This window comes from Balaenoptera musculus, chromosome 8, assembly GCF_009873245.2.
Source record: "Balaenoptera musculus isolate JJ_BM4_2016_0621 chromosome 8, mBalMus1.pri.v3, whole genome shotgun sequence".
Lineage (NCBI taxonomy): Eukaryota > Metazoa > Chordata > Mammalia > Artiodactyla > Balaenopteridae > Balaenoptera > Balaenoptera musculus.
In genome coordinates this window covers 30,013,636-30,085,724 of record NC_045792.1, presented here as the reverse complement: position 1 = coordinate 30,085,724, position 72,089 = coordinate 30,013,636, and the positions used below count along the sequence as shown (strand labels likewise).

Sequence of the window (72,089 nt, the reverse complement as noted above, 5' to 3'; positions counted from 1 at the left end):
CTCCATTTCACTCAAGGTACAAATCAGTGTTTTACATTGGCCCATATAACCCCACATGATTTACTCCTACCTCAACTTGTACCTCTCTGACTTTATCTTCTAGTACTCTCACCCTCCTCCCACTTACTTCACTGCTGTAAGTAGTCCTCTTGCTGCTCTTTGAATATGCTGAGCACAGGTCACCTCAGACTTCTTCACACTAGCTGTTCTCTCTGTCTGGAGTGCCCTTCCCCCCAATTCACCTGGCCAGCTCTCTTGCCTCCTTCATCTTTGTTTGGATATCACCTTCTCAGTGTAAATGTAAATGGATTAAATGCTCCCACCAAAAGACACAGACTGGCTGAATGGATACAAAAACAAGACCCATACATACGCTGTCTAAAAGAGACCCACTCCAGACCTAGGGACACATACAGACTGAAAGTGAGGGGATGGAAAAAGATATTCCATGCAAATGGAAATCAAAAGAAAGCTGGAGTAGCAATTCTCATATCAGACAAAATAGACTTTAAAATAAACACTATTACAAGAGACAAAGAAGGACACTATATAATGATCAAGGGATCGAATCAACAAGAAGATATAACAATTGTAAATATCTATGCACCCAACATAGGAGCACCTCAATACATAAGGCAAATACTAACAGCCATAAAAGGGGAAATCGACAGTAACACAATCATAGTAGGGGACTTTAACACCCCACTTTCACCAATGGACAGATCATCCAAAATGAAAATAAATACGGAAACACTATATTTAAATGATACATTAAACAAGATCGATTTAATTGATATTTATAGGACATTCCACCCAAAAACAACAGAATACACATTTTTCTCAAGTGCTCATGGAACATTCTCCAGGATAGATCATATCTTGGGTCACAAATCAAGCCTTGGTAAATTTAAGAAAATTGAAATCGTGTCAAGTATCTTTTCCGACCACAACGCTATGAGACTAGATATCAATTACAGGAAAAGATCTGTGAAAAACACAAACACATGGAGGCTACACAATACACTACTTAATAACGAAGTGATCACTGAAGAAATCAAAGGGGAAATCAAAAAATAGCTAGAAACAAATGACAATGGAGACACGATGACCCAAAACCTATGGGATGCAGCAAAAGCAGTGCTAAGAGGGAAGTTTATAGCAATACAAGCCTCCCTCAAGAAACACGAAACATTTCGAATAAACAACCTAACCTTGCAACGTAAGGCAATTAGAGAAAGAAGAACAAAAATACCTCAAAGTTAGCAGAAGGAAAGAATCATAAAGATCAGATCAGAAATATATGAAAAAGAAATGCAGGAAACAATAGCAAAGATCAACAAAACTAAAAGCTGGTTCTTTGAGAAGATAAACAAAATGGATAAACCATTAGCCAGAGTCATCAAGAAAAAAAGGGAGAAGACTCAAATCAATAGAATTAGAAATGAAAAAGGAGAAGTAACAACTGACACTGCAGAAATATAAAGGATCATGAGAGATTACTACAAGCAACTCTATGCCAATAAAATGGACAACCTGGAAGAAATGGACAAATTCTTAGAAATGCACAACCTGCCGAGACTGAACCAGGAAGAAATAGAAAATATGAACAGACCAATCACAAGCACTGAAATTGAAACTGTGATTAAAAATCTTCCAACAAACAAAAGCCCAGGACCAGATGGCTTCACAGGCAAATTCTATCAAACATTTAGAGAAGAGCTAACACCTATCCTTCTCAAACTCTTCCAAAATATTGCAGAGGGAGGAACACTCCCAAACTCATTCTACAAGGCCACCATCACCCTGATACCAAAACCAGACAAAGATGTCACAAAGAAAGAAAACTACAGGCCAATATCACTGATGAACAAAGATGCAAAAATCCTCAACAAAATACTCGCAAACAGAATCCAACAGCACATTAAAAGGATCATACACCATAATCAAGTGGAGTTTATTCCAGGAATGCAAGGATTCTTCAATATATGCAAATCAATCAACGTGATACACCATATTAACAAATTGAAGGAGAAAAACCATATGATCATCTCAACAGATTCAGAGAAAGTTTTCAACAAAATTCAACACCCATTTATGATAAAAGCCCTGCAGAAAGTAGGCATAGAGGGAACTTTCCTCAACATAATAAAGGCTATATATGACAAACCCACAGCCAACATCGTCCTCAATGGTAAAAACTGAAACCATTTCCACTAAGATCAGGAACAAGACAAGGTTGACCACTCTCACCACTATTATTCAACATAGTTTTGGAAGTTTTACTCACAGCAATTAGAGAAGAAAAAGAAATAAAAGGAATCCAAATCGGAAAAGAAGAAGTAAAGCTGTCACTGTTTGCAGATGACATGATACTATACATAGAGAATCTTAAAGATGCTACCAGAAAACTACTAGAGCTAATCAATGAATCTGGTAAAGTAGCAGGATACAAAATTAATGCACAGAAATCCCTTGCATTCCTATACACTAATGATGAAAAACCTGAAAGTGAAATTAAGAAAACTCTCCCATTTACCATTGCCACAAAAAGAATAAAATATCTAGGAATAAACCTACCTAAGGAGACAAAAGACCTGTATGCAGAAAACTATAAGACACTGATGAAAGAAATTAAAGATGATACAAATAGACGGAGAGATATACCATGTTCTTGGATTGGAAGAATCAACATTGTGAAAATGATTCTACTACCCAAAGCAATCTACAGATTTATTGCAATCCCTATCAAACTACCACTGGCATTTTTCACAGAACTAGAACAAAAAATTTTACAATTTGTATGGAAACACAAAAGACCCCGAATAGCCAAAGCAATCTTGAGAACGAAAAATGGAGCTGGAGGAATCAGGATCCCTGACTTCAGACTATACTACAAAGCTACAGTAATCAAGACAGTATGGTATTGGCACAAAAACAGAAACATAGATCAATGGAACAGGATAGAAAGCCCAGAGATAAACCCACGCACATATGGTCACCTTATGTTTGATAAAGGAGGCAAGCATATACAGTGGAGAAAAGACAGCCTCTTCAATAAGTGGTGCTTGGAAAACTGGACAGGTACATGTAAAAGTATGAAATTAGAACACTCCCTAACACCATACACAAAAATAAACTCAAAATGGATTAAAGACTTAAATATAAGGCCAGACACTATGAAACTCTTAGAGGAAAACATAGGCAGAACACTCTATGACATAAATCACAGCAAGATCCTTTTTGACCCACCTCCTAGAGAAATGGAAATAAAAACACAAATAAACAAATGGGACCTAATGAAACTTAAAAGCTTTTGCACAGCAAAGGAAACCATAAACAAGAGCAAAAGACAACCCTCAGAATGGGAGAAAATATTTGCAAATGAAGAAACTGACAAAGGATTAATCTCCAAGATTTACAAGCAGCTCATGCAGCTCAATAACAAAAAAACAAACAACCCAATCCAGAAATGGGCAGAGGACCTAAATAGACATTTCTCCAAAGAAGATATACAGATTGCCAACAGACACATGAAAGAATGCTCAACATCATTAATCATTAGAGAAATGCAAATCAAAACTACAATGAGATATCATCTCACACTGGTCAGAATGGCCATCATCAAAAAATCTAGAAACAATAAATGCTGGAGAAGGTGTGGAGAAAAGGGAACCCTCTTGCACTGTTGGTGGGAATGTAAATTGATACAGCCACTATGGAGAACAGTATGGAGGTTCCTTAAACAACTAAAAATAGAACTACCATATGACCCAGCAATCCCACTTCTGGGCATATACCCTGAGAAAACCATAATTCAAAAAGAGTCATGTACCAAAATATTCATTGCAGCTCTATTTACAATAGCCAGGACATGGAAGCAACCTAAGTGTCCATCATCGGATGAATGGATAAAGAAGATGTGGCACATATATACAATGGAATATTACTCACCCATAAAAAGAAACAAAATGGAGTTATTTGTAGTGAGGTGGTTGGAGTTAGAGTCTGTCATACAGAGTGAAGTAAGTCAGAAGAGAAAAACAAATACAGTATGCTAACACATATATATGGAAGCTAAGGGGGAAAAAAAAAAAGGACATGAAGAACCTAGTGGCAAGACAGGAATAAAGACACAGACCTACTAGAGAATGGACTTGAGGATATTGGGAGGGGGAAGGGTAAGCTAGGACGAAGTGAGAGAGTGGCATGGACATATATACACTACCAAACGTAAAATAGATAGCTAGTGGGAAGCAATCGCATAGCAGAGGGAGGTCAGCTCTGTGCTTTTTGACCAGCTAGAGGGGTGGGATAAGGAGGGTGGGAGGGAGGGAGATGCCAGAGGGAAGAGATATGGGAACATATGTATATGTATAACTGATTCACTTTGTTATAAAGCAGAAACTAACACACCATTGTAAAGCAATTATACTCCAATAAAGATGTTAAAAAATATATATTTAAAATAACCTACTGAATACTGAAAATAATACTGATACACACAATTTTATTTGACTTACTTTTCATTATTTTTATTTCAAGTATATTATATATTTTTCAAGTATATGATATATTTTTCAAGTAAATGTTTTAAATATTATTAAATTTTAATATATTTTTATTTTAAATATATTTAATTTATTATTTTAATTTTTAAATTTTATTTATTTGATATATACATTTATTTAATCACTAATTTAGTGACCAATAGGAGACTGAATAAATAAATTACATATTTATCTCATAGAATGGAGCCAATGAAAGAGTGAAGCATATTCCACATGTATTAATGTGGAATTGTTGCCAAACTATAGTAAGTGAAAATAGCAAAGAGCAGAGCAGTGTAAATTTACATGCTACAATTTTAACTTAAAAAATGATATAATATTACTGTTTGTATATGTATAAAATAGCTCTGAAAGGATTCCTAGAAATCTACTTGGTTGCTCTGAGAAAAGGAATTAGATGTGATGAAACGGGTGTGAGGAAAATTAACTTTTCATACAAAATGTTTTTTACCTTTTGAATTTGTGCCGTGGCTGCATAGTACCTATCAAAAAAAAATAAACCAAATAATTTAGTTAATTTTTAAAAAAAAGAAATGTTCAATCCCCGGCAAAATATTTTTATTTATTAGGGTTCCATCTTAAAATCTCTCATATGGTGTGTCTTATACTCATGGTTTTAAGAACAATCTAAATGCTGAAAAATCCCATATGTTTATATCTTCTCTCTCTTTTAAAAATATTGAGATATAATTTACATATAACATTGTATTAGTTTTAGGTGTACAGCATAATGATTTGCTATATGTATACATTGCAAAATAATTACCACAATAAGTTTAGTTAACATCCATCACCAAACATAATTACTGTATCTTCTCTTTTGCGTTCTAGACTAATTTACCTCATGGTCTTACTTGGAAATCTCTCAGACATTTCAAAAATTGGCAAAACTGAGCAATTCTTCCTAACTCTTGCCCTTTCCTCAGAAACCTGCTTCTCTTCAGGTCTTCCCCCATCAACCCTTATGCTCAAGGAAGCTATCTGGGAATTATTCTGGCAACATTTCCTCTCTTAAACTCCATATCTGAGCCATCATAGAGTTCTGTTGTCAATCATATATATATGTATGTATTCCTGTCTCTGACTCTCCACTGTGACCACTTTAGTCCAAACCATCATCTTCTCACCAAGTTTTCACATCTTCCTTCAAAACCTTCTCCAATGCCATTCCCCCAAAACTTCTTCTAAAACCACCCAGATCAAAGTAGATCCTCCTATTATTCTATCAAAGAAGCCTAATTTTTTTCCTTTTTAACTCTTACTAAAATTACAGTTACATGTTCATGTTTGTCACTATTTGCATATATTCTTTCTTGCTGGATTATAATCTCAATGAGGCAGGGACTGTGTCCATTTTCTCAGGCTCCTATGCCCACAACCTAGTACAATGCCTGACACACGGAATATGATTAAAAGATTATTCTCAAATGAATTAATAATTTACAGCATGAATGAGCTCTTACTGTGTAGCAGATACCGTGTTACACTTATTACTTAGGAGTGGCAAACCAGTTTTAGGATATGCAGTTGTCCATGGGCTTGTGGGCATGGACAGATACAAAATGAGTACAGGAGGATATTTTCATGTGCGAATAGGGGGAATATGAGCACATTTGTTTGCTAAGGCAGGGAAAGGGGTTCCATTGATGGAATATAAGTAAAATATAAGTAAAAGCAAAAGATGAACAACAGGTTTATTTCCCCACCTGAATAATGAAGTATGTGAACTAGGTGATTTGCTATAATTATAGGATTCTGCTTCACAACTTTTTTTTTTTAAACATCTTTATTGAAGTGTAATTGCTTTACAATGGTGTGTTAGTTTCTGCTTTATAACAAAGTGAATCAGTTATACATATACATATGTTCCCATATCTCTTCCCTCTGGCATCTCCCTCCCTCCCACCCTCCCTATCCCACCTAGAATCTAAGGAAAAAAAAAAAAAAAGTCATGAAGAACCTAGTGGCAAGACGGGAATAAAGACACAACTTTTTTCAGAGCCTGCCCTATAAGGTGACAACTTCCCTAGATCTTTCTCCTTAGGTATGTCAGGAACACATACGATGCCTGGTTGGTGGAAATAGCATCTCTTTTGTAGGGTACCTGGGGAGGGCAAGTGGCAGATTGTTTCCAGTTCTGGATGAGCCCATTGTGAGGTCCCAGCTGTGGAGATCCTAATCCTGCCACCTCTACTGTCTCCTGCTCAGTCCACAATGCGCCCAAGATTGTGAGGACAACTCGTCCTTGAAACAAACAAAACAATAAAATAAAATAACTGACAACTCGTCTTTATTAAATAATAAGAAAATATTCTATATAAAGTCACTTGTCTGTTGCACAAGTGCCTCTTCCTTCCCTGTGGGAGGCTACCCCATGTGAGCAAAGTGCAAACACACAGCCCATTTGAATGCCCTGAAATTTGTGAAGCTAACGGGCAAGACACACCAGCTCACATTCTCATTCTCAGTCACTGCACACACAGGAGAAAATGAACCATTTCAGTTCACAGAGACTTAGGTGAAGAGATATCAGCTTCATTTAGAATTCACATGTTATGCCTTCTAAGCATCTCTCCTAACAATTCAACCAGCTGTTACTCTTCAAAACATGTGTCACTTTCTTTGCATTTGGGTCAAACTCCAACTGCGAAGATCCATTGAAGAAATAGAAAAACCCTGCAAATACAGACAGGGGAAATAGTGAGATATTTTTTCCAATAAATAAATTTGGCAAAGTACAAAACTCATAATAATAGATACCTAAAAGCAGAAAGTGTTTATAGAATTATACTACTTGCCAGGGACTACGTTAAACATTTTACATGATGTTTTTTCATTTATTTCCGCAACAATCCTAAGAGGCATGTATATCTAACTCCATTTTACAGATGAAGAAGTTGAGGTTCAGACAAATTTAGATGCTTGCCCAAGGTCACTCAACAGGGAAAGAATGGAGACGGCACTCATCTTCAGCTCTGTCTGACAGCAAAATCATGCTCTGAGTTATTAGGTTATTCTGCTTGCAGTCAGATAAAATTCTCTGCATCTTTGGAAACTGTGGTATCTTTAAGCTTTTTCTTCCCAATACTCCTCCTCCCCTTTCCTCATGAGGCAACCTGAGGGGCATTTCTGGCCTCAGAGAGGCACAGGGCCTCTTTCAGAGCCAGATGATCCTTTATGGCTCTGCCATCATGGTGCTCAGATTACCTTTCAATAAAGATCATCTATCCCTCCACCCATCTATCCCTGAGGAGGAAAAAAAATCTTTTTTTAGATTTTGGGCTCATGGAAAGTTAAATATTGGCAACTGACTGACTACTCAGGAAAGACAGAGACAATCTCCCTGGGAATTAGTAGCAGCAGTGGGATAGAGAAAGCCAGCTGGTCAGTGTTAAACTTGGCCACACCACTTGAGGGAATTTTTATATAGCTTATTATATGAGGTAGTCATATAATTGATATGAAATTCATAAGTTGAAATTTAGGGTTGAGAGGAGGAACCTGGTTAAAGAAAACTGTTATGAAATATTATTTCAATTTTCCTCTTCCCTCTGATACTATAGACTGTTTCAAGTGCCCCACTGCCAACAAAATAAGGGTCCTCTTACCAAATGCTTCAAAAACAGCATCCACCTCTGGGTCCACCCCTGGGAAGTCTTCCACTATTTGCTTGGGAAAGCCTGGCTCCATGGATTGTCTCTTCTCATCAAATCTGCACCGAGTAAAAGAAAAAAAGCTCAGCATTGCATGGAGGTCATGTCACCAAAATTCGTAAATCATGTTAGGTTTAATGTGGAATTCTAACAAACTTTCCAAGTACTGCAAATAAATGTCAGACATGTTTAGTGCTACAGAAATGTGTGACTTTAATGGTACTGCAAACTTAGCTCTTAAGACCTCTACCAGAAACAGAGGTAACACCCTGATCTAGCAGATGCTGTTTGTTACCATATTTCTTAGGTCTGGACAGAAAGAATCTTAATCATCCTTCTATCACAAAGATATGAACATAAAGTGAATTCAATCATTCATCTAAAATACAAATTTGAAGTTCTCTATCATACTTTGTACATATATGTTCTCCCTACCCTGCACATCTGGATTTTCTATGGCAGTCTCCTATGAAAAGGGATTGGGACAAGAAGCAAAGCACAGTAAGTGCATCTTTGATTGTTGGCTGGACCTTGGTTGGTCCGCCCAGATCTCAGAGTCTGGGCAGATAGCCCAAGAATTAGCCTCTCTGAGAGTCCTATATAGCTAGACTGTTATTACCTGTCATCCTCTTAGGCAGAGGTAATGAATGTGTGAGGCTAAGGGAAGCCCTTGAGAATCACATAGTACAGTTGGGAAATCAAGACAGACACTCAAACAATGAGTGGATTATAAGACAAAGGGAAAGGAATGATTTTCCTGTGGCCTGGATTCACAGGGCTTCTTTCAAAAAAGAAAAGTACAGTTGGGTTTGGAATGCAGCAGGGAAAGCTTCATGGAAGTAGTGGGACTTGAGCCAGGACTTGGAGGATGGGCAGGGTTTGTGTCGGTGGAGGAGAAAGGAGAACACTCCAGGCGGATGGGTCAACAACACAAAGGAAGCTCCAGCTTATTGTACATGTGACTCAAAACAGGAGAGCTTAAGAAATGCCTGTTATCAGGCACTGCTATATTTGAAAGTAAGTACTTCCCCACAGTTGTCTAAAGCCCCACCATTCCTATTGTGAGGGACGCAGGTCTAAGAGTAAGGCGGGGGATTTCCTTAGAGAAAGAAAATAATTTCCCTAATTAGGATCATACAAAGTCATTCCAATCAAATTTTACCTCCAGTATTTGTCCTCTACAAAGAAGTGTGTTTTCTTCTTTTCCTTATCAGAAAAGGCTGCATCTATTTTCCTTATTGTTGAAGGAAAACCCAGGGTATGGATGTCTCTTGGGTAACCTGCTTGCACCTCATTTCCTCTGATGGCCCAGAACTGATTTCCTGTGGTTTTTTTAAAAAAAATCACAATCACTTTGAATCTATAACAGATATCTTTGGTTTTAGAAATACTTCTTAGCATCTTTAATTTTCATAGTAAAAGGGAAGCCAGAATTTTAGATTTAGTCACCAGCTCAAAATAGACATTAAACAAATATTTGCAGCTTGAATGAATGAACACAGACCAAATGAGGGAATTTACAACTCTGAGCAATTTCCAATTAAACTCTTAATCAATTTTCCAGTGAGAGGCTTTATTTCAGCAAGTTAAAGAAATTATTATATAATAATTACCTTTAAAAATGAAAACGCTGTCTTTGCTAATAACTTCATATGCAGCATCTATGCCTGAAGGAAGAGATGGCCAAAATGAAGAGATCAAATGAAATTCAGGTACAAGTGTCCTGAAGGATTTGCGCCAAAAACGTCTGAAAAATATGTAAAAAGAAATGAAAATTGAAAGAAGTCTTTCACCTTTCAGCATATTTTCTTCATTGTCCTGTCTCACACATCTTCCCCCATTCCCACATCCTCTAGGCTCGATGACAGACAGAAATCAGGTATGTTGTCACTGGGGAAAAATCTTTCCTTTTTTTCCAGAAGATTGCACTGGACCTGTTGCCGTAGGATTGCAGAGTAATGTCTTCTGTGAAAGGAAAGTTATCTTACAATGCAAATTAATCAGCTGACTGTAACCTTTAAATATCTAAAATTCATGCAAAACAATATATATATTATACCATCATTTATATTTTCAAAAAGATAGACACATGTGTGTGTATGTATACGTGCATGTAAGTATAGTTTTATATATACACAGAACAATTCTGGAAGGATATTTAAGAGTTCATCACTATGGATGAAGATAGGGAGAACTGAGGAACTAAGAGTCAATGATGTGGTGATGACTTCCTTTTAACTTTCTTTCCACTTGTGCAGTTTTATCATGTGCATATTTATCCAGCAGTGAGTAAATTAATTGATTAAATGTAATGGTATCCTGGTATCATTTTTAAAGGAAGTAAAGATAAAATTCTGATTCTAAAGGTCTACTTGTGCCTTTTGAAAAGCAACTGTAACTTATAACATTTGGGAATGACAATTACAGGGTAAAAATCAAATCATCCTAAGTCTTTGAAAATGAACTTGACAATTTTAGGAAAATGTGGAAAGTGAAGCATCGGAAAGATTCCAAGTTCAGAGCAAAATTTTTTGTTTTAAATATTTAAAAATCCCTATCAAGTTTCTGTTTGTTTTCCTCGCTAAGCATTGTATAGATACATCAAAAGAATAGATAGGAAAATATAGTTTTCTGGTCTGACCTGTCTTTAAAGAACAGAATTTCTCCCCTCAGAGTGCTGACTGCATCAAAGGACAAAGCAGGATCACATGTGGCTGGTGTGCCAGGTTCTGGAGGCACAGATTCTGTGGGCACCACAGGGTCATCTGGAGAAGCTGTCGGAGGTCCTAAAGGGAACAGATATGAGGATGCAAACATTAGAAGAAATGTGATTCTTCTGTCAATTTATATCCTTTCCAAACATTCTCAAAGTGCTTTGAGTTAAATTACAAATGCTTTATGCAGCATTTTGAAGCTTTCCTGAAGACCGTCATTGCAAAGTTACAATGCCTAATTTTTCCAGCATCACTCACCATACAGGGACTGAATGCCATTCACATCATCTTGAGAAAGGTGGAACCGAGTCAGGTCTGCGAATGGCTTGTAGACTGGATACATCAAAGCTTCACTGTTGGTCGAGTGTTGGAGACCCAGGGAATGGCCAAGTTCATGGGCAGCAACGAGGAATAAATTGATCCCTATTTAAGAAATCATAAATAATAGCTACTCATTCCTTAAATACATGTACATTACACAGATCAGCTGTGTATTATATTTGTTTACTTCCTGGAAACACACAGTGCTTCCCCCCTCTTTTTTTTTCTTTTGGTTAATTGATCAATTGACTGAGTACACTTAATGGAAAGCCAAGTGTTTTTCAAGGCTCATTCTTGAAATCAATCTCTGGGACAAAGTATCCAGCCATATCCAATTACTCCCATCTCCAGCCTGATTCTGCTGATTCTTGACCCATTGGGAAATCCATAACACCCCATTTCTTCAGTATTCTTAGCTATTAAGAGTTCTCCAAGTTAAAACAAAAATCAACACTGAAATCATTCTGAGAGATGTATAACTAACCTGATGTATCCTTTGTCCATTTTTCATCATCATCAAAGTGAGCATCTCCATAAATCCCTGGCCCAGGTGGATAGGCGTGAGCCAAAACTTTTCCAGGTCCATCAAAAGGGCTAAAGTCTCCATGTTCTAAGAGAGAAAAAAATTTTTATTGGCAAGATTAGTAATTAGGATCTCTCTGGAATCTTTTCTAATGAAACAACAACAGATAAAATTTTGCATGGGTTTTTTTTTCCTTGTTTCTGTTTTTTACCTCGAACTGCAAAACTTATCATTATGTCTGCCTCTCCTTCATTGATCCTGGAGAATGTAAATGTAGTCACCTCCTCCCAGACTGCCAGAGCTTTCTCAATGGCAGAATCAACAGCATCTCTTGGCAAATCCAGTGTATAATTCACAATCCTGTATGAAAAAAAATTGAAGAAACTATTTCTCCTGTGATAGTGATTTATAAACCTCAGTATTATGTCAAAATCTCTTTGGACCCATTACCTGTAAGTGAGGTGAGTTTTCCTCCACTTGGGCATGCCAGGAAAGGTGCTGAAGTGACCAACGTCAGGAACCCCACATCTGGGCTTGCGTATCACCTCCAGAGTGTCAGAGTCCAGCTTCCCTGTCACTTCCAACCCCAGGAACCTCTGCATTTCTTGTATTTTTTTAACTACAGGACCACTGTCCTTTCTTCTAACAAACTGTTTCACATCCTTTTCAAGGTTGTAGTAGTTTTCGAGGTATTGCTAGCAGAAACATAAGTATAGTTTTTAGGTCATTCTTATGATTTTTAGTGGTTTATGGTAAACTTGTACAGTTGCTCACTTAATCTATTTGAAATATTCCTCTAGTTTATTGAAATCAAAGTAAGTGTCATATTTGTTTAATTCTTCAATTGCAGACTCCTCCTCACTTTCATTTTATCTTTGTAACAGAATATCTCTGCAGCTTATTTTACTACCAAAGCAATGAAAATTGCAATGAATTGGAAAATCAAGATAATTATCCAGGGAACTTAAAGGAGAAAAACAAAACAAACTTCCTTGTGCATAATTGTATATTTCAGCTACATTTATTCAATTTTCCATTTTATGCTTCTCACAAGGACCTGGCTTGAGAAAAAAACTTAGACAAATCTCTATGTCTAAACATGACACCAGAAATAAAAACATCCATCTAACTTTATATTGGATTAAAATACCTACAGAAGTTCCAAAGCAAGATATATTTCATATACTCTACACTTGCTAATCATGTGTCTTAAGCAGTGCTGCTAGTAAGGTGGCTTTGATCTTAGGAAATTACCTAATATCTCTGGCTTTTGTTTCTTCTGGCATCAAAAGAGGAGTCCAAATAGGTGATACTGAGACCCTCTCCACGTACAACACTCTATAACTCTCTGCCTTTGAACTTCTTATACATTAAGTTCAAACAATTCTGTGAGTTTTATAAATAGAAAGCAGAGAGGGTTTCCACTTGGCCCTGTCAGGGAGCGTGAGGGCTGGCTCCTTAATTACCTGAACAAGGTCCATGCTGTCAGCCTTGTCCTTTGCAGCTCTGTCCAATGGATAGGCTGAGCAAACTGCCACACATAGCAACAGCAGAACTGGAAGATTCCTCACTTCCATTGACTTTTCTCAGCTCTCTGTTGTCTTAATGCCTTGCTCTCTGCCTATCTTCTTCTAGGTTAACGGTCTGGAGTCCGACTTTTATAGGGTGACAATGTTTGTTTAGATCACCCACACACAGCTTGACTCATGATTGCTTTCCTATGAATGGCAGCAGGACCATTTCCAAAAATTCCAAATCCAAAATAGGATGATACAACCTACTTTACTAATTTCTCTCAACCTTTCCAATTTTGCAAGTCAAAAGAGTGATTAATCTCCAGGAAATGCTTCCTGTCTTGGTAAGAAGAAAACTGGGGCATTTTTTTTTATTCTGGAAAAAAAAGTGACTGGAATTTACTAGATAGTTTATGTTTGTGGATTTGAGAAGTAGGATGACATGGTAAAAAAGTCAGAATTCTGTAGAACTTTTAAATGTAATTTTAATTTAAGAAGAACATATTTAAAATCAAATGTAATAAGATATAAGTAAATGCAAAGCTGTACATAAATAGCTGCAGTCTATACTATTAAATTCTGTAAAAACAGAAGAAATACTATCTAGAATAAAATTGAAAGGGAAATTCACTTTTTGAGCCTTTGATTTGAAATACCTATTGTCACATTCTGCTTGGATTTGTTAGTCCTTGAGGAGGAGATGCTCATGGGAAGGATGCTCATTCCTCAAGATTTTGAGGAAGAAGGACACATATCCATTTTCTTTTGGTTGGTCTTAATTCTGTACCCAATTTATTAATGGGTGATGGACCTGTAATAGCTACTCCACAAATACTCAAAGAATTGATATAAATTACTTTGTTCACTAGACTGAAATTCTTCTCTGTCTTATCTCCTACTCTTTTCTTATTCTCTTTCAATCTCTTTTCTTCCTCCCTAAATTCAAATTTGTAGATATTTTAAAGTTAAAAAAAAAGCCATCCTAAATTCTTGTCCCTTGCTTATCATTTTTCTCTTCTCTTCTCCTTTTTTTCCTTTTTCTTTTCCTTCCCTTCCCTTTCCTACCTTTTCTTTCTTTTTCTTTGTCAACTAGAGTACTGCTCACATCACTTGTGTGAAATAAATGCTGGTAAGGAAGACCTTAAACTTTCCCAGAAGAAGAAACTTTGTTAAACACTTTACATACAATCCTCCTGCCACCTGCCACCCACCTATCTCCCCACCAACCTCACTTCCTATATCCTTAGAAAAATAAATTAAAAAAGAAACTCAAAAGGGATGCAAGTGGGAGGAAGCAAAACTTACACTTATTAAACATTTACTAAGTGCACAAACTTTTATTTATCACCACACTTTGTTTTTTCTTTGTTTGCTTGCTTATTTGTTTACTAAGAGCAGAATATCCTGGGAGTGAGAATTAAATAAAATGATGAATAAAAATGTGCACTTAATGAACATTTAATAAGTGTACATTTTGATTTCTCCCACTTGCATCCCTTTTGCATTTTCCTTTTTTGCTTTACTTTTTGTGTGTTTTTAAAGAAATATTGGAGATGTTTCACTGAATATTTATAGAAGATGATGTAATAGGATTGCTCAGTGGTTGTAACCTGTAGCTGGAGGTTTCCAGATGCCTAATGACCAGTTGGCAGGGGGTTATATGGTACATTTAAGCATCCATTTTTAGGCTAGATTCTGTTCAAAGACACCTCAAAGCTAGAGTTCTATATTCCTTAGTGTCTTGTTTCATTTTGACTGAGATAAGGGTAAAATACTTGTTTACACTGATGTCAGGGCAGCTAAGGGGGTTGGAGTGGTAAGGGCTTGTACCAGGAAGAAACAATGAAGTCAGGCAGAAAAGGCAGTGAGAAATTAAAAGAGCTGTGACATCCGCAATTGTCAATTCCTTCTAAATTAAGGGTTTTACTTTGTAAATTTTCTCTGCTAGCATAATTTATAACACATTTTTTTAAATTTAGAGGGAAACTTGACAGACTTTATGTTTATTTTCCCAACTATTCAAAAGTGATTGACAAAAGAGGTCATCTTTTTCCTGAGAAAATCACAAGTTTGCCAATGCAGAACTTTGTCATCTTTTAAAACAGACTTCTCTGAGAGGTCTTCCTTGAGCCCCAGGAAGAGTTCATCACTTATTTCTTAACAGTATATGTACCTTCCTGATTTTTCATACTGAACTGTAGTGTAATGGTTTACTTATCTGCCTCCCCATATTACTGTAAATTCTTGAGGGTAGGGACTGTTTCCCATTTATTTCTGTACTCCTAATACTTAGGGTGGGGCCTTGCATACAGCAGGAACCTCAAAATTTGGTAGAGAATTAACTAATATATTAATTATGAATGAAAGGCTCACAGCAAAAGTCAAACAGGTAAATGAAAAGTTAAAAATTTCACAAATGATGCATATCTAAATTCCCATATCTTACATGTCATATTTACTAAATACCCTAATAACTGATTTATTTTATTTTATTTTCATAGAAAAAGTTTCAAGCTATCCTCTTAAGTCTCTCTAATAAGAGAATAAATAAAAGACTTATATACTTAAAATACTTATTCTTATATCTATTGAACACCCAAACTAAGACTGTGGAATCAAGGAGTTTTCTGACAATGAATGAGATAGTTTGAATTTTGTGGATTAAATTTTAAAAGAGAACAGATTAATGCAAAGGAATAGGCAAATTACACAGTAACTGAGTGAAGGAAGGAAGGGAAGGAAGAGGAAGGAAGGAAAGAAGGAAGGAAAGACAAAATGGAGGAAGGAAGAGGGGAGGGAAGGAGAAAGGGAAAGGGAAAGAAGGGAAAAAAGAAGGAAAAAGAGTAAGAAAGAGTAAATATTGGCTTGGCCAAAAAGTTCGTTCTGATTTCTCTGTCGAAATTTTTAGCCAACCCAATACATCAAATGTAGAGGGGAGTTGTGAACACTAGGTAAAAAATGGGCTTTTTCTACACAGGAAGGAAAATGACTGTTCCACAGAACAATCATTTGTCATACGGTGAAATATATACAAGGGTCAGAATGGGTGCTTTTGTAAATCTAACCTCCAGGGATCAGAGGTCTAGAAGTAAACTTAAATCTGATCCAAACTTAGATTCAAAAGCAGGCAGTTAGTCCAAGTAACATTCTGTCTCATAAATTTTCACTTTTGTCTTCCTATTTATCATGATTCTCCATGACTAATCAGATGAGATAACACATGATCCTTGCTACCTCCAGCTGATATATCATTCTTTCAGGTATTCATTCATTTCTCAAGTGTCTGAGTCTTAAATGCTTCAGAATAAACAAAGTAAGACTGTAGATTTGGAGATAACATTTAAATGAGAAATATAGAAAAAAAAGTGACCAAATTAGCTACTTAAAAATAGGAAAGAAGGAAGGATGAGATGACAGAATGAAGGAATGAATGAAGGAGAAAAGGGTATAATCTCATAGAGGAGATGACCTCTGCATAAGATTTTATAAGAAATAAAGAAAGAAGCTGTACCGGAAATATGCAGAAGAAAAGCTGTTTAGTTTAGAAAAAGCCCAAGGTAAAGCCACAAATAAGTGAAGCCTGAAATGATTCGGACATAGAGGAAAATCCAGGAACAGGATAAACAACCATACAGAGTCAAGAAAATTTAGAGTCTATACGTAAAATGGCAAAGGGTTAACTTTTTATTGAAGTGAAAAATGTGTGAAGGGGAATAATGAAAAATGAAAAATAAAGTTATGGGAAGACAGATTGAAGCTCATTGTGGAAAGCCATTAGCCTGCAGCTAAGATGTTTAGTTTATTTAATTTATTTTACAGCAAGTCCCCTACATATGAACCTTCAGGTTGCGAACTTTCAAAGATGCGAACATGCGTTCCATCAACGTCAGGCGTGAGTGAAATTGCAGCTTGCCCTCCCTCTCCTATTGCTGACCATCTTTCAGCTCTACCATCTCCCACCTCCTCTCCCTCCTCCAGTCAGTAACTCTTCTTGCCCATTCACTCGATGCCAGCCCCTTTATGGCAGATGTGGTACTGTACTGCTGTACTTTCCAAGGTACTGTACTGTAAGATTAAAAATATTTTCTTTATTTTTTGTGTTTGTTTGATTTTATGTATTATTTGTGTGAAAAGAATTATAAACCTATTACAGTACAGTACTATATAGCTGACTGTGTTAGTTGGGTACCTAGGCTAACTTTGTTGGACTTATGAACAAATTGGACTTATGAACACACTCTCAGAACGGAACTCGTTAGTATGTAAGGGGAATTACTGTAGATGTTTAGTTGATTTTGTTGGTGATGGAAAGCCATGTTTCTACAAAATACATTCAATTAAATTTTTTACATTTCAATACAATTTTATATTTTTACTATAGAAAATTTAAAATATAGAAAAAAGTTAGAGGAAAATAAATCATTTACATTCAAGCTGCTAGGAGGAAAACACTATTAACACTTTACTGTACTTTTGATTTTTTAATTCCTGTGTATACTTTTTTACATCATGCTGATCATGGAAAAGTTATAAAATTTTATCTATTTTTTTTTTCCACAAAACTGAATCTCATCAGCCAAAAATAAGCACTAATAAGGTGATGTATTCCCTCTGCATTATAGAATAAAACATGTTGCTTATGGGTTTCTTAAAATGTACATTTTTCATGGTTGAAATCAGATCATATATGCTAATTTTTATGTCTGTTTTCCACAGAAACATTCAAACATTTTAGTTGGAATGTGAACTAGAGTAGAAATAGGGAATTGAGAACAGATAATATTTGCACGTGGAATGACTATCTTTTTCATTTATAAAAGCCTAATGACTCAGATCACTCAACAGGAGTGGTAAGTGTGTTGAAATCCATTATTCAAATTCCTTAGCAATAACAATGGCCATTATGTGACTCCAGGCAACTCTGATTTTATGGAAAGAAGGAGAGCATTTTGTAATATTCTTGGCATAATTATTTCAATTGTGCAAACAAATAACAAAGTTTTTAGTGGTACTCCAATGGGCAGTATATTTCATCTGATTGTAGGATATAAAATGTTGCTCGAGAAACACTTTTTTTCATATGATGATTAGAGTAGAAGCAGAAGGGAAATAGGTGTGAGAAGCAGCATGGACCAAGCATAACCCCATACTGCCAAATCCACCTGACAAGTCACCTTTCAGTTAGAAAACTGCAAACAAACCAAGAAAAGATAGCTCTGTTAAACTTTTTAGAGCCTGAACTATGCATTCTGGAATTGTTCATTTTGAGTCAGTTGGCAATTGTATGTCTTTATGTAATTTTCCAAGGGTGGTTCAGGAGAAATTTACTGATTCTAGCATATCTGAGCATCTCTTTTGTTAACCTCTCTTATGGAAGATATCTTGGATGGGTATGCAACTCTACGGTCACAATTTCTTTTCTCTCTTCCAGAATCAACATCCATCCGATAGAGATGTAGCTTCAGTGTTTTCTCATTCATAGAAAAATAAATGTCCTTGTCTCTGATCAGACATTTGAGGAAAAAAATATATTTCTAGTTCTTTCAAACGACCATAAGTTCCTGAGGTTTCATATGATAAACATAGATAAGCAATCTTTTGTTTTATCCAATATAGCTTCTCTGTCCTTATAAACAGTGGAAAAATGTATTCTAAAAGAGCAACTTTGTTTTCAATGTTATAACTTCTTTTTTTCCTTGCATTTTATGTGCTGTAGTGCAAGTTTGGGAAAGACTACTTCAGTGGCTACTAGCCAGTGTCTTCTTTTTTTAAAAGAACTATTAAATATACATATATATATAATTTTCTAATTATATATAGTTTTGTGCTTTACATTTAGGTCTGTGATTCATTTTGAGCTAATTTTTGTGAAGAGTGTAAGACTGCATCTCAATTCAGTTTTTTCCATGTGCATTTCCAGTTGTCCCAGCACCATTTGTTGAAAATACTATCTTTGCTCCATTGCATTGCCTTTGATCCTTTGTCAAAGATCAGTTGACTATATTTATGTGAATCTATATCTGGGCTCTCTATTCTGTTTCATTGATCTATTTATCTATTCTTTTACCCATACCACACTGAGTTGATTACTGTAGCACATTGTCCTCCTTCAACACTGTGTTGGCTATTCTGGATCTTCTGCCTCTCAATATAAACTTTAGTATTAGTTTGTTATACCCAAAAAATAACTTGCTGGGATTTTGATTGAGGCCATTTGTTTTCTCAGGCTGAAAATTTTCCCATTTAATGTTTTTTGTAAGATAAGTGAAAACATTGGAACATTGCTTCTGTGAGATTTATCTGGCAGTAGTGATTGAGGTGGATTAGAATAAAAAGAAAATAACATTGACTGGTTTATTATAATCATCTAAGTGAGCTGTAAGGGGAATCTGAAGGATTGCAGATATAAGTAAAAAGAATTGAGAATGGAAAGAGATGATACAGACAGAAAAGGGACAGGAAGGATAAAAAAGGCATAACATAAATCACAGCAAGATCTTTTTTGACCCAACTCCTAGAGAAATGGAAATAAAAACACAAATAAACAAATGGGACCTAATGAAACTTAAAAGCTTTTGCACAGCAAAGGAAACCATAAACAAGACCAAAAGACAACCCTCAGAATGGGAGAAAATATTTGCAAATGAAGAAACTGACAAAGGATTAATCTCCAAGATTTACAAGCAGCTCATGCAGCTCAATAACAAAAAAACAAACAACTCAACCCAAAAATGGGCAGAAGACCTAAATAGACATTTCTCCAAAGAAGATATACAGATTGCCAACAGACACATGAAAGAATGCTCAACATCATTAATCATTAGAGAAATGCAAATCAAAACTACAATGAGATATCATCTCACACTGGTCAGAATGGCCATCATCAAAAAATCTAGAAACAATAAATGCTGGAGAGGGTGTGGAGAAAAGGGAACCCTCTTGCACTGTTGGTGGGAATGTAAATTGATACAGCCACTATGGAGAACAGTATGGAGGTTCCTTAAAAAACTAAAAATAGAACTACCATATGACCCAGCAATCCCACTACTGGGCATATACCCTGAGAAAACCATAATTCAAAAAGAGTCATGTACCAAAATGTTCATTGCAGCTCTATTTACAATAGCCAGGACATGGAAGCAACCTAAGTGTCCATCATCGGATGAATGGATAAAGAAGATGTGGCACATATATACAATGGAATATTACTCAGGCATAAAAAGAAACGAAATGGAGGTATTTGTAGTGAGGTGGATGGAGTTAGAGTCTGTCATACAGAGTGAAGTAACTCAGAAAGAGAAAAACAAATACAGTATGCTAACACATATATATGGAATCTAAGGGAAAAAAAAAAAGGTCATGAAGAACCTAGTGGCAAGACGGGAATAAAGACACAGACCTACTAGAGAATGGACTTGGGGATATGGGGAGGGGGAAGGGTAAGATGTGACAGGGTGAGAGAGTGGCATGGACATATATACACTACTAAATATAAAATAGATAGCTAGTGGGAAGCAGTCACATAGCACAGGGAGATCAGCTCTGTGCTTCGTGACCACCTAGAGGGGTGGGATAGGGAGGGTGGGAGGGAGGGAGATGCAAGAGGAAGAGATATGGGAACATATGTATATGTATAACTGATTCACTTTGTTATACAGCAGAAACTAACACACCATTGTAAAGCAATTATATTCCAATAAAGATGTTAAAAAAAAAAAAAAGGCATGGATGCCATTAATCTTGCAAAATAGGAAGAATTGAAACTAGCTCATCTACAGTTGAGGTTGAGTTCCTTTCTTTGTGACGTGGCAGGTCTCTCCCTGGTGTGGAGAAAAACAAAGACCAACCAAATGAGACCAAGGAATTGCTATTTATCCAGAGCTTGCTGTAGCAAGGGAGTCAGACACCAAAATGTGTGTTTTCACAGAGACTCAAAGCAGATAGACACATGGGAAACATTACGGTGTGGAAAAGGGAACTTTTCGTGTATATCCTGATTGAAAGCTATTGATCTGGGGATGCTGTAGGTGGGCTAACTAGAAGTGCGTATCCTGTGAAATTGGTTAGGAAATCCAATTGGATCCTCAGTTGGAAATGAGACAAAAATAAGGCCGTCAGTTTCTCAGGAAAATCTTAGGCATTTTAGATTGATTATCACAGAAGTTGTCGTTTAGCCTCCTGGATTGTCACTAGAGATATCAATCTAGCTTCCTGCACTTACAACAAGCTGGCTTCCTAGGTTGTTTATTGAAGATAAGGAGATTGGTTTCCTGGGCAGGTTGCTACAGGTTGTGGGTCAAAGTTCTATTTTTATATATAGTACAATCATTGTCTGTTTGTCTATTCAGTCTCTCACTGGAAAAGTCTCTACTCCATGCCTTATGCATCTCTGAAATAGATGAAAGTTTGGGGTATTTACACTTGGCTGAATTACTTTTTCTTTTGTTATCCATATATTTTTTGATTAAATTCTGGAATTTATAAGTGCTTTATTCTGCAGGTTAGGTCAAATATCTGTAACCAGTGATACTCATTGCCCTGACAAATCTGTGTAATGATCCTAGGCACTGCTTTGCCACGGCTGAGACACTTCACTTTCTTATGAGTCATGATTTGTAATGTTGACACACCTTTTTGGATGGGTCATATTATGTAGGAAGGACAAAATGAAATTGTATTGTATAACTAAATTTGAGTTGGATATGTACCAAGGCAGAGCTAACTCACATAAACCTAGAGAGCATGTGTTGGTGTGCCAGCTTACTCTCCATTAAAGCTATACCATTAGAATAATGGAATAAAGGTTCTGAACTTTCATTATTTTATATACTTTTAGGTAATTAGTGTCTCTTACTCTTCTCAGAATGTGTAGTATGGTCAAACAGGTATGTATCAGAACTCTCTTTTAAGAAAGGAGAAAGCCACTATATATTGATTATCTACTATGAACCCAGCATGTTATATTATGTGTAATCTTTACACCCACATTACAAGGTAAATATCAGTATCCTCAGTTCACAGATGAAAAAATGGAGTTCAGAAAAGTTAAAACATTTGTTCAAGTTCACATACACAGTAAGTAGCAGAGATGATGCACATGTTGTTCAGTCAAAACCTATAAATCAAATAGAAACAAGAGTTTGTAGTGTCTTCAGACTAAATTAAATCTCTGCATTTCATCTATTTATAACACCATCTTAGCCTGGACCTAACCCTTTCCAAAAATCTTCTCTCTCAAATATTCATATTTTCAAAAACTAAATACTGGCTATGTCTATTATTCCAGTGTATGTCTCATAGTCTTCAATATTAGGGCCTCCTCTCATGAATTTCTGACGTTCTGACTTCCCTCTCCTCTTTCTAAGTCCAGTCTTTCCTGTCAATTATCTTTCACTTGTGCTGTCCATATGAAACCCAGTTAGGACAAATGTCTATGAGCAGTGAGTATGTGTTATTGAAATTCAAAAAACCAAAGTCTCCTCAGTCAGCAAGGTTGGTCAAAGTTCCAATTCCAGAAAACATCAGCAAAAATCTTGCTAGCCATGAATTCCTAAGTGCTCATTAAAAAAATCCAACTCTAAGGTTCTAAGCATAAACACACAATTCAGTACCTTTGTGGCCCAAAACACATTTCACAATCCTTCCTTCCTTTGAAAATCATATTTTCTGCAATTACAAGATTGGAACATACTGTTCCAAGTCATGAATTTAGAGGAAAAGTGGAAAAACTTCTCAAATTTCCACCCTCACTTATATTCACATCTCCCTCAAGATATTTTATTGTCAACTTGACTGCTCAAAAAAAGTACAGAATTAGAGTAAGATTTTTTGTTGTTGATAATTTATTAACTCTTTTATCTTGCCCCTAATAGTTGAGCCAAATTGTATCAGATCATGCTCCTTATTAGTTGAAAAATTATTAGTCAATAGAATCAAAGTGGGATAGTAGAAACAGCTTGAGTTTGGGTGAAACAGTCCTCAGTTAGAATCTTAATATGGACTTACTAGGTCTGTGACACCAAACAAATTATTTACCTTCTCTGTGTCCTTTTTTCTTTATTCTTAAAATAGCAATAAAAATGTCTATCCTACCCCTGACTAGCCGTGGGCTGACACCAGCCCAGAGGGCCCATGGACCCCAGATTGTGCAGCTAGCTCCACAGGAACATGGCTCCATGCTCTAGCAAGCCCACAGCCACTGCATGAGACAGGACCTAGCAGCCATTTGGACCAGCTCCACCTTCCAGTGTGCACACTGTAGTTGGGCCAGCCACAAAAGAAGGGGGCACACAATTCAATTAGGGGACACACAACTCAATAGGGGACACTTCTACAGCATATAGCTTTAGTAACCAGAGGGGAACATATTGCTGACCCCCATAGGACATGTCCTACATAACACCACTTTTCCAAGATCTGGAAATTCAACTAACCTACCTAATACATAGAAGTAAACACAAAGAAATATGCAAAATGAGGAGACAGAGGAAAATGTTCCAAACAAAGTAACAATACCTTTTAAAAAGTGAAGATAAGCAATCTATCCAATAAAGAGTTCTAGGCAATGGTCATAAAATGCTCACTAAACTCGAAAGAAGAATGGGTGAAAACAGTATGAATTTCAACAAAGAATTAGAAAATAAAAAACAAACAGAGCTGAAGAATACAATAAATGAAATTTTAAAATATGATAGAAGGAATCAACAGTAGATTAGTTGATACCAAGGAATGGGTCAGCAATCTGGAAGACAGAGTAGTGGAAATCACCCAAGCTGAACAGAAATAAGAATTTTGAAAAAATGAAGATAGTTTAAGTGACCTCTGTGACAACATCAAGCATACTTAACTTGCATTTAAAGGGTTCCAGCAGGAGAAGAAAGAAAGAAAGTGGAAGAGAACTTATTTGAAGAAACAATAGCTAAAATACTTCTGTAAATTGGGGAAGGAAACAGGCATCCAGGTCCAGGAAGTACAGAAAACCCCCAACAAGATAAAAGTAAAGAGATCCACACCCAGACACATTATAATTAAAATGGCAAAAATTAAAGATAAAGAGAGAATGTTAAAAGTAGCAAGAGAAAAGCAACTAGTTACATACAAGGGAACTCCTATAAGATTATCAGCTGACTTCTCAGCAGAAATATTGCAGGCCAGAAAGGAGTGGCACAATATACTTAAAGAGATAAAATTTAAAACTTATAATAAAGGATACTCTATCAAACAGGGTTATCATTTAGATTTGAAGGAAAGCTAAAGAGTTTTACAAAGAAGCAAAAGCTAAAAGATTTCAGCACCACTAATTTGGCTATATAAGAAATGTTAAAGGGACTTCTCTAAGTGGGAAAGAACAGGCCACAATTAGAAATATAAAAATGATAAAAGGAAAAATCTCACCAATAAAGGCAAACATACAATAAAGGTAATAGATCAATCATTTAGGGACTTCCCTGGTGGTGCAGTGGTTGAGAGTCTGCCTGCCGATGCAGGGGGCACGGGTTCAAGCCCTGGTCTGGGAGGATCCCACATGCCGCGGAGCGGCTGGGCCCGTGAGCCGCAGCTGCTGAGCCTGCGCGTCTGGAGCCTGTGCTCCACAACAAGAGAGGCCGTGATGGTGAGAGGCCCACGCACCGTGATGAAGAGTGGCCCCCGCTTGCTGCAGCTGGAGGGAGCCCTCGCACAGAAACGAAGACCCAACACAGCCATAAATAAATAAATAAATAAATAAATAAATCATTTAAAAGCTAGTATGAAGGTTAAAAGACAAAAGTAGTACCATCATCTATAACCAAAATAAATAGTGAAGGGATTCACAAAACAAAAAAATATAAAATATGATGACAAAAGCAGTAAACTTTGGAGAGAGGGGAGTAAAATTGCAAGGTAGTTAAAATGTGTTTGAACTTAAAACATCACCAACTTAAAATAATCAAATATATATAGCTGTATATAAATCTCATGGTAACCACAAACCAAAACTCTATAATAGATACACACACAAAAGGGAAAGTAATTCAAACAACACTAAAGAGAGTCATCAGATCACAATGGAAGAGGGCAAAAGAAGAAGAAAAGAACAGTAACAACAACAACAACAAAAACACTACAAAATCAACCCCAAAACAATTAAAATGGCAATAAGCACATACCTGTCAATAATCACTTTAAATATTAATAGATTAAATGTTCCAATCAAAAGACATAAAGTAGCTGAGTGGATACAAAATTAAGACCCATATATATGCTGCCTATAAGAGACTCACTTCAGATCTAAAGACACACACGACTGAAAGTGAGAGGCTGGAAAAAAGTATTCCATGCAAATGGAAATAAATAGAAAGCTGAGGTAGCAATACTTATATCAGATAAAATAAACTTTAAAACAAAGACCGTAACAAGAGAGAAAGAAGAACATTGCATAATAATCAAGGGCTCAACCCAAGAAGATGATATAAAAATTATAAATATATATGCACCCAACATTGAGGCACCTAAATACATAAAGAAAAGATGAACAAACATAAAGGGAGAAGGTGAAAGTGATGCAATAATATTAGGGGACTTTAACACCAAAGAGACATCAATGGACAGATCCATCCAGACAGAAAATCAATAAGAAAACAATGGCTTTAAACAACACATTAGAGGAGATGGACTTAATGGATATATAAAGAACATTTCATCCAAAAGCAGCAGAATGCACATGTTTTTCTAGTGCAAATACATCAAAAATACATCCACAACTGGAACAATTCTCACAGAATAGTTACTGAAAGCTTGCAGAAGATCTCATACAAGCAAAGCTTCAAGATAGAACCCCACATCACCAGGCAGGACAAAGGGAAAAGGGAGAAGAAGAGGATTTGGGATGGGACCAGTGTCCCTGGGAGGGAACTGTGAAAGAAGGAAGGTTCCCTCACCTTGGGAACCTCCTTCACTGGCTGGGAGGTCCGCTGGGACAGACAGGGAGCTTCAGAGGCTCAGAGAGACACCAGCAGAGATGATCCTTTTCACATCACCACATTTCCCAAGTTCGAGTGGTATACCTGCTGGTGTGTACAGTGAGTGGGTGCTGAAACTTGGGCTTCAGCAGATAGACACAGGGAGAGGACTTGGTTTAGCTGTGCAAGGACAGACTGAAGGGCCTGAAGTGTGGCCTGGGCCACAACTGGGGGTGTGTACAAGACAGAGGCAGGTCTGCCACAGGAGCCCCATTGTCAAAACAACAAGGGAGATGCATGAATCTGCCACAGCAGCCTCATTATCAGCACACTCAACAGGGCACTGCTCAGGGCTGTCATGGGTTTTGAGAACTTTGTGGGCATGTATACATAGAGGTGGGGCTGAAACCTGAGTCAATTACTGGCATTTCCATAGCAAGCATGGGGGCTTAGCTTCTGCAGTTTCTGGGCAGGCAGTTTTGTGAGTGCACATGCATGCCTAAGGGGCCTCTGAGCTATTTTCCAGTTCTCTCAGAGCAGAGGCAGTCCCCAAGTGCAGTGCCAGCAACACTGATCTTTGTGGGCACACACAGGGTGGCAGCCTGCATAACAAACTTTCATGTCCCTGTGGAGAATTCCTGGGGAAGAATATGCAGCAGGCTCCTTTCCCAAAGGGAGCACTCCAGTACCACCTCCTCACACCACAGCTTAGACCTGAATCTGGGGGCTTCTACTCCAACAGCTGGGGAGCAGACCTTACCCCCAACAGGTTTGTGCCAACCACAGAGCAAAGAGGAGAGCCTGCCCAACATCCAGCATAGGCTCTGGTCTCCTCAACAAAAAGTACACCCTCTATCAAGGGGGAAAACACCAGCACACCCTGATGGAAAGATGGGGCAAGCATCCATACCAAAAGCAGCCCTTGCACCAAAAATATTGGACACATACTGTCTACACAGAGTCACTCACATATAAAAACAACACTTCAAGACCACAGGAGATAACTGTTTCTCCTAAATTAATAGAGTCAGAGAAATATAAGTAAAATGAAAAAGCAGAGGAACTACTCCTAATTAAAAGAACAAGAGAAATACCCTGAAAGAACAATGAAACAGACCTCTCCAGTCTACCAGTTCCCAAATTCAAAAAAAGTGATAAAAATGCTGAAGGTATTAAGACTATCAATAGAAACAGAGCTCACTGTAACAAGGAACAAGAAACTATAAAGAGAAGCCAATCAAAATTAGACAACTAAGTTGCTGAGATGAAAACTAAGCTAAAGGCAATAAATAAACTAAATAATCAGTGATCTGGAAGATAGAATTATGGAAATCACTCAATCAGAGCAGGAGATGGAAAGACAGAAAGCAACATACGAGGCCTATGGGAAAGTATAAAGTGTGCCAATCTACACATAATGAGAATCCCATAAGAAGAAAGAGAAAAGGGGATTCAAAATATATTTGAAGAAATTATGGCTGAAAACTTCCCAAACATAAAGAAGGAAACAGATATCCAGGTATAGGAAGAACAGAGAGTCCCAAACAAAATTAACCCAACCAGACCTACTCCAAAACATATCATACTTAAAATGGCAAAAGTTAAAGAAAAAGAGAGGATTCTAAAGACAGCAAGAGAAAAAACAAAGAGTTAGTTATAAGGGAATCCCCATAAGGCTATCAGCTGACTTCTCTGCAGAAACTTTGCAGGCCAGAAGGGAATGGCATGATATATTCAAAGTCCTGAAAGGGAAAATCCTGCAACCTAGGATATTCTACCCAGCAAGATTATAATTTAGAATAGAAGGAGAGATAAAAGAATTTCTCAGACAAACAAAAACTAAAAGAATACAACAATAGTAAACCTATCCTAAAAGAAATATTGAAAGGTCTTCTCTAAATAGAAAAGAAGCTAGAATCTACAGGAAAGAGAAATCACAATAGGAAAGGTAAATATATAAAATAATTGAAGATCACTTAAACAGATTAAAAAACAATAAAAAAAAACTCTGTGAAAGTGATTATAACTATAGGGAACAGCAAAAGGATAAAGATGAAAATATAAAGTAGGACATCAAAATTATGAAATGTTGGGGAAGGGAATAAGAAAATGTAAATCTTTTAGAATGTGTTTGAGCTTATATGACTACCAGTCTAAAGCAAGTAGGTCTAGTTACAGGTTAACATACTTGAAAACCAGGGTAACCACAAATCAAAAACATACAACAGATTCACAAAAACCAAAAAGAAAGGAACTCAAGCATAATGCACAAGAAAACCATCAAACCACAAAAGGAAAAATAAAAGGAAGAAGAAAGAAGAAACACAAAATCAACTGGAAAAGAAGGTTTAAAATGTCATAAATACATAATTATCAATCAATTCTTTAAATGTCAATGGACTAAGTGCTCTGATCGAAAGACATAGAGTGGTAGATTGGACAATAAGAAAAGAAACTACAATAGGCTGCCTACAAGAGACCCACTTTAGAACAAAAGATACATATAGATTGAAAGTGAGGGGGTGTAAAAAGATATTTCATACAAATGGAAATGACAAGTAAGCAGGGTTAACAATACTCGTAACAGACAAAATAGACTTAAAACAAAGGCCATAAAGAAAGACAAAGAAGTACACTATATCATGATAAAAAATCAATACAAGGAGAGGATATTACACTCGTTAACATATATGCACCCAATACAAGAGCACCTAAATACATAAAACAAATACTAACAGACATAGAGGGAGAAACTAACAGGAATACAATAATAGTGGGAGACTTTAACACCTCACTGACATCAATGGACAGATCTTCCAGACAGAAAATCAATAAGGCAACAGAGATCATGAATGACACAATAGAACAGTTAGGCTTAATTGATATCTACAGGACACTGTATCCAAAAGAAACCAGAATACACATTCTTTTCAAGAGCACATGGAACACTCTTTAGGATATACTATATACTAGTTGTTTTGTGAAACAACCCTCAACAAATTTAAAAGGATAGAAATTATTTCAAGCAGCTTTTCTACCATAATGACATAGAATTAGAAATCAACCACAGAAAGAGAAACGAGAAAAAAAAAAAAAAAGATTACTTAGAGACTAAACAACGTGCTACTAAAAATCCAGTAGGTCAACAGTGAAATCAAAGAGAAAATTAAAAATATCTTGAGACAAATAACAATGAAAATACAACCATACAAAATCTATGGGATGCAGCAAAAGCAGTTATAAGAGGGAAGTTCATAGTCATACAGACCTTGCTCAAAACACAAGAAAAATCCCAAATAAATGGCCTAACCTACCACCTAAAAGAATTAGAAAAAGAAGAAAAAACAAATCCTAAAGTCAGCAGAAGGAAGAAAATAATAAAAATCAGACAGGAAATAAATAAAATAGAGATTTAAAAAAGAGTAGAAAAATCAATATAAAGCAAGAAGTGGTTTCTTGAAAGGATAAACAAAATTCAGAAAACCTCTGGCCAGGCTCACCAAGAAGAAAGGACCCATATAAATAAAATAAGAAAAGAAAGAGGAGAAATAACAACCAATACCACAGAAATACAACAGAAAAAAAAATTATGAACAACTATATGTCAATAAAATGGACAACAAAGAAAAAATAAACCAGTTTCTAGAAACTTAACAGCCTGCAAAATCTGAATGAAGAAGACACAGACAATTTGAAAGCAATCACTAGCAGTGAAATAGAAACTGTAATTCAAAAAACTCCCTGAAAACAAAAGTCCAGGTACAGCTGACTTCTACCAAACATACAAAAAATTTATATCTATCCTTCTCAAATTCTTCCAAAAAATTGAAGAGAAGGGAACACTCCCAAGCTCATTCTATGAAGCTACCATCACCCTGATAACAAGACCAAACAGACACTATTAAAAAAGAAAATTACAGGCCAATATCCATGATGAGTATATATGCAAAAATCCTTAACAAAATATTACCAAGGCAAATCCAACAACACATAAAAAGGATCATACACCATTATCAAGTTGGATTCATCCCAGGGTCACAAGGATAGTTCAACATACACAAATTAATCAATGTGATACACCACATCAACAAAAGAAAAGACAAAACCCATATGATTGTCTCAATAAATGCAGAAAAAGCATGTGATAAAATTCAACATTCATTAATGACAAAAAATACTCTCATCAAAGTGGGTATAGAGGAAACATATCTCAACATAACAAAATCCATTTATGACAAACCCACAGCCAACATAATACTCAATGGTGAAAAGCTGAAATCTTTCCCACTAAATTCTGGAACAAGACAAAGATACCCACTCTTACCACTTCTACTCAACATAGTATTGGAATACTATGTACATAGTATCACATAAGGAAAAGAAATAAAATCTATCCAAACTGGAAAGGAAGTGTTACCTCTTTGTATCTGCATATAAATGTCCTTATATGCAGATGACATGATACTTTATATAGAAAACCCTAAAGACTCCACACAAAAACTATTACAACTGATAATCAAATTAGGCAAGATAGCAGAATACAAGATTAATATGCAGAAATCTGTTGCATTTCTGTACACTAACAATGAAATATCAGAAAGCGAAAGTAAAAAACAATCCCTTTTAAAATTGCATCCAAAAAAATAAAATACTTAGAAATAAATCTAACCGAGGAGGTGAAAGATTCATAGGCTGATAAGTATAAAACATTGATAAAGGAAATCAAAGATGATTCAAGGAAAGGGAAACACATCCCATGCTCTTGGATTGGAAGAATTAATATTGTTAAAATGGTTATATACCCAAAGCAATCTACAGATTTTATGTGATCCCTATCAAACTACCCATGACATTTCTCACAGAACAAGAACAAATAATCCTAAAATTTATATGGAACCACAAAATACCAAGAACTGCCAAAGGAATCCTGAGGAAAAAGAACAAAGCTGGAAGCGTAACCCTTCTAGACTTCAGACTATACTACAAAGCTACAGTAATCAAAACAGCATGGCATTGGCATAAAAACAGACATATAAATGAATGGAACAGAATACAAAGCCCAGAAATATACCCACACACACAGTAAATTAATCTTCAACAAAGGAGGCAAGAATATACAATGGAGAAAAGCAGTCTCTTTAGCAAGTGGTGTTGGGAAATTTGGACAACTGCATGTAAATCAATGAAGTTAGAACACTCCCTCATACCATACACAAAAATAAACTCAAAATCGTTTTAAAGACTTAAATATAAGACTTGACACCATAAAATTCCTAGAAGAGAACATAGGCAAAACATTCTCTGACAAAAATCATAGCAATATTTTCTTAGGTTGGTCTCCCAAGGCAAAAGAAATAAAAACAAAAATAAACAAATGGGACCTAATCAAACATAAGTTTTTGCACAGCAAAGGAAACCATAAACAAACCAAAAAGGCCACATTCAAACTGGTTGAAAATATTTGCAAATGATGTGACAAACAAGGGCTTAATTTCCAAAATATACAAACAGCTCATACAGGTCAGTATCAAAAAAAAAAAAATTAACAACCCAGTCAGAAAATTGGCAGAAGAATTAAGTAGACATTTCTCCCAAGGCACATGAAAAGATGCTTAACACTGTTAATTATTAGAGAAATACAAATCAAAACTACAGTGAGGTAGTTGTAGTTGTAGGTCAGAATGGCTATCATTTAAAAGACCACAAATAAATGCTGGAGAGGGTGGGGAGAAAAGACAACCCTCCTACACTATTGTGGGAATGTAAATTGGTTCAGCCACTATGGAGAACAGTATGGAGTTTCCTTAAAAAACTAAAAATAGGGTTACCATATGATCCAGCAATCCCACTCCTGCACATATAACTGGAAATAACGAGAACTCTAAGTCAAAAAGACACATTCACCTCAATGTTCATAGCGGCACTATTTACAAAAGCCAAGACATGGAAACAACCTAAGTGTCCATCAACAGATGAATAGATAAAGGATAGTGGTATATATACATATACACAAACACACACACACACACACACACACACACACACACAGGAATATTACTTAGCCATAAAAAAGAATGAAACATTGACAATTGCAGCAACATGGATAGACCTAGAGATTATCATACTAAGTGAAGTAAGCCAGACAAGGAAATACAAATATTTTATGATATCACTTATATGTGTGATGTAAAAAATAGTACAAATGAACTTATTTACAAAACAGTAATAGACTCACTGACATAGAAAACAAATTTATGGTTACCAGAGGGGAAGGCAGGGGAGAAATAAATTAGGCGTATGGAATTAACAGGTACACACTATCATACATAAAATAGATAAACAACAAGGACTTACTGTATAGCACAGGGAACTATTTTCAATATAGTTGAATGTAAAGGAAAAGAATTGGAAAAAAAAGAATATATATTATATATATATAACTGAATCACTGTTTTGTACACCTGAAACTAACAAAATATTGTAAATTAACTATACTTAAATTAAAAAATAAAAAATAAAATAACTGATGATAAATGTAACAAAAATGCTAGTTCAAAAAGATACATGCACACCAATGTTTATTGCAGCATTATTTACAATAGGCAAGTGTGGAACAATCTTTTTGTCGACAGATGAATGGATAAGGAAGTTGTTGTATATATATATATATACATCGGAATATTACTCATCCATAAAAAGTGAAACTGTGCTATTTTTGATAACATGGATGGATGTAGAAGGTATTATGCTAAGTGAAATAAATCAGACAAAAAAAGACAAATACTGTATAATTTCACTTACATGTGGATCTGAAAATCAAACAAACCAAGAAACAAAACAAAATGAGAACAGACTCATAGATACAATAACAAATAGGTGTTTAGCAGATTGGAGATATTTGGTGGAGTGGGTGAAATAGGTGAAGAGGATTAAAAGGTACAAACCTCCACTTATAAAGTAAATAAACCAATGGGATGTAATATACAGCATAAGGAATATGGTAAATAATGTTGTCATAGTTTTGTATGGGGACAGATGGTTATTAAACTCATTGTGGGGATGGAGTCAAGATGGTGGGGTGGGAGAACACGGAGTTCACGTCTCCCCACAACTAGAGCACCTGCCAGACACTGGTGGGGGACCTCTACACCCAAGGAGACAGGAGGAACACCCGAGCGACCAGGTAGGATGTGGGGGGGGAGTGAAGGGGGAGGAGAAGTGGAGTCCGGATGGGACTGGCACCCCTGAGGGGTGGCTGGGAGAGGGGAGGGCTTCCCACACCTGGACAGACCCTTGGGGGCTTGGAGGATCAGGGGGAGTATGCCTAGCATTTCCCCTGCCCAATTGGGCCCAAGTAAGCCTGCTGGGGTCCTGGGCTGGGTCCTCCACCTTCTGGGGCCCTCTTTGGCCACATTGGTCCTAGGGGCATAGGAAGGAGCAGGGGAGGAAGAGGAGAGGCGAAAAGGGAGGGACCCTCCAAGATTGGAGGATCAAGGGGAACACACCTAGCATTCCCCCCACCCACTCAGGTCCAGGGAGCCTGCTGGGATGCCAGACCTTGTCTTCCACCCTTGAGGTCAGAGGCACTCCTGGGCCCCTCTGGCTGTGCTGTGCCTATGCCCTGCCCCCACCCCCCAAGGTCCTTTTCTGGCTGCATGGGACCTAAGCATAGGCATCTGCTCACTGTCTAAACCCCGCCCCTTCCTAAGCCCCGCCCACCACAGCTAAGGCCTTTTCCAGACTTTTATTTTTTTCCTCTTTTTGCTATTGTGGTTCTGTTTTACATTCTGGTTGTAGTTTCATCTGTATTTTTACTTTTTCTAACATATCTGTTAGTTTTCTAATCTTATTTTATTTTTTACTCTTTGTTATTTTTCTCCTTTTTTTCTTTCTTCTTTGCTACCCTGCACAGCTTGCAGGATCTAGGTTCACGAGCTGGGGGACAGGCCTGAGTTTCTATGGTGGGAGCTCCGAGTCAGAACCAGTGGACTAACAGAGAACCTCACACCCCAGGAAATATTCATCCGAGTGAGGTCTCCTGGAGGTTCTCATCTCGGCACCAAGACCCGGCTCTGGGTCTTTTTCCAGACTGCAAACTCCAGTGCGTGCTGGAAGCGTCAGGCCAAACAACCAGTAAGACAGGATCACAAACCCACCCATCAAAAAAATAAAAAAGAGAGACAACCAAAAAATATGTTACAGCTGAAGGAGCAAGGTAAAAACCTAAAAGACCAAATAAATGAAGAGGAAATAGACAACCTATCTGAAAAATAAATTCAGAGTAATGATAGTAAAGATGATCCAGAATCTCAGAAACAGAATGGAGGCATGGATCAAGAAAACACAAGAAATGTTTAACAAAGATCTAGAAGAACTAAAGAACAAAGAAAGAAAGATGAACAACACAATAACTGAAATGAAAAATACACTAGAAGGAATCAATAACAGAATAACTGAGACTGAAGAATGAATAAGTGAGCTGGAAGACAGAATGGTGAAAATAACTGCTGAGGAGCAGAATAAAGAAAAAAGAATGAAAAGAATTGAAGACAATCTCAGAGACCTCTGGGACAACATTAAATGCACCATTAGAATTACAGAGGTCCCAGAAGAAGAAGAGAAAAAGAAATGGTCTGAGAAAATATTCAAAGAGATTATAGATGAAACTTCCCTAACATGGGAAAGGAAACAGCCACCAAGTCCAGGAAGCACAGAGAGTCCCATACAGGATAAACCCTAGGAGAAACACCAAGACACATATTAATCAAACTAATAAAAATTAAATTCAAAGAAAAAATAATAAAAGCAGCAAGGGAAAAGCAAAAAATAACACACAAGGGATCCCCCATAAGGTTATCAGCTGATTTTTCTGCAGAAATTCTGAAGGCCAAAAGGGAGTGGCAGGATATACTTAAAGTGATGAAAGAGAAAAACCTATAACCAAGATTACTCTGCCCAGCAAGGATCTCATTCAGATTTGACAGAGAAATCAAAAGTTTTACAGACAAGCAAAAGCTAAGAGAATGCAGCACCACCAAACCAGATTTACAACAAATCCTAAAGAAACTTCCCTAGGTAGGAAACACAAGAGAAGAAAAAGACCCACAAAAACAAACCCAAAACAATTAAGAGAATGGTAATAGAAACATACATACTGATAATAACCTTGAATGTAATGGATTAAATGCTCCAACCAAAAGACACAGACTGGCTGAAGGGATACAAAAACAAGACCCATATATATGCAGTCTACAAGAGACCCCCTTCAGACCAAGGGACACATACAGACTGAAAGTGAGAGGAGAGGTTGTAAAAAGATATTCCATGCAAATGGAAATCAAAAGAAAGCTGGAGTAACAATACTCTTATCAGATAAAATAGACTTTAAATAAAGACTGTTAAAAGAGATAAGGAAGGACACTCCTGCTACAAGAGATAAGGAAGGACATTTGGATTAATCAAGGGATAAATCCAAGAAGAAGATACAACAATTATAAATATTTATGAACCTAACATAGGAGCACCTCAGTACATAAGGAAAATGCTAACAACCATAAAAGGGGAAATTGACAGTAACACAATAAGAGTGGGGAACTTGAACACCCCACTTACACCAATGGACACATTATCCAAACAAAAAAATAAATAAGGAAATACAAGCTTAAAATGACACAATAGACCAGATACATTTAACTGATATTTATGGGACACTCCATCCAAAAACAGCAGATTACATTTTCTTCTCAAGTGCACACAGAGCATTCTCCAGGAGAGAGCACATCTTGGGTCACAAATCAAGCCTCAGAAAATTTAAGAAAATTGAAATCGTATCAAGCGTCTTTTCTGACCACAACGCTATGAGATTAGAAATCAAATACAGGAAAAAAACTGTAAAAAACACAAATACATGGAGGCTAAACAGTGCACTACTAAATAATCAAGAGATCACTGAAGAAATCAAAGAAGAAATTAAAACATACACAGAAACAAATGACACCAAAAACATGATGACCCAAAATCTACGGGACTCAGCAAAAGCAGTTCTAAGAGAGAAGTTTATAGCAATTAAATGTCACTTCAAGAAACAAGCAAAATCTCAAATAATCTAACCTTACACCTAAAGCAACTAGAGAAAGAAGAACAAAGAAAACGCATAGTCAGTAGAAGGAAAGAAATCATAAAGATCAGAACAGAAATAAATGAAATAGAAATGAAGAAAACAATAGCAAAGATCAATAAAATTAAAAGTTGGTTCTTTGAGAAGATAAACAAAATTGATGAGCCTTTAGCCAGACTCATCAAGAAAAAGAAGGGAGAAGATGCAAATCAATAAGATTAGAAATGAAGAAGAAGTTACAACGGACACCACAGAAACTCAAAGGATCATAAGAGACTACTACAAGCAACTATATGCTAATAAAATGGACAACCTCAAAGAAGTGGACAAATTCTTGGAAAGGTACAATTTCCCAAGACTGAACCAGGAAGAATTAGAAAATATAAACAGACCTATCACAAGTAATGAAATTGAAACTGTAATTTAAAAACTTCCAACAAACGAAAGTCCAGGACTAGATGGCTTCACAGGCCATCTGAATTCTACCAAACACTTAGAGAACAGCTAACACCTATCCTTCTCAAACTCTTCCAAAAAATTGTAGAGAGAGGAACACTCCCAAATTCATTCTACGAGGCCACTATCACCCTGATACCAAAACCAGACAAAGATATTACAAAAAAGAAAACTACAAACCAATATCACTGATAAACACAAATGCAAAATCCTCAACAAAATACTAGGAAATAGAATCCAACAACACATTAAAAGGTCATACACCAAGATCAAGTGGGATTTATACCAGGAATGCAAAAATTCTTTGATATACACAAAGCTATCAGTGTGATACCCCATATTAACAAATTAAAGAATAAAAGCCCTATGATCATCTCAATAGATGCAGAAAAAATTTTGACAAAATTCAATACCCATTTATGATAAAAACTCTCCAGAAAGTGTGCATAGAGGGAACCTACCTCAACATAATAAAAGCTATATATGACAAAACAGCAACATCATTCTCAATGGTGAAAAACTGAAAGCATTTCCTCTAAGATCAAGAACAAGACAAGGATGTCCACTCTTGCAACTCTTATTCAAAATAGTTTTGGAAGTCCTAGCCACAGAAATCAGAGAAGCAAAAGGAAAAAAGGAAATACAAATTGGAAAAGAAGAAGTAAAACTGTCATTGTTTGCCAATGACATGATAGCATACATAGAAAATCCTAAACATGTCACCAGAAAACTACTAGAGCTAATCAATGAATTTGGTAAAGTTGCAGGATACAAAATTAATGCACAGAAATATCTTGCATTCCTATACACTAACAACAGATCAGAAAGAGAAATTAAGGAAACAATCCCATTCACCATCCCAACAAAAAGAATAAAATACCTAGAATAAACCTAATTAAGGAGGCAAAAGACCTGTACTCAGAAAACTATAAAACACTGATGAAAGAAAGCAAACATGGCATAAACAGTTGGAGAAATATACCATGTTCTTGGATTGGAAGAATCAATATTGTGAAAATGACTATACTACCCAAAGCAATCTACAGATTCAATGGAATCCCTATCAAATTACCAATGGCGTTCTTCACAGAATTAGATCAAAAAATTTTACAGTTTGTATGGAAACACAAAAGACTCTGAATAGCCAAAACAATCTTGAGAAAGAAAAATGGAGCTGGAGGAATCAGGTTCCCTGACTTCAGACTATACTACAAAGCTACAGCAATCAAGACAGTATGGTACTGGCACAAAAACAGAAATATAGATCAATGGAACGGGATGGAAAGCCCAGAGATAAACCCATGCACATATGGTCACCTAATTTATAACAACAGTGGCAAGAACATACAATGGAGAAAAGGCAGCCTCTTCAATAAGTGGTGCTGGGAAAACTGAATAGCTACATGTAAATGAATGTAATTAGGACACTACCTAACATCATACACAAAAGTAAACTTCAAATGGATTAAAGACCTAAATGTAAGACTGGACACTATAAAACTCTTAGAGGAAAACATAGGAAAAACACTTTTTGACTTAAACCACAGCAAGATATTTTTTGACCCACCTCCTAGAGTAATAAAAATTAAAACTAAAATAAACAGGACCTATAGAAACTTAAAAGCTTTTGCACAGCAAAGGAAACCATAAACAAGATGAAAAGACAACCCTCAGAATGGGATAAAATATTTGCAAATGAAGCAACAGGAAAAGGATTAATCTTCAAAATATACAAATATTTCATGGAGCTTAATATCAAAAAAACAAACAATGCAATTAAAAAATGGGCAGAAGAGCTAAACAGACACTTCACCAAAGAAGACATAGAGATGGCCAAGAGGCACATGAAAAGATGCTCAACATCACTACTTATTAGAGAAATGCAAATCAAAACTGCAATGAGATATCACCTCACACCGGTCAGAATGGCCATCATCAAAAAACTACAAGCAATAAATACCGGAGAGGGTGTGGAGAAAAGAGAACCCTTTTGCACTCTTGGTGGGAATGTAAATTGATACAGCCACTGTGGAGAACAGTATGGAGGTTCCTTAATAAACTAAAAATAGCACTACCATATGACCCAGCAATACCACTACTGGGCATATACCCAAAGAGAACCATAATTCAAAAAGACACATGCACCCCAATGTTCACTGCAGCACTATTTGCAATAGCCAGGTCATGGAACTAATCTAAATGTTCAACGACAGATGAATGGATAAAGAAGATCTGGTACATATATACAATGGAATATTACCTTGCCATAGAAAGGAACGAAATTGGGTCATTTGTAGAGATATGGATGGACATAGAGTCTGTCATACAGAGTGATGTAAGCCAGAAAGAGAAAAACAAATATCATATATTAACGAATATATGTGGAATCTAGAAAAATGGTACAGATTAACCTATTTTCAGGTCAGAAATAGAGACGTAGATGTAGAGAATGGACATGTGGACTCATGGGGGAAGGAGATGGTGGGACGAATTGGGAGATTAGGATTGACATATATACACTACCATGCGTAAAATAGACAGCTAGCGGGAACATACTATAAAGAACAGGAATCTCAGCTTGGGGCTCTGTGATGACCTAGTTGTGTGGGGGTGGGGGTGGGGGTGGAAGAGAGAGGTCCAAGATGGAGGGGATATATGTATACATATACATATAGCTGATTCACTTCACTGTACAGCAGAAACTAACACAGCATTGTAAAGCAATTATACTCCAATAAAAAAAACCAAAAAAAAAAAATAAACTTATGTGAATATTATTTCATAATGTATGCAAATGTCAAATCACTATGTAGTACACCTGAAACTAACATAATTTGTATGCCAACTATATTTTAGTTAAATAAACTAAGAGTCCTCGGAGGGGAAAATGTCTCACCTTTGAGCTTGGTATATGTAACAGAAATGTATATATAAATTTCTAGACAGTTAATAAACATTATTATTTGTAACAATTACATACTTATAGTGCTGGCAAAAATTAGGTGACTGTATTTCTAACTTTGGATGGTCTTTAGTAGTTGGGAATGAGGGAAATATGGAAAAAATGGAAGAGGACCCACATGGGGCAGAGTATCTACTGAGATGTAAACATACCTGTTGGGGAGAAAAGCAACAAAACTGGGGAACTCTGGGTCAAGAGGAAGTTGAGATGGCAAGAGATAAGCTTCAGTGGAGTGCCTACTAAGTGCTAGGGGCTTCACTTATGTCAATTCTCAGAACATACCTAAGAGGCATATAGTATTTTCCCTGAGATTCAAAGAGGTCAACTAATTTGCTGAGGATCACATAATGAGTCGCAGTGCAAATTTTCTAACTCATCAATATCATGGTCTTTGTACAACCAGTCACTGCCCACAACTCTGCCTTCCAAGATATTTGCAACAAGTCAAGAGAGAAGCCACACCTTCACTTCCTGCAGTATAGCAGATGATGTATTCCAAAGAGTCATTTCACTGTAAAACAACTTCGGTCTTAAAACCTACTTTTCAATGCTTTCCTGGGCTTATAGAAGATAATGGAAATCTCCAGAGCTTTCCTAGTTCCCCTACAAACATGCGTGTGCTCACATACACTCATACAGAGTGAGCTGAAGCTAGATTAAGGATGAGTGAGCAGCTAGCCAAGAACAAATGGGGAAAAAAGAGGAAATTCCCCAAAGTCAAATGCTTTTATCAGAAGGACCTTGAGGATACTAAATTTCGAGCAGTCTGTAAGGTGGAAAGTCTGCATTTAAGGCTCTTGCCACAAATCCTAGAAAAGGGGCAAAGTAGTTCCAAATGAGAAAAATCCCCTGACTTCCTAATAGAAGCCAATATACCAATATTCTTAAGAAAAAAGTATGCCCTTTTTAGACCTTCTAGATTATTGAAAATTAAGATTTTTAAAAATTGAGCTCACAATCAAAGTTCACCTAATACACAAGGAAACAAGCTCTAGGACTGAAAGTCAATAGAAACAGCAAATAACAGATTTAAACCCACAAAGTGTTTGGATATTTTAATTATCAATCCAGACTATAACAACAACGAATTTAAGGTATAAATAAATAAAAATAGAATCACAAAAATGAGCAATCAATAAGAATCTAAGAACATGACAAGTCAGATTTGAATATGAATCAAATGAAAATTTGCATTTTTCAGCTCTAAAACCATTTGCTTCTTTTTCATATCTTTCATTTCTCTCTGTATTATGTCCCTGTTTTCCACTAAATCTTTGAAAATATGTATACCTTTTTTAAAAGTCCTTTTTCTGCTAATTTCATCATTTGTCATTTCTGCATCAGTTTCTATTGACTAATTGTTGTGCTTATTATGGGTCACATTTTGCTACCTTTTAGCATGTCCAGTGCATTTTATTGCAGGTTAGACATTGTGAATATTATGCTGCTAGGTGCTTAGATTTTTCATTTTCCCTTTAAAAATTGTTTAATTTAATTTTGGCAGGTATTAAGTAATTTCCAGATCACCTTGATCTTTCCAAAGTTTTATTTTAAGCTTTTTAGGGTGGATTTAGTGTAGCCTTTACTCTAGGGCTAATTTAGCCTTCTTATTAAGGGAACTTTACCGATGGCCCTAGGTGTTCAATACCTTGCCACTCTTGCTGGGTGGAACTCAAACCGCTCCAAGCCCTGTGTTATCGCTGGGAATTGTTCAGTCCATAGCCCTTGGTGGTGTATATGCAGCTTAGTATTCATCAACAGACTCCAGGGGACTCCTTTCAATTTCTGTAATGCTTATTCTGTATAGATCCCACCTCTTTCCGTGGAGAAATAACATTTCTTCCAAGGGTAACTTGACCCTAATCCTTGTAAAGGCAACTCTTGTATTATTATACTGAAGGAGCACATATGTGAGAATGGGTCTAACCTATGAAGGCCCACACTCTCCATCCCTATCTTTCTGATTCTTTCTGATCCTCATATTTTCCCTGATCTCAGTTTATTGCACTAGTCAAAAAAGATCATTTGAGCTGAAATGGGCTTGACCATTTCTTGGATCTTGGGTATATCAATCAACAATGGTGTGAAAATACATAGAAAGCTACAAGCATTCCACAGACCCATAAGTTATCAGTGAAAGCCTTAATATGTGTGTAATCCAGAGAGGGAGAATGTGTGTCAAGGTCATGGAGGAAATTGACATGAGCTGTGATGAAAATTTTACTGGAATGGGAAGTTCCCATTTCATTCCTTCTTCTCTCCAGGCTTGTGGTCATACACTGTAGGTGTCCTTGGGGTTGTATGTAGTCTGGAGAATGCTGTCTGGACTTGAGACCAAGGATGCAGGTGGTCTTAGACAAGTGGCCAAAACAAATATAACCTTTTCCTTTTTCTGGTTGCCTTATCTCTTATTCACCCTTTGGTACAGCAATGTAGAGGCTTGTTTTATTTAGGAGTAAGTCCAGAATTATTTTCAAAACACGTTCTGTTTTTCAAGAAAAAAATTCCTAAAAACCAAACACTTTCAAAGTTTTGATTTGAGCAAAATATATATATTATAAAAGATATTAGAAAAATCAACACTGACAATAGAATAAAATTACATTATCACCATAATTATATAATTTACTTATATATTACTTCCATTAATTATCATTTTAAAAATCCTAAGTATAGTCTGTTTTTACTCCAAAATAACTAAAATGATACCCTTACTGAAACATTTAATTGTTATAGAAACTAATCATTTCTTGATTTATTTAAGCCAGAGAAATAATTATAATTTCTCAGTTCAAGGATGTTAGGAAACAAGATATTCTTTTGGCCTTTGAAGGTGTCTCTTTTCAGACTTAGTAGTAGAGTCCAGTAAAAATCAACAATGAGGGTTTTCAAATTTGAAGAATCTTATTATGTATTTTATATAATCACTTACCTATATAATCATTTATCTATGGCCTATAGATTTTACCTTATCTTATGATACATATCACCATGTAATGGTACTGGGCACATAGCAAATATGCAATAAGTACTTGTTAAACAGATGTGAATTGACAAACACCATTAATTATATCACTCCTAACAACATAGCTTGGTATTGCTTTTCAGCCTTCTGGTGATATGATGGGATAGGACATCATATTCAAGTACGTCAGATCCTTGGAAGAAATAGTAGTGTCCTAAAAATGAAAACAAATAAATAGTTTAATTAGCTGCTTGTATTTCTTTTAAAAAAAGAAAGATAACAGATCTGTGTTTTTATAGGTTATCTAGATTAGATAAAGTCCAATTCAAGATTATAAACGTTGGGTCCCTTGGCTAGGTATCCTGCCCCCAGATATCTTCCTACTTCTAGTCATTTCACCATAAATATCTTCATTAACCTTATTGAGAAGGTTGTTTGGTCTTTAAAGCCGACTCTTAAAATAAAAATGTTTTTGAAAAGTCACAATCCAGGTGGAGAACTCAGAGTGGAAGAGAGGAGAGTGGACTCAGGTAGGGTACATAGAAGCCTTGATGGGGAAAGTAAACAAGACACGAGGGTGGGAATAAAACCCAAAATATCTTGGCCCAAGCAATTTTGCTTATGCTGACCTTGCTTGAAGACATTCATAAACACAAACTCAAACAAACTCAAGCTTCTTTCATCCCACTCTCAGCCCCAATCCATGAGACCCCATGAAGGGTGGAAGGGACTGAAAGGAAGGTAAAGAACTCAAGATATAAAAGCATACAGAAGACTCCTGCTTGCCTGAATCTTGACTGCTATATGCTCACTCACGTGTACTGTGCAGCTTGATGTGATCGGAAATTCCAGAGACTCAGACACATGGAAGTGGCAATAATCATATTCTCCCTGTCTGATAGACCACCCTAGCAGAAATACACCATTGGTTCCACCTAACTCTTTCTTGCCCACCTATTCTGAGCTAGACACATAGTGGATTTTCTCTCTGTGGCCCTATGGAGAACTGAAGAGTCCTTTCTTTTCTAATTTGGATCCCTGTTCTCTGATCTTAGAGGCTTTATAATCAGTTCAGTATTTTAAAAAGGAATTTCTAGTATTTTCATGGTTTCCTAATCTACTTACTGTTGTAATAGAAGACTGAATCAACTTTAGGGCCAATTCCTGGGAAGTATGTGATAATCAATTTGGGATAACTGGGGTCCATGGATTGTCTCCTCTCATTGTACCTGAGCAGAGAAATAACCAGCAGAAACTGCATCAGAAAATGGATTTCATGACACTAAGCTTGGCATTTCATGATTATGAATCACAAAACCCACCTTATTCTCTCCTGAAAGGCTCTTCCTGAAAGGGTTTAAACTTCACCCATAAGAAAACCAAGGACCTAAATAGTTCACTCATTTACTCCAAGTTTCTATAGGACTCAAACCCTCAAAGAGAAGATAGATGTTAAAGTTTTATCCAAATGCAGATAGTATGAAATTATTCATGAATGAGTATCTTTATTTGGCAAAATAGTAAAGAAGTTCAACTCACCACAGAGAGACTGAAAGCCATGTATGTCATCAGCAGAGAGGTGAAATGTGTTGTAGTCAGTATATCTGTAGGTGGGGAACATTATGGCCTTTGGATCATTGGAATGGCCAAGACCCAAGGAATGACCAAACGCATGAACAGCAACTAGGAACAAGTTTGTGCCTAAGAGGAAACCAATCAGAAGAGGGAAAGAACAGCAAAATATATTGACATCTAGAAAATAATGACACAACATCTAACACAATGAAAAGGGAAACATTTGGCAATACTTTACTTATTTCCCCTCCTTCATGCACAAGTTTTTTCAACCTTGGCACATTATAGGCCAGATAATTCTTTGCTGTCAGGGCTGTCCTGGGCATTACAGATATTTATAAATCTCTGGTTTTACCATTAAATTTAAGTAGCACCACTCCCCTTCTAGTTTTGACAACCAAAAAAATGTCTCCACACATTTTTAAATGCCCTCTTGGGGCAAAATTGCCTCTGGTTAAGGACCAGTGCACTATCAGACAAATGAAATATGTTCTATTTTTTAAATTTCTGGAATAACTCACAGCTGGGTTCATTGCTTCTAAATAATTCTCAACCCACATGACCCGTTCTGCTTTTACTCTTAATCAAGTTTCACTGGATATAGAAAAGTCTTTAGTAACCATCCTTTACAAAACCCAAATCTAAGGCCATATTAAATTCCAGGTACTATGAGTCACTGAGAAATACACCACATTATGTCTAAGCCTTATACAACCCAAAGAAAGCCATCGTGTTCTCTATTTTCCAATGAGGACACAGTATCAGTAAGATTAACTGACCAAATTAGGGTTTGAGCCAAGATTCAAATCCAAATTTCTTGGCTCTAAAAATTCCTTGGCTCATCCTTTTCCTATACATGATTCTAAATGAAATCAAAGAGACTATATTTACAATTTAGACATATTTACACTACCAAGTTATAGTCATACCTGTTCATTTTTTTTAATATATGTCTCAGAGGATGCACCTTTGTAGGTAAGAGACAGGAGAGTGTCCTTTCTCTCAAATTTCCTAATTCTCAGAAGATTTGAAAATTCCTGACTTATTTTTTTTAATCTGCATTCTATTCTAATGCATTCATTTTGGTATTTCTTTTGCTATAGCAAAATTGAAGCTCAGAGCTAACTTCCCAGGGTCAAACACCACTTAGCTACAGAGCCTGATCTTGAAATACTCTCCAGAACCCAAGGTGAACAAAGAGTTCACACCTCTCTGGGGGGATGTCTACGAACACAAATCTTCCAAGCATTCCCTGTAACACACAAGTCCAGTAACTAACTCAGGGATGCTTTTGCTTCTCTCAAATAATGAGAAAGAAGAAGCAAACACTGATTCTCTCCACTCTGCATAAGGCTGGAAAGAGTAAATAAAACCTTTTACAATTTGGCCTAAACCTGAATTTATCTTATTCCCAATTCCTATACTACTTTGTACAAAAGATCACCATTGGTTCTCATCTCAAAATAATGGATTTTTGTTTGTGTTCTCTTTCCTTTTAGATTGTGGGCTTCTGAAAGGACTGTGTCTTTTTCATCTCTGTATCCAAGCACCCCCATCACATAACACCCTAACAGAAGCTCAGTAAAGATGGTGGGACTTGTTCATTTAATTTACTGTGTCAAAATTAGGCTGAGAATAAGTATTTTAAGTTAGAATTTTCATAGATAATTTAATTTTTTGAAAGTTTAGAATCAAACAAATTAAAATAAGGCAACATGGGCAAGTAGAAAGTATACATTGGGCTGAGATAAGAGCTAGGAAATAAATGTTCTGGTCCCAGCTTTTTCACAAGGTAACCACTAACATTCTCTTTTCTCTATCTGTAAAGATCTGTATTAAATGACTTTCCTAAGTTTCTTTAGAATTTTAAAAATTCTGCGAGGCTAACCAGAATAAGTTTCTCCTGTTAGATGAAGAGATTACAAACCCCAAATACCCTTGGATAAAATTTAGACAAATTTAACATGTCTACTAAGGATTTGAGGCTCAGCAAGGACCTAATCCTACATCATTTGTCTTTTGAGGATGAAAAAGTTCACTTCTCAATCAAGGATTTCATAAGCTTAGGCCACGTGTCAGACTAAAACAAATAGCCTTTCTGGTCTATAAAAATATCTCCATCCAATGCATGCAATATAGACAAGAGAGGGGGGAATGCTAAGCAGAGAATATTCTTGATGACTTTCTCTTCATTTACTTTCCACATGAGTCAGTCATATAATCTAGAATTTCTGATAGAAAGATTAGGAAGGCTTCTGATATGATGGTTTGAATTTTCCGGTGGATGGTGACTTCTCCAAATAACAGGGCATACTAGTTACCCTTATCCCCCAACTGTCTGGGATGGATGATGAATTATAGCTCCTCTGTAAATACACACAGGTATTTACATTGATCTTTAACAAGATCATTGCTAAATGATCAACTGGGCATTCTGAAAATTTTATCCCAGAATCACAAACGACTACATGACCTTATAAACTTGTGTTTCTTTATAAGGATCTCTAAATTCTCTATAATATAATTTCATCTTTATGTGTCACTACGAATCACAGAGATTGTCAGCATACAATGAATCATGCAAATGATCACCTCTATCCTAGGATTGTTGGCATACACAGAATTAGTATCTGTGTTTGCTCAAGTTTATGGATTGTACTGCCAAATATTGATTCCCTAGATAATGGCTTTTTTCTTTCCATACTATTGTTCTTAAGGTTCCTGAATTTATACTAATAAATTAGTTTATCTTCATAGATTCTTAGAACTGACCTTTAAAATAATCTAGTCCAATATGCTCCATTTATAGACAGTGAAATTGAAACAGTGTTAAATTTTTATTTAGTGGCAAAAATTTTAATCAAAAGAAGTTTTCCTATCTTATAATCCTTTCTTAGAATGTAGCCTTTCAAAAACAGGATATAACTTAGAATTTGTTAGGATTTTCCTATTGTTTTGGGGTTTGGGGAACCTACCTTTGTAGCTTTTAGTCCAGATTTCAGCCTCATCAAAATGTGCATCTCCTCCAATACCAGGTCCAGGTCCAAAAGCATGGGCTAAGATTCCCCCTCTGCCATCAAAAGAACTGAAGTCTCCATGCACTTATTAAAAGAAAAAAAAGAAAAAGAAAATTAGTACATCTATACATGCTATAGGTCATGCCAGATGAAACAGATGAGGTAAGTCCAAGTTCTCTACCTCCAAATGCAAATTGTATCATGATGTCAGCCTTGCCTGCATTAATATTTCTGAATTTCAAGGGGGTCACATCACTCCATACTTGAAAACTTTCTGGAAGGCATAGTCAACATCCTCAGGCTTCATGTCAGGAGTGTAATTGCTAATTCTTTACCAACAGAACAAAAGAGAAAAAAATACATGGAAACCATGTGTTAATTTTGTCTTATTACAATACTTCATTTCTGCTAACATCATTTGAGAATGAAGCGTTTCATAAATCAATAAGCCAGATGAGAAAAACTTGCTTCATTAGCTACAGAAATATGTATCCTTGGACACCTTAGTCCTTAAACAGAATCTAACTTGATTTCTACTCATTTATGATTTACAGGTCATCATTATGAAGGATTTACATTTGTAGAAGCTCATGTTTTTTGCCCCTGCTCCCAGACTTCTGCATTTATTCATCTAAATAGTCTATAAAATTTTCTCTTGCCTCTCTCTTATTTATCATAGATTCAGCTTTATTCTCCTTTTATTTACAGCCTTTCTACTCTGCTCTGGACTGATAAGCCCAACAAGTCCATTGAGTGAATAATCCTCCCTCTAGAGACACTATTTTACACAGGAATAGTGTTAACAATTGAGGGAGGTTTCCTGTAGACCTGGGGGAAATTAGAAAAATACTTGGCTATGATGTTACACCTGTAGGTGATAAAACGGTTCTTCTAGACCGGCCTCCCTGGCATTACTCTGAAATTATGAACATTGGGGACTCCACATCGAGGTCTGTGCATCATGTCCAGAGTAGACGTGTCCAGTTGCCCAGTCACTTTTAGCCCCAAGAACTGCTGCATTTCCTGGATTTTATCTTCCATGAAGTTCCTATTGACTTTCATTTTTGTCATTGGAGTTGTTTCCATCTCAAGGCTATAAAAGGTTACCAAGTACCTCTGGAAAAAAATATATTTATTAATACATTATTTTATGTGGAAAGGTTTCTGTTGGAGCTCTGTATTTATAACTCAAATGCACGCTGATGCTTTTTTAAGGCAAGGGTTTTGGCCATTTGGGAGAGTTACTCAGTTTTCTTCCTGAACTCTCACATATATAGATGTTATTAAACTTTTGTTTGATTTTTCTCCTGTTAATCTGTCTCATGTCAATTTAATTTTTAGACCAGCCAGAAGAATCTAGAAAAGTAGAGGAAAATTTCTTCTTCCCAGGCACGTTTTTCTTACATTCCTCTTTGGCAAAAATAAATAAGTAAGTAAATAAATAAATACATACATACATATATAAATGAATAAATAAATATATAAAAATAAAACAACGACATCAAAAAACCATACTAAAAGCAAATAGCCTCCCGAAGCAGTTTTCAACTAGTACTTTTCAAGATAAAACTGGTCAATGCAATAAATGTTAAAGACAAAAATCAGGCTAGATAAATTCTATAGCGTCAATACTTACCTGAACAAATACCACATCATTTTCTTCAGGGCTTGAATAGTCAGTCAGGGAAGCAGCTCCAGAAGCAGTGACCTGCAGAACCAGTATCAATAAAAGAAACTTCATTCTACACCTCTTCTGAACAGCTTAACCCAATTTATCCTGTTCCTTTTCAGTACAAGTTCCTTAAATGTCTCTCTTTATATAGCTCTTAGGCCAGGCTCTGTAAATACGAAATCCTTTGCATGACTCACAATTGATATCATCCTTTGATTTATCTCAAACAAATGCAAACACATGTATGACCTTATTCTAGGACCAACAGTGGGTCAGTTAATATCTAACCCATCAATGGGTCAATTAGCATCAAACTCATCCCTCATTCAGACAACTCAGAGTATATATTTCTTCAAAATAAATAAGCCACAACTTCCATCTACCTTATAAAATAAACCATTATATGAGAAATATTAAGCACCTAAAATATGAAAATAACTTAAAAATACATTTTTAGGAAGTTCAGGATCTGAACTTTCACTATAATACTTTCCTTATATTTATTATAAGTGAAATAAGCTTTTTTTAAAAAACTAAATTTAAGAAGTTAGATAAAGTTCTTTTGTTAGAATAGAAGAATACTCTCTAAGCTGAATTTAGCTCCCTAGAGAACTGTAATATAGAGATTCCGTGTTTAGAAAGGAAAAGTTTATAACATCATGATGTTTGATGTTTGTTCTCTGTATTGTGCAGGCTTAGATCTTGTTTCTATAACTTGAGATTTTCAGGCATCTAAATTGAGGCCTAATCCCAACTGCATAGCTGGGTAGAGAGATTCCAGAGGCAAATTTCCTTTCCTCCTTCATGTTGGTAGCATGAAGGTCAACACTTCAACTTTGGGAGATAGCAAAAGTTTGCCTCTGGAATCTATCTGTCTCCCTATCAGCTCAGCCTCCTCCCTAATGCTCCCATTAACACAGAATCTGTCTCTCATTCAATAGAGAATGTTTGAAGACTGAAAGCATTTAAGACTCAAGGAATAAATTACAAAGACAGAAATGCAAGAAATAGGGCTCCCTTCTGATTCTATATGAATAGTCTGGGGGGTGGGGGGTGCACAAAACAGTGTGTTATGATTCAATCATTGCTCTGACCCGCCTTCAAGGCCTGGGAAATGCTGGCTGCTCCCCAGGATTTCCCTGAGGCTCAGGCTCCAAGGTGAATGATTTCCTTCTTAAGTAGGAAGGAAAGGGGGTCCCCTGCATTGTACCTGGTATCTACCTCCATACTCTGCCTTTTTCAAGCTCTGTGATTTAACCTCTAGGATTTTCAGATATTTCATTTGAAAATGAGAATGATAACTTTTGCCTCCTCATGCTTTTACGATGATTAAATGAAGCGATGTGTAATAAGTACAGCACATACTACAGGTGCTCATTAATATTTATTCTTTTCCCCTTGGCCTCAAAGGACAACATCATGCACTGTAAGTTTGCAACCAGATGTGGCTCTAGGATTCATGAAGAGGAAGATAACATAGAAGAATTGTAAGGTAATCTTTTCAAATATTGAATTTAACTAGAGAATTATAAGAGGAGCATGACAGTTTGGCTATAAATTATGGAAAATGGAATTTATTAGAAAATATGGGAGGGGTTGTTTCTCCAACAGCAGAACAATGCCCAGTGAGGGCAGGGACAGTCAGTGTTGTCCTCCACTGTATTCCTGGTGCCTAAAACTACCTTAAAATTAGTAAGTGCTCAATAAATATATGTGAATGAATCTAGTTGGAGAATAGGGCCTAAAGACATCAGTAGTAAACTTCCTTTATGGGAGCAATCATTACACAAGAGACTGTGCTCCTAAACCTTTCTGAAAGCATACAAAACTGGTCTTATACACAGCAGGAAAGAATCTGGTTCTTGGAAGACTTTCAAGAAGTCTAGAAAGTGTAGGATGTAAGATGCATGGTTAAAGCTGCCCAAGATACAAAGGAAGTGAAAGAATGTCCTCACTGACAGGTTGCTAAAAGTAGAAAGTGACACCCTAATTTTAATGGTCTCTGGGTCTTTGCTCATCAGATGTCCCATATGGGTAATTTGGGTCCCTTTGGAAGCCAGAGAACATTGCAGTCAGTGGTCGTAAACTGAGGGTCTAGGGTCAAGTTGATCTGCTTTAGAATCTTAGCTCCATCACTTGATGACCTTGGGCAATCATTGCCATCCCTTTAAGACTTAATTTCTTCATTTGTAAAATTGGAACAATAATAGCAGCTATCTCAAGAGTTGTTATAAGAATTACTTTAACTTATAGGGAAAATTATATAGCCTAATGCCTGACACACCTTAAAGATTCAGTGATTTGGTATCTTCCTTCCTTTACTGCACTCTTATGTAAGACATTTAAAAGAGGCTGGTAATGAGGATGAGAAAAGGAGATCAGCTACATGCCCAGACCAATCTCCTGAGGTAGAAGGAGCTACAATAAGATTATGATCTAGGCCCAGGATGGAAGCCGAGAGTCCCATCAGAGACATGACTTCCAGGGGACACACTGAGTGAAGTGATAATCAAGGGGTCATTAGCAATGCTTTAGGTGAAAAAGAGCATATCTATGAAAGTGCAGAAAGTAGCCTAGATCAGAGTTCCTCACAAGGGAGGACTTGCACTGAGTTTCCTTATTAAAAGGCAGATTTTATAACCCAAAGCTTCCAAAAGTATCTAAAGCTCTATTATATTGTTTCCTTCTTGACAAACACCAGCAAAACTAAGGTATATCCCTGATTTAATCACCTTCAGCTGGTTGTTGTCAAGCTTGAGGTACAGAGGCAAATCAAAACATGGTCATCAGTAAGGACCAAGAAGGAGAAATGTTCCCCAAATATACAAAGAAATCCCTTAGCTGACCTCTTCACCAATAGTCTGTTCATGCAGGAAGAAAACTTCAGCTAGTTAAACCTCTCCTTTTATGGATGAAGAAATGGGAGTCTGGAAAAGGGAAGTGAATTGCCTAATAAGACCTCTGGGAGGTCTCCTGACTTTCCTGACTTATTGCTACAATATACATTATTTTGTCCCTTATCACTTTGATTTTTCTTCAGATTTCTATCTCTTTATGGGTAACTTACTACTGCATACACTACAAAAATGATACTATAATACCCTCAATCTTTTTAGTTAAAGTCAGGTTGTCCCCTTTGCCATTGTAGGGGCCAGAAGTAACCAGATAGTCCTGGGAATGTTGTAGATGAATCTGGATCCTCAGGGCAGTGGCAGTACTGGTCTTCTCTCTGAGACTCACCTTCTGTACATCTCTTCCCTGCCTTGGCCTGGGCATTGTACTGCTGCTAAGGTACCTTTGTTGCCAAGGATCCCAGGAATTGGCCCAGAGCACCTCTGAAAAGCATAATGTTTAGAGTCACCCTACCCAGTTGTATGGACTTAGACACGTTAACTTTCCCATGCCTCATTTTCTTTATATGTAAAATGGAAATAGTATTGAAGTTTTGTAAAGAATAAATGACATAATCCATTAAAGCACCTACTTTCCTATGATGAGAACTCCATAAATGTTCATTCTTTGCCTTCTCCTTTTACCACTGTCTCTGTATGTTGGTCATGCCATGGTTGGCCTAGACCAGCTAACTTTTTCCATATAGGAGAAAAGTTAGCCTAAATAACCGTTTTCAACCAGAAGTGCATCTACACCCAGCAAAGAAGAACAAACAGGCTGGAGAAGTGCTCGTGTTGATGGTGGAGATGGCTCTTAGAGTCCTCTCCCACCTTCTTCCAGAATCAACTGGAACTTGACCCTACATGGAACTGCTACATGGCTGTCCATAAGGCAGATTATCGGAGTAACTGGTTAGAAACCCACTGCCTTCCAAACTAGTTCTCAGCCCACAATTGTGTCAGTGAGTTCCCTAACCCCATGACATTCCTCCCAAGGGGGAAGGTGCAGAACACTGGTGAAAACATGGAATGTATAGGGTTTGGGAGTGAGGTCGATCACACTGGGTGCAGCCCAGAGAAGTAGAGGGAGGAAATAGGGAAGGTAATGGTAACAGTGGTTCCGTTTTCTTGTCCCTTTTCTTACCCCAGCAAATGGTTCTCCCTCAAACAACTATAAAATAAGACAAAAATGCAACAGGAAGCAGACGTCCTATGTGTACATCCCAAGGTAGAGACAACATGATGATATACACATATGTATTGTTAGTCAATTGTCTATTTTCCTGGGCTTTCCAACAAAAAAGTAAGTGCCTAAGGGTAGAGATAATGACTCAGATAACTCTGAACTGGTTTGACTTTGAAGCTGGGTTTAATGGGAAGAGCGAGGCTTTGGAAATAGACTTGGCCTCAAACTTCAGCTATGTTACCTACCAATTGTGTGGCTTTGGGCAAGGTATTTAAGCTTGTTTTCCTCATCCATAAGTGACCATTTGAAGGATTAAAACAGATGATGCATGAAACTGCTCAGCATTATGCCTGGCACATTAACAGCCTGTTCATAAATGTTGGTTCTCTTTCTTTGGTGACACCTAGAGCAGTGTTTCTCAACATTTCTTTCATTATTGCCTCCCAAAAAGAGGCAATTTAGACATTTCCCCTATGAAATTTCAATATCAGAGATATATACCTGTTTATGTACAGTATGCATATCTGTCCTTTATACATAAAAAATAAGATGCTGAAAATCTAGAAACAATAAATGCTGGAGAGGGTGTGGAGAAAAGGGAACACTTTTGCACTGTTGGTGGGAATGTAAATTGATACAGCCACTATGGAGAACAGTATGGAGGTTCCTCAAAAAACTAAAAATAGAACTACCATATGACCCAGCAATCCCACTACTGGGCATATAACCTGAGAAAACCATAATTCAAAAAGAGTCATGTACCAAAATGTTCATTGCAGCTCTATTTAAAATAACCAGGACATGGAAGCAACCTAAGTGTCCATCATCAGATGAATGGATAAAGAAGATGTGGCACATATATACAATGGAATATTACTCACCCATAAAAAGAAATGAAATGGAGGTATTTGTAGTGAGGTGGATGGAGTTAGAGTCTGTCACACAGAGTGAAGTAAGTCAGAAGAGAAAAACAAATACAGTATGCTAACACATATATATGGAATCTAAGGGAAAATAAAGGTCATGAAGAACCTAGTGGCAAGACGGGAATAAAGACACAGACCTACTAGAGAATGGACTTGAGGATATGGGGAGGGGGAGGGGTAAGATGTGACAGGGTGAGAGAGTGGCATAGATATATATACACTACCAAAGGTAAAATAGATAGCTAGTGGGAAGCAACCGCATAGCACAGGGAGATCAGCTCGGTGCTTTGTGACCACCTAGAGGGGTGGGATAGGGAGGGTGGGAGGGAGGGAGATGCAAGAGGGAAGAGATATGGGAACATATGTATATGTATAACTGATTCACTTTGTTATAAAGCAGAAACTAACACACCATTGTAAAGCAATTATACTCCAATAAAGATGTTTAAAAAAAAAAAAAAGATGCTTTTGTCCCTAGTAACCAATTTCCACCCACCTGGGAGTGATATCAACCCCACTGAGAATATATGTCCTATAGTAGTGTATATTCTACATTGCTGGGTTAGTAAATGACCCATGCCACCAGTTCTGCCTGTTCTGACATGGCATTTCACCAGAGGGCTGATAAAAAGTACATATTCTGGAAGACATCCATAAAACCAAGAGATCTGGATTTCAGAGACACTATTTAGATCATAGAACTATTTAGATCATAGAGGTAAGCCTGTTGAACTTTGTGTCAGTGAAAAATAGTGACATTCTCACAAAGGATTGACCAAACGTGTTTGTTGGTTAGATCAACTCACAGAGAAAATAAATCAATGGCTAGAAAGACGAGAACAAATCAAAGAGAATATGCATAGTTCTTTTCAAGAGTGAGGCAAGAGAATTTTTAAATCACTGAATTATTTTTTCCTTTATTTCTCTACTTTCCTTCAAGCTGCTAGCCAACTCTGTTTCTTGCCTCAACATTTGTGACCCTGAGTACATTATTCACATTCTGACTTCTTTCCTAGCACTTAAATCACTAAAGTGGCTATGGTTTGAGAAGAGAGGGGTTTTTCCTAAACTGAGCCAATGCTGGGAATGATGGGGGGATCTATAGGTTCTTTGTGTCATGAAGAACTGGGCTTCACTTCACAGCAGCACTACAAGGATATGATGCATTATATCTGACACAGCTGCACTAAGATTCATATAATCTACATATACAGGCTACCTAACATGATCCTTTCTACATAGGGGGTGTACTATGTTGTTGTTGTTGTTATGATGATGATGATGATGATTATACTTTAAGTATAATTGTCTAAATGTTTTGTCTCACTTTTCCACAAAGTGTATAAATTTTATGTTTTAGCAATCATTGTGGACCCTTTTTGAGACTTCAAAGAACACAAAGCAATAGTATTACTAGACAGTCAATCAATAGGTGTTTGACTTTAAATGAATCATAATAAAAACATGGAGGTGATACCACTGGACCTAGCACAGGCATGGCCCACATTTCTGCAGCAGGCAGTCTCTTTTCTATGCATGTACTCAAATCAGGGGTAATCTAGGGCAAATTTATGAAATAATTAAATGCCCCCCAAAACCCAAGACTTAGCTAAAGCTGTTAATGTGCACATAAGAAAAACCAGAAGAGGTTTTTCCTTTCATCTTGTTCATGTTCTGAGTGCTTGGCTTTATGATCAGTGAGCATATTGTCTCTGGTTTCTGCCAGCCGAAGGACGTATGTACTTCCTTCTGCAGCATACATCTGGCAGGCAGCCAAATAGGTTGTGGATCCAAGAATAGGCAGTAGGTCAGAAGTACAGGTAATAACTTGGGTTTGTGACTGGTATCTAAGCCTTCTTTGTCTGACTATGCCAGCCATCAGGGGAGTTTGTCATAGGGGTCCCATTCATAAGGGGCCTTTATCATCTCAACCTTATTGCTTTGTTCGTGTTGGCACTACAGCATCCTTACTGCCTATGCAGCAAAGGTCTTTGCTTTCCTAGGCTATTTTGGTGAGTAAACTTTATGGATCTTATGGGATGCCTCTTTTCTTTGGTTAAGCCATAAAAAGCCTTATGGTCTGAATTGCTATTAAGATCCTGCTCTTCAATAACCAGATCCTTTGAATTGGAAAAAAACTTTAAAATTGGTAAATTTTTAGAGAGCTCTCATCATAAACAACCATTTTACTGGTACCTATGGAAAGATCAAATTAAAAGGTGGATACAAAGAAATGTAATGGCTAATCTTAAGAACTCCCTTAAAAAAAGAAAAACCAATTCAGGAAGCCTAATTGAATTTTTGGTCTTAGCTTCCCCTAATGGGTCTTACAGGTACTCATGAAAACATTAGGTTAATTAACAAGATAATGGCACAAAGCTGATGGGAAATCAAGGGACTCTTCCCAACAAAGTGGAAAATTTTTAAGGGTTATTAAGAAATAAGGTAAATAAAGCACATATTGAAAGATGTGGCCCAAAGAAGAATCAGAAAGGAAAGAGTCATGGCACTCATCCCAGCAGGGTGGAAGTCTTTAGATGGTTATTAAGAAATGGCATAAATACAATAGACATTGATGGGGTTTAAATAAAGGTTTTAATACAGTACTACCTAAGGTTGGGTGGGCCAAAGTGGCCCCTTATTTGTCCCTGCAACATTAAAGGGCCCCAAACAAGTTCACTTTATCTACCCCAGTTTGGAGAAATTTTAGAAGCTGGAAGGCAAAAATTACAATGAAAAACCTGACCTGTGATTGCCTGGAGGCAACAGTTAGGCCAATTAACAAAGTTAAAGATTGACAAAAGGGCCTAGGTCCCTTGGCCTGACTTCTCACTGGGACCCAAGGCTTTTCACATAAGGAATGGGTAAAATGGCTGGGGGACGGAGAGAAGTTTTAAGGACTCCTTGATGTGGGAGACTTATGAGCTGTGGTACCAAAATCCACTGGTGGAACCCTGATTTAAGCTACAGTTAGACTGAGAAGAAGTCAAAGTGCAAGGGTTGATAGGATTATAAAGGCTGAAATGTTTGAGCAGGTGTTATGTGAAAAGGTTATGTCAACATTGCCTGAGTATTTTATGGGAATGGATGTTATGTCTAGCTGGGAACACTTCCCCTACTCAGAATTGTAAGACTGAGATTTGTTGATAAGGTCCTAGTAGAGGCTATGGTTAGAGATATTATAAGAGTTGTTAGAATTGATGTGACTGTTTGTAGGAAAATTGGTGTATTTGAATGGGCTTTATATAAAGTGGTTACATCTTTTTTGCTTGATTGTATTGTGGGGATGGACATTGTGTCTCACTGGAGAACTTTCCCCTGCCTGATATTGTAAAGCAGGGCATGTAAATCTGCCCTTTGGGCATCATTAATTGAACATGCTAAAGGACGCTAGCAGGGTTGCCTGAGCCCACAGTGTGAGGTGGAAGCTGGAAGCTAATGTTCAAGAGTGAACAGAAGCAACTGTCTTTGTCTTGCAGAGCTCTACAAAATCAGGAATGTAAACGCAACCCGCAATCGTCTGAGTCGGAGCCTGGTTAATTTGGTCAGTAGAACTTGAGCATCTCCTCCTCACCACCCCCCAACCCCTGCCGGCCAAAAAAAAAAAAAAAAAAAGAGGAAAAGGGGCTTTTAAAACACAAATGCTAAATCACAACTTCCTTAAGATTGCTTGTCAAAGACAAATATAAATCTTAAAATTATTCCCCACACATAATAAGACTTTAGCAAACCGAGTGAGTAAACTTAATTTATTCCAATTATTGCTCACAAACTAGTAATTTTTGTATTGCACCTGATTCATGGGTAAAATTTTTAAATAAGAGCTAAGAGTCTCTGTTTGGGTCTGTATGTGTGCATATATGTTATAGATATGGTAATTTTCTACCTCTGCATGGGACTGACAAAATTAATTTATTAATAAAACTCTATTTAATTGGCTAAAACAAACAAGATCTTAAAAAAGAGTTCTCAAAAATATAAACAAACCCAAATGTTTTTCAAGCTCACATGATCTAGGATTAATCTTTAGTAAATAAACACTTGTTGGTTTAATTAAAATAGGCATGTCTTTAAAGTTATCAACATTAAATATAAAACTTTTACTTAGGTTTGCCAAGAATTAAATAAGTTTATGTTATCTCTGTTACAAAATTTGTCAGCAAGAAAAATAGCTTGGGATAGGGACTGACTTTGTTTAATATCTCATGAAATTTTCATGAGTAATCTAAACATAATTGTTGGGAACAAATGATTTAGATAGACATAAATGGAACAGGACTTAAGAAATGCTTTCCAAATCTTTTGGTAACTTAAAACTTTAGAGTTTTGCTAACCAAGTTAAGGTAAATGATGGGAATTCATTGACTATCTAGATAATTTCCAGATAAGATAAAATACTGAACATTAATTGCTAATTTAACTGAACATTAATTGCTAATTAATTGCTATTTTTGTCTTATTAGAGAAAATCTGAAGATGTTTGGGTCTTATAGTAAACATGTTTTATACCACATTGAAAAAAAATATGTGCTGAGGAAATGTATGCTTCCAAAAATTGTGACATGTATTCATAAGTTTGCTAATCAAAAAATACTGGTATAACAAACAGTTCACAGTTGCTTACCTCTTAGTTTTCACTAGATATTAGGGTTTCTAAGTGTAAAGAATTCTAATTAATGTAATTAAAACTACTAAAATTAATAAGAAAACGATCTTCATGTGCAAGGAAATTTTTAAAAAGTTATAAGGAATGGAAATGTATTTTGTTAAGGGAAAAGAAAGTAATTTTGTCCTAAAGAACTTGAGATAGAGATAAAAATAGAGATAGAGATAGAGATATAGAGAGAGAAAGAGAGTGAGAGAGAGCATAGGACAAAATCTGGATGTTAAAAAAAAAAAAAAGAAAAAGGATGTTATAGAAGGTTTGTGGAAAAGGAACCCTGAGAAAAGAGTTTTGTGTGTGGTTAGGACTAGCTACATTTAGAATGAATTTAATTGAGTGAATGAATTTTAATATCAAATGTAAGCTGACACAAAACTAGAATTTGATTTTCTCTCTTGTTAAGAGGACAAAGTTTTCTAGAAATATTGATCTACTTTTGATAAAAGATTATAAAAGTTTTCTTTACCTTTTAAGTAATCTATTGTAACTTTATGTATTTGCCTTCTAAATCTTTTATTATCACTTTGGTTAAGTGAAAAACTAAGTATTGTTTCACAGTGACCTATGATCGTATTTGACCAGATGTTTTAAAACATTTTGATACCTTTGATAAACTTCCCCAAATCAAAAATTTTTTAAATAAATTTATTTATTTTATTTACTTATCTTTGGCTACATTGGGTCTTCGTTACTGCGCACGGGCTTTCTCTAGTTGTGGCAAGCAGGGGCTACTCTTCATTGCGGTGTGTGCCCTTCTCATTGCGGTGGCTTCTCTTGTTGCGGAGCACGGGCTCTAGGGTGCACGGGCTTCAGTAGCTGTGGCTCACGGGCTCAGTAGTTGTGGCTCGCAGAGTCTAGAGCACAGGCTCAGTAGTTGTGACGCACAAGCTTACCTGCTCTGCGGCATGTGGGATCTTCTCAGACCAGGGCTCGAACCCGTGTCCCCTGCATTGGCAGGCAGATTCTTAACCACTGCACCACCAGGGAAGCCCCCCCAAATCAAATTTTAAATGAAGTCCTTTTGACCTTTGGCTAACTTTGGAATTTTTCAGAGGGTCCCTGAAAAATCTCGAAGAGAGATATTAAACATTATTTTCAAGAAATAGAAGATTCTGGAAGTTTTTTGTTGTTGTTGTTACCTCTCCCTTAACCACCTACAAGAATTTAGATAAGAGTCTGTTTCTGGAATAGAGATATCACCAGATTTATCTGCAAAGAATATGGACTAGTTGTGGTGGGGGACACTCTGCAGGACTTAGGGGTCAGAGTCTACTCTTTGTTCCACTGTCCCTGCATGGCTCAACAAACATTTGTTTCCCAAACATTTGCTTTTCCATCTCCATGTGAATTGCCTTCATCCCCCTTTGAAGTCCCAAACCAATACCCTCAACATTCTCTTTTGTCTTTAGCTGAAGACGGTATTTAAGGTGAGGGTTTTGGCCATTTTGGCAGGTTACTCAGTTTTCCTGGGTCTCTCCCATATATACACGTTATTAACTTTGTTTGATTTTTATCCTGTTAATGTGCCTCATGTCAGTTTAATCCTTAGATGAGTCAGAAGAATCTACAAGAGAAGAGGAAATTTTCTTCCTCCCTTACAAGGACAGTCCACAGAAGGGAAGGTCAAAAGAAGGAAACACACACACGCACAGGAGCAGAATGAAGCCACTTGGACATTGCTTTGCAAAATTGGAAGTGGGCTTCTCTTTTCTGCAGACAGGTTACCTAACATATCTCGTACAAATACAGATGAAGAGCGGAGGTCCTCCTTAGCACCAAGGAAATGAATGAACTCAAGTTTCATGTCTCGTGTTTCATTATGAATAACAAAGCTCTTGGGATTTTCCAACCCAAGTCAGCTTTAAGAAGATCCACTCTATGGAGACAGCAAGGAACTTCCTCCTTTCTAATACCAAGTTCATCAATTGATTAATAAGCCCTGCAAAAAAAACTGAATCATGCTTAGAATTCATTTTATAAATACAGAATATCTTACAGTGAGTGACAACAATGTCTAAACATCTGTGTTTGGGCATAATTCAAGCAAGTCCTTCATGTCTTTAGTCACATTCTTGCCTGATTTTGGAAAGACTCTGATCCTGCTTTTCTTTAATCCAAGTGCAGCCTGTCTTCCAGGACCCAGTTCTGGTAACACAACACCCATGAAGTCCATTTCTTTGCTTCAAGCCCTATGCAAGCAGCTAACAGGCTCTGTATTTTCTGCTTCAGCTTTTGTGACCCTGAGCAGATTGTTTGCATTCTAATATCTTTCCCAGAACCTAAATCCACTGAAGGAAGCCAGAATATGTCACCCTAAAATATGTCTCTTTGCGATAAAAATTATTTTGAGCTGAAGACAATTATGAAGCAGCAAATGCAAAAAAAAAGAAAAAGAAAAAGAAAAACTCCCTTTTTGCCCAAAGACAAGATATAAATTCTATTTTTTTTTTTAACTGCAGATAGACTTTTAGTCCAGAGGAGGCACCAGTAGAATCCATAAATTAATCTTACTCCATTAGTTTCTTCCTATATATTTACCTTCCCACGGTTTGCCACCCTTGGAAGCTTAAAACTGCTATCCTTTTCTTGTCATTTCTCTACACATTTATTTTTCTTTGTTGAAGATGCTATACAAACTGGATTTCTAAGCCACCTTTTTGAGTTACTTTTCATTTAGATTCCTCCCTCATAATGCAGACTATATGCATTTAGTAAACTGTTTTTCTCTTCTTAATCTGCCTTTTAGTTAGGGTTCCAGCTGAAAACCTAAGATGAGTTGTGGTGAGTTGCACCTCCCCTACACCACGAAAGTGGATTTCTTGGGTTTCCTTCCTCTCAGCTTCTCCACTGGTGCCAACCACATTGACACCTACCCACGCATCATATCCTTGTTGAACCTGCCAAAACTAAGATGTGTGGTTTAGAGATGACAATTTATGTGCTTTCTATGTCTAATTTCTGAGAATAATTAATTTAATTGCTACTAGAATTATACACTGAGAATGAGAATTGCCACCTGAAATAAAAATAAGCAAATATTTTTTCTTTTTATCACAACGAAATTTTCAAAAAGTATAATATATAAATAATACATGGCAGTTATAAAAGTATTTGAACCACAAAAGATATAGGAAAATTAGTAAGGAATCAGCTTTGTAAAACATGAAGAATAGAATAAAATATCCATGAATATTTCAACCACCATTACAGCACCATTCTTTTATGCGCCTTTTTATGTATATATGGACATACAGTTAATTTCAGATAAGTGAATTCATACCACACATGCAATTTTTATTATGTACACCTTCCTTTCTCAAAATAGTGGGTCTTTTTGTTGTCGTTATTTGTTTGTTCATTTGTTTGTGTGCATCCATTTCACTTTTTCTCTCTCCACTGAATAACTCATCCCATCCTGCTCTGTGGTTTCCCTTCTTTAATAATCTGGTATACAGTTTTCTATATTTTTTCTCCTTGTTTATATTGTATGTACACACACACACACACACACATACACATATACACATATACAAGGGAGGAGGTTTGTCATGATTTGTTTTATAAAATGGAATTATACTATATGCATTTCTCTGAATCTTGCTTTTCTCACTTAATAATCACATCATAGAAAACCATCCAAATCATCCAAAATAGATCTAACTTGTTCTATAAAAATCCCTTTATTGTATTGCATAATTTAGATATACCACAATTTTCAGGGATTTCCTTACTGATGGGTATATACTCTGTCTTCAGTTTTTTATTCCACAACAGTGGAAAGGGAATCTTAAATCTACTCTACATTAACACTTTTCTTCTCTTATCTTTGCAGATTTGTTAATTTTCTGTTTGTTCTTCTCTGTATCATTGTCTAGTAACTTGAATGGAGCAGTGGTTCAGAACCTTTTAGAGATTATGGGTCTTTGAAAAAATCTCATGAAAATGATAAAACCTCCCCAGAAAAACATACTTACACTTTTTAAAAAATGCTTATAATTTTAGGGGTCTTGACACCAGAGGAAGAATTCTTGAATTTGAGAAAAATTCCATACAACAAAGTCACAAAGGAGATTCTCTCATGGTAGCAATCATCCCCCCAAATCTCCAGACCTCTTCCTCCGGATGATGACCTGTAACAGATTATGGACTTGTTGGGGAGGAAAAATGTTCCTTCCACCCATCTAGGTTCTTCTGGCTGATCTAAGAATTAAACTGACATGAGACTGATTAACAGGAGAAAATCAAACAAAGTTTAATAACATGTATACATGGGAGAAACCCAGAAGAACTGAGTAACTCACAAAATGGCCAAAACCCTCACTTTATTTATTTTATTTTTTATATTTGAATTTTATTTTATTTATTTTTTATACAGCAGGTTCTTATTAGTTATCTATTTTATACATATTAGTGTATACATGTCAATCCCCATCTCTCAATTCATTCCACCCCCACCCCCCCACCACTTTCCCCCGTTGGTGTCCATATGTTTGTTCTCTACATCTGTGTCTCTATTTCTGCCCTGCAAACTGGTTCATCTGTACCATTTTTCTAGGTTCCACATATATGCGTTAATATACGATATTTGTTTTTCTCTTTCTGACTTACTTCACTCTGTATGACAGTCTCTAGATCCATCCACGTCTCTATAAATGACCCAATTTCGTTCCTTTTTATAGCTGAGTAATATTCCATTGTATATATGTACCACATCTTCTTTATCCATTCATCTGTCGATGGGCATTTAGGTTGCTTCCATGACCTGGCTATTGTAAATAGTGCTGCAATGAACATTGGAGTGCATGTGTCTTTTTGACTTATGGTTTTCTCTGGGTATATGCCCAGTAGTGGGATTGCTGGGTCATATGGTAATTCTATTTTTATTTTTTTAAGGAACCTCCATACTGTTCTCCATAGTGGCTGTATCAATTTATATTCCCACCAACAGTGTAAGAGGGTTCCCTTTTCTCCACACCCTCTCCAGTATTTGACGTTTGTAGATTTTCTGATGATGCCCATTCTACCTGGTGTGAGGTGATACCTCGTTGTAGTTTTGATTTGTATTTCTCTAATAATTAGTGATGTTGAGCAGCTTTTCATGTGCTTCTTGGCCATCTGTATGTCTTCCTTGGAGAAATGTCTATTTAGGTCTTCTGCTCATTTTTTGATTGGATTGTTTGTCTTTTTTAATATTGAGCTGCATGAGTTGTTTATATATTTTGGAGATTAATCCTTTGTCCGTTGATTTGTTTGCAAATATTTTCTCCCATTCTGAGGCTTGTCTTTTCATCTTGATTGTACTTTCCTTTGCTTTGCAAAAGCAAAGCCCTCACTTTAAATACTTAATAATCTTAACACTTAATACTTAAATAAATCTTCAGCTAAAGACAAAACAGAATTTTAGGGTAGTGGTTTGGGACTTCAAAGGAGAGGAAGGCAATTGACATGAAGGAAAAGCAATTGTTTGGTAAACAAATGTTTGCTGGGCCACGTAGAGAGGAATTTTAACAGGCTTTGCTAGGTTCCTTCCTGTTTACCTCACTTAGCGCATATTATACTACAGTTACCTATGGTGATAGCTCCCTTCTTGGAACAGGCCTTCTATCTAAATTCTTTTAAGCAGTTAGGGGGAACGTCAAAGGTTCTACCTGAGCCTTTTGGGCCTTGATTGTTTTCAGCTCACAATAATCCACATGCCAAAGAGGCACATCTTGGGGTGGCAAATCTTGCTGCCCTACAGACTTGTAACACAGTAAAGGCAGGCAGCTGAGAAGGCAATGTTCCCAACCTTCTCTATAGAAGTACAAGGTACCATATGGCCACTGGACAAATGTTCTTTTACATACTGACTTGGGTAAGTTTGGGGGCTAATGTGGAGGTACTGTCTTTCATGCAACCTAATTTTAAGTGCTTATCATTCACTTATCACTTTATTCTCATAAACTTGCCATTTGCCATTGTTAATGTTGTTTTGGTTCCATTCTTATAGGAATAATAGGTATAGTATATAATTCCTTAGACCCCAGATCTTTTAAGAACAATTTTATCACATGCTCAGACTGATGGGTGGGAGACGAGAAGCATTTCTGAGTGCCAGACCCTGTTTCTGTTGTAACAATAAAGAAATGGGTAGGAGATGCTGAGGTTAGGGAAATGGACTCCATGTGTCTCCTCTCCTATGTCAGTTTCCCCTTTCTCATCTCTCCCTTAAAGTTTAGAGGTTAGCCCAAGGCCATAGGACATGAGGGATAGACAAGGTCCCATGTTCTACTGAGCCACGGCTGGAAACTTACCACTCAATGACACAGATGGTATCACATTTGGAGTATCTTTTATGTTTAACCATATGTAGTTTTTTTTTTTTTGATGTATATTTGATTTAAAATATTATATTAGTTTCAGGTATACAGCAAAGTGATTCAGTTATTTTTTCAGATTATATTTCATTATAGGTTATTACAAGATAGTGAATATAATTCCCTGTGCTATACAGTAAATCCTTGTTACTTATCTATTTTATGTATAGTATCTCTTAATCCCATACTCCTAATCTGTCCCTCCCTCACTCCCTCTCCCTTTTGGTAACCACAGTCTGTTAAAAATCATATGTAGTTTTTTTTTTTTTTTCATATGTAGTTTTTTGTGTTTTTTTTTTTGTGGGCATATGTAGTTTTAAATAACAAATTCTTCTTGTTTAAGTGATATGATGGGACTATTACTTTACATTTAAGAAATATATAAAGAAGAAAATACAACCTGCATGAGTCTAAGGTGGCATGGTATTCATTGAAACCACAGCCTCCTCATCGCAAAGAGATGGGCTCCCTAAGGTCACCAAATAAACACATCAAAGTGCAGTCTCAAGCCAGTGCTCTATGTGAAGTGAAGAAGGCACCAAAGCGCAGAGATGATTAAGGTCAAGTTGGGCCCCTGAGGCAAGGAGAGAGGAGCCAGGGGAAGCTTTAGAGCTAATGACCATGCAAATTCTACTGTTAGACAAACCTGGATCAGGTTTCCTTAGGCACCAAACTAAGGAGAATGAAAAACTCAGAGAAAACCATTTTAAGAAAAGCAAGTTAATGCCATGTGCTGCTGACAGCAGAATGTCTCAATTCCCCAAAATTCTGTGACAGAAGATGGCACACATGAAAATAGACATGGATTGGATTTTAATGAGTCAACCAAATATTACTAAGACTGGTACCAAAAAATAAACCCAAATTCCCTGTCATAATCATCCCATTGGAAAATCCACCGTTTTGATATTTCATATTGCTGTTGGCTTACCCCCTCTATTTTTCTGTGAGGAAAATCTTTGCAGTGAGCAAATACTGTGATTTCAGCTGCAAGTTCCTTATTATCATTGGCACCTCAGCAAGTGTTTGGCTGGCTTTCAATCATGACAGGGATCCTTTCACATTTTCCTTGTTACCTAAGAGTACCAGGGCCTGGATGGCTTTGGCTCCTCCTAGAGCCTCTTCTGCTCTTCAGCCTTTGGCATGTCTGACCCAGTAGCATCTCCCTTTGACTTTATTGGTATCGCAGACCTAGGAAATCTTGTGATGGTGTAAAAGAGGAAAGTCATTGGAGAAAATGAGGAGCTTTTTTTTTTTTTTGGCTGCATTGGGTCTTCGTTGCTGTGCGCGGGCTTTCTCTAGTTGCGGTGAGCCGGGGCTACTGTTCATTGCGGTGCACGGGCTTCTCAATGTGGTGTCTTCTCTTGTTGCAGAGCACGGGCTCTAGAGGGTGAGGGCTTCAGTAGATGCGGCATGTGTGCTCAGTAGTTGCAGCACGTGGCTCAGTAGTTGTGGCACACAGGCTTAGTTGCTCCACAGCATGTGGTATCTTCCCAGACCAGGGCTCGAACCCATGTCCCCTGTATTGGCAGGCAGATTCTTAACCACTATGTCACCAGGGAAGCCCCGAGGAGCATTTCTGTATGAGAGCATTCTGTATGGCAAGCACTAGGCCAGACACTTTATACACATTATTTCCTTCAACTCCATAATGACTCTAAGATGTTGGTATTATTCCTACTTTTTAGATGAGGAACAAGAAGCTCAGAGAGTTTTAATAATTTTCCTGTAGTCGACCAGCTAGTTAAGGAAATAATGGAATTTGAATGTGGTATGTCCACATTCACTAATGCCAGGGTTTGAGGCCTTGGGAGAGCTCCCCACAGCCTACCCTAATATCATATCCTGAAACAGCCATTGTTCTCTCTGTCAGACAGAAACAGAGCATTGTTTTCTTGTTTTGTTTTGTTTTATTGTTGTTTTTTAGAAGAAACTGTATCTGGAGCAATTTTGCTTTTAAATAAAGTTTTAATTGATATATATATATAATATAAATACAGAAAAGTATGCAAGTTATAAATGTTGATATTAAAGTATTTTCACAAAATGAACACACTCATGTAACCATAAATGGGTCATATTATTTATTTAGTGTTTTTTCTTCAGGAGTTTCTTAAATTTTCTGGGGTTTTTCTAGCTATTAACAATTAGTGTAATTTTTATTAGGGAATGTCTCTTCAGAGAGAGAAACTAATTCCCAATTTTCATGAAGAAAACACCAACCAAACACCAGCCACTGCATAATCAGGGGTTTTTACACCTCTCTCTGAAGCAATTATCTTCTTTCTTTGCTGTCCCATAAGACCCCCGCTCACTACTGTTAAAACAAAATTCAACAGAGTAAATTTGAAGATCTAATTGGCTTTATTCAGTAATTCATGAATTGAGGGGCATCTCATCTAGCAACTAGAAGAGCATTTACAGGGGTTGTGCAAAATGGAAGGTTTTCAGGGGAAGAAGGGTGGGGCAAGGGAGCTATTAGCAAAAGAAAAAAGGATTATTTTTAGGTCATGACATCTTTTTGGAGGGAATGGAACAGCAAGAGTTTTATCATGCAGGTTGACTCTTCTTCCTCTGGAGGATGGAGAGGGCCTACATGACAACACCTCACTGGTGTTGACCAGAAAATTCCAGACTGTTTGATTAAGATTACATTTCTGGGAGAGGTTGAAACTATAATTAGATTAGGTATTACATCTAGGTTTAACACAAGTGATGCCTTTTGGGACCTGTGGTTTGCTTTTTAACACTGCTGTGTGACAGCCTTGAATATGCTTTATTCTTGTCATTACGTAAATACATTCAGGGAATTAAAGGAATATATGTGTCTTTTGAAACCTCTTCAAACAATTATTTAATTTTTTATGATTGATCTCCCAGTCTAAATCTGCCTCAATGGTACCACAATTTCCACCACCAGAACTGAAGCAACAGGATGGCCAGGGTTTTTGGTGTTTTGTTCATTTATGTACCCCAGTAACTAGACTAGTGCCTGGCATAGAATTAGGTACCCAATAAATATGTGATGAAGGAACAAATGAGTGTATAAAATAGATAACTAATAAGGACCTACTGTAGAGCACAGGGAACTCTACTCAATACCCTGTAATGGCAATATGAGAAAAGAATCTGTATATGTATATGTATAACTGATTCACTTTGCTCTACACCTGAAACTAACACAACATTGTAAATCAACTATACTCCAATAAAAATTAAAAGAAAAAAAAAAAGAATACCTCCATTCATCCAATCTCAAAATCTTCCATTTATTTAACCTGCAGGTCATCTGACTCTCTTCCTCTACTCTATTCCCCACTCACCACCACTTTTAATAATTTCCAAGTCCTGTCATCTCATACACTTCTTATCACATTCATTTAGTTCCTCTTTTTCTAGTCCCATCTAGTCTATACATTTATGATCTTATACCTGGAATCTAAATTCTTTTCTAATTAGTATTTTAATCCATTCTCTATGTAAGACACATTGTTGCCAGAATTTTTTTCTACATATTATGTTTTGCATAGTATTCCCGTTCGCAAAAATTCATTCATAAACTAAAAGGAATTATCTCAGAACAGAGGAATTACGAATGATTTTTACTTCCTTCTTTTTATGTTTCCATAGTTTCCAAATTGCAGAAATTTTAAATTCAAAATTCCAATCCATATTATTTTGTAAAGATAAAATTCTTTCAAAAATTAATTCCACAAATATTTACCGTGTGCCAGGCATGGTTTTAGGCTCTAGGGACAGAGTTCTTGTTCCCAAGGAGCTCACAGTATTATAAGAGAGAAAGAGAACAAAACGGATAATTACAATCAACTGAGAAGGATATGGGAACTGAGATTACAATAATTACAATAATTGTAATTGTAATTGTAATTACAATAATTACAATCAACTGAGAAGGATATGGGTAAGCTGTCCCTGGGGCCCTTACAGGGATCAAGCAATGACAAGGCAGTCTGGGAGCCTGGGTCAGGTAAGCACACAGGAGGGGCACCCACCCTTTCCTCTGGGTCAGAAAAGGCTTCCCAGAGGAAGTCTCAGAGGAGACTGTAGGTCATCTGACTCTCTTAGACCAGGTGAGTAGAGAGGGGAAGCAAGGAGTGAGCAAGGTGAAGCAGGCAGAGAATGTACAAAGCCCAAAAGAATAGGAATATCTGGGGAAGAGGGTGTGTGTGTGTATGTATGTGTGTGTTGGGGAGAGAGGACATCTCTAGAGATGGGACTTGTCTGGGAGGGGAAATTTTGAGTTTCTACCCATTTTGAGTTCTTGTGGCTGGACTAATAATAAAATTGGCACAAGATTAACAGCAGAAAAAGAAACAAATTTAATTTATTGCTTTATTTATTTATTTTTTACTCCAATTTGAAACAATCTCACATCACTTTTGGGGGATTTGATTCTGTTCTGTCCTATCCAGATGGCAATGATAATGTGAGGCTGGAATGAAAAATCAGGAGTCTGGGCTTGGAGAGTGATGGTTGATAATAAGAATGGAAGCCACCAAGTTAGAAGACAAGCTTGCAAAACTTCTTAGAGGTATAGGGCAGTACTTGAGCAATTCCTCTAGAGTACTGGTTCTCAAAGTGTGGTCCCAGACCAACAGCAGCAGCCTCTCCTGGGAATCCATTAGCCATGTAAAATTTTGGCTCCTTCCCCAGACCTCCTCAATCAGAAATTCTAGGGTGGGCCCAGCAACAGTGCTTTGGGAACCACTGCACTAGAGTTTAAAGGGAGACTCTACCAAAGATCTGCACTAAAATCTGACTTAAATTATTTCTTCTTCCCCCCTTTCATGCTTCCTGGAAACAAAGATAAAAACAAATAAAAACCAGGCGTTTCTGAGACCTATAAATGATTGATTTAAAGAAGGTTCAATTTACATAGATGCAAAAATCCTCAACAAAATACTAGCAAACAGAATCCAGCAGCACATTAAAAGGATCATACACCATGATCAAGTGGGGTTTATCCCAGGAATGCAAGGATTCTTCAATATACACAAATCAATCAAGATGATACACTGTATTAACAAATTGAAGGATAAAAAGCATATGATCATCTCAATAGATGCAGAAAAAGCTTTTGACAAAATTCAACACCAATGTATGATAAAAACTCTCCAGAAAGTAGGCATAGAGGGAACTTACCTCAAAATAATAAAGACCATATATGTCCAACCCACAGCCAACATAGTTCTCAATGGTGAAAAACTGAAACCATTTCCACTAAGATCAGGAAGAAGACAAAGTTGCCCACTCTCACCACTATTATTCAACATAGTTTTGGAAGTTTAGCCATAGCAATCAGAGAAGAAAAAGAAATAAAAGGAATCCAAATCGGAAAAGAAGAAGTAAAGCTGTCACTGTTTGCAGATGACATGATACTATACATAGAGAATCCGAAAGATGCTACCAGAAAACTACTAGAGCTAATCAATGAATTTGGTAAAGTAGCAGGATACAAAATTAATGCACAGAAATCTCTTGCATTCCTATACACTAATGATGAAAAATCTGAAAGAGAAATTAAGGAAACACTCTCATTTACCATTGCAACAAAAAGAATAAAATACCTAGGAAAAAACCTACCTAAGCAGACAAAACCTGTATGCAGAAAACGGTAAGACACTGATGAAAGTAATTAAACATGATACAAAGAGATGGAGGGATATATCATGTTCTTGGATTGGAACAATCAACATTGTTAAAGTGACTGTATTACCTAAAACAATCTACAGATTCAATGCAATTCCTATAAAACTACCAATGGCATTTTTCATAGAACTAGAATAAAAAATTTCACAATTTATATGGAAACACAAAAGACTTCGAATAGCTGAAGCAATCTTGAGAAAGATAAACGGAGCTGGAGGAATCAGGCTCCCTGACTTCAGACTATACTACAAAGCTACAGTAATCAAAACAGTATGCTACTGGCACAAAAACAGAAATATAGATCAATGGAACAGTATAGAAAACCCAGAGATAAACCCACATACATACGGTCATCTTATCTTTTATAAAGGAGGCCAGAATATACAATGGAGAAAAGACAGCCTCTTCAATAAGTGCTGCTGGGAAAACTGGGCAGCTACATGTAAAAGAATGAAATTAGAACACTCCCTAAGACCATACACAAAAATAAACTCAAAATGGATTAAAGACCTAAATGTAAGGCTATAAAACTCTTAGAGGAAAACATAGGCAGAACACTCTGTGACATAAATCACAGCAAGATCCATTTTGACCCACCTCCTAGAGAAATGGAAATAAAAACAGAAATAAACAAATGGGACCTAATGAAACTTAAAAGCTTTTGCATAGCAAAGGAAACCATAAACAAGACGAAAAGGCAACCCTCAGAATGGGAGAAAATATTTGCAAATAAAGCAACTGACACAGCTCATGCAACTCAATATTAAAAAAACAAACAAACCAATGTAAAAATGGGCAGAACACCTAAATAGACATTTCTCCAAAGAAGATATACAGATTGCCAACAAACACATGAAAGGATGCCCAACATTACTAACCATTAGAGAAATGTAAATCAAAACTGCAATGAGGTATCACCTCACACTAGTCAGAATGGGCATCATCAAAAAATCTACAAACGGGACTTCCCTCATGGTACAGTGGTTAAGAATCTGCCTGCCAACACAGGGGACATGGGTTTGAGCCCTGGTGTGAAAGATCCCACATGTCACAGAGCAACTAAGCCCATACGCCGCAACTATTGAGCCTGCGCTCTAGAGCCCACGAGCCAAACTACTGAGCCTGCGTGCCACAAATACTGAAGCCCACGTGCCTAGAGCCTGTGCTCCACAACAAGAGAAGCCACCGCAATGAGAAGCCCGCGCACCCCAACCAAGAGTCACCCCAACTCACCACAACTAGAGAAAGCCCGCACACAGCAATGAAGACGCAACACAGTGAAAAACAACAAACAAACAAATAAATAAATCTACGAACAATAAATGTTGGAGGGGGGTGGAGAAAAGAGAGCCCTCTTGCGCTGTTGGTGGGAATGTAAACTGATACAGCCACTATGGAGAAC

The 72,089-nt window shown here is 36.8% G+C and overlaps 2 protein-coding genes across 2 annotated transcripts; both read right to left on the bottom strand.

Moving 5' to 3' along the window:
• Window positions 1-6,841: 6,841 nt before the first annotated feature.
• Window positions 6,842-13,412, bottom strand: LOC118899355 (stromelysin-1-like). The gene is made up of 10 exons (XM_036860958.1): window positions 13,246-13,412; window positions 12,230-12,474; window positions 11,991-12,139; window positions 11,741-11,866; window positions 11,194-11,358; window positions 10,863-11,007; window positions 9,835-9,968; window positions 9,384-9,543; window positions 8,177-8,280; window positions 6,842-7,244 (listed from the first exon to the last, which is right to left on the bottom strand). Exons 1-10 carry the CDS (start codon window positions 13,354-13,356, stop codon window positions 7,144-7,146), a joined length of 1,440 nt encoding a protein of 479 aa, XP_036716853.1. The 5' UTR covers window positions 13,357-13,412; the 3' UTR covers window positions 6,842-7,143.
• A 29,432-nt stretch (window positions 13,413-42,844) lies between these two features.
• On the bottom strand, window positions 42,845-49,064 carry LOC118899074 (macrophage metalloelastase-like). The gene is given in 9 exon segments (XM_036860049.1): window positions 42,845-42,945; window positions 43,857-43,960; window positions 44,054-44,078; window positions 44,271-44,432; window positions 47,282-47,407; window positions 47,505-47,594; window positions 47,597-47,652; window positions 48,192-48,439; window positions 48,960-49,064. Coding segments are annotated over 9 exon segments (1,017 nt in total).
• Window positions 49,065-72,089: the final 23,025 nt, after the last annotated feature.

Coding starts and splice junctions, on each gene's coding strand:
- LOC118899355 (XM_036860958.1), bottom strand. CDS start 13,356: ATGGAAGTGAGGAATCTTCCAGTTCTGCTGTTGCTATGTGTGGCAGTT. Junction 11,867..11,990: donor GATAAGTTTTGCAGTTCGAG/GTAAAAAACAGA, acceptor TTTCTCTCTTAG/AACATGGAGACTTTAGCCCT. Junction 11,008..11,193: donor TGGCATTCAGTCCCTGTATG/GTGAGTGATGCT, acceptor TGTTCCCTTTAG/GACCTCCGACAGCTTCTCCA.